Source organism: Gallinula chloropus (assembly GCF_964237585.1).
Source record: "Gallinula chloropus genome assembly, chromosome: 4".
NCBI classification, from domain to species: domain Eukaryota; kingdom Metazoa; phylum Chordata; class Aves; order Gruiformes; family Rallidae; genus Gallinula; species Gallinula chloropus.
This window is the reverse complement of record NC_140088.1, coordinates 70,199,500-70,269,541: the sequence shown is the minus strand read 5'-3', so window position 1 is coordinate 70,269,541 and position 70,042 is coordinate 70,199,500. Positions and strand designations below refer to the sequence as shown.

Below are 70,042 nucleotides of genomic sequence, written 5' to 3'. Positions count from 1 at the left end.
ACCTTTTTTCTGGTAGATGATGATCTGGTCTCAGTTTCTCATGTGTTTCATCAGAACTTAATGGACACAGCAACACCCTGCAAAACTCACAACAATGTCATGTCTTCCATAGTTACGCAGGTTGCCTCCCAGACGTACCTTTCACTCGCATGCCACAGAACTGTAAATGACATGCAATCTCATGTTGCCTCCAAAGTGGTTCAGACCTGTAACTACACTAAAAAATAAAACTTTAGTGGTTTGGGTAAAAGTGCCAGAGCTGAAACAGGATAAGATTTCAGCTATTGTGAGAGAAAAAAAAATATAAAAATTTAGTAAGTTTAAATAAGAAAGCCATGTGGCTCTAGATATGGCTGATGTGTATAATTAGTAGAAAAAAGGGAAACTTTGGAGAGAGCTAGAAGTAAATGAGAAGGCACAGATGAAAGAATTATTTAAAAAAATACAGAAGTGATCATGAAACCTTGAATATTATATTACTGAGGATAATCTGAATAGGTGTATGAGTGTACCTGTGTTTCCTAAGTGCTAGTTGACTTTTGTGCATGAGATACAGATAGAGGTAAATAATTTAACATGTTACCTTGGTCCTGTGCTCTGAGTGGGGAGATCTAAATGAATGGATGAGACTTTATCCTTTTTACATTTTATCCTTTTCCAAACTTTCTCCTCCAGTGTTCTCTAGTTTTCATGCATTAATAGCTGATAGTTACAGTTATGACTCTACTTCTTTCTCTTCTTCCTCAAAGTAAGCCTGCCAATTAATTCTAAACATAAATCCAGGCATGAACACTCACCTTGGGTCTTATGGTAGCAACTTCAGCTCTGATATAATCTGTTTTGTTGATATGTGTGACTGTTCAACGTTTACTCTTATAGCTATGGTGCAGTATAGGGTATCATTTATTTAAAGACATTGAAAGGACCAAGCAGAGAAGGCAATTTATGTATGTAATTTTTGAAATGGTTAGCATAGCCTCCCTGCAGTTTGGCTGCATAATGCCAGACTTCCTTCCTTTCTTCTATATCAGCAGATAGCAAGGAACATTTCACAGCAAACCTGTCAGATACACTGAAAATGGTAGTTTATATATTGTTTGTGAACTTGCTGCAAGGTAGCTGCTTCAATGGAGACCTACCCAGAACACTGTGAGATGTTTTTAGCTGACTAGCTCTCCTGAGTGTGAAGGTACTTCGTGCAAAAATTATAGACTGCTCTTGAAGTGTTGCCTAGGCTGGTCCTACTCACCAGTCCAGGTTTAGAGATTGAGCTGTGTAATGGTAATAGTATGTACATATATTCGCACAATATAAATGGTTATATTTATAAAAACTATTTACCAGGCTGTTAATGGTATGTAGCATGTAACGGTGTGAAAGATGTGCACCTTAATGTCCTGGTTCTGGCCAGACCAGGGTTAACCTCCCCAAGCAGTCAGCACAGGTGAGCTGAATTAGCCCAAGCTATTTTCCCAACCACCTTGACATCACTTCCCCATAAAAAGGGTTGGTCAGAGAGGGGTGTTCCTGTGTACCTCCAGGTCAGTCTGAGTACAGTTGGGGTGTCTGGTCGGTTCTTGAGTGGTGTAGTACTCTGTGTTATTGTTGGGTTGGTAAGATACTGGGTGTTATCATCAGGTGTTAGTGTAACTTGCCATGGGCTTCTATTGTTCCCCTTTCATGGTGTCAGTAAACTGTTTTTATTTCCTTCCAGGAGTGAACAAGTGGTGTATGGTGCTCAGCCACTGTTTGGGGCTGAACCACCACATAGAATCAAAAGCAAATGGCTACAGCAAGTAGAGTCACAGTTAGAGCTGTGCTTTCTGGTAATAAATGTAATCATCTACTAGTCAGTTCTCTAGAATCTGGACCTAGTACAGATTGAGTCATTCACTGTTCTGTCACTTGCAGTCCTAACACCTTGGGTAGCCACTGAAGGCAGAGGCATTTTTTTCTTTTGTTTTGTTTTGCCGTTTGGGTTCAGTGACAGTAGGTTCTTTCCAGAACCCTGTACTTACTCCTTTTTCATCAGGCTTCCCTATGGTATGATTAATACTGCGTTATGCTCAGGATTTCGTACACGAGTGTTCCAGCTTCTCTTCATAGACTTTTGCATATCTGAATGATGTGTATTTCCAGTTTTTATCCGTTTACACCCTTCAGAACCTGGTCCAGGGGCTCTATTGTTTTTTCAAGAGACCAAAGTTCCTCCTATTGCAAGACTTCAGCTTTAGAGCCTCAGTTTCACCCAGTTAGCTCATGTAAACAAGGACAGCTGCTTGAGTCTTGTTGCTTGTCGCTTTATTTTGTTAATAGTCACTTTATTAAATATATGCTTAGTTCAATTTATATGGTCATTTTGGGTCAGGTGTACTAACAGGACCAATGTTCACTCTGCAGAGAACGCAGAATTTAACTAACTTGACTTTGTATTACTGTTATTTTATGGTGTAGCATCTCTTTAAAGACCCAGTAGAGAAAAGAAATTCCTGATAGCTAAGCACTGTACAACTACAAAGGGAAGAGACTTCCTTTGCCACAGACCTGTCAACATCTAAATATATAATGGAAAACATGGAAGCACAAAGTGGTACTCTCATTGCTCTTTGAGGTTATGGACAGAGTTATTTGTCTTCTGTTCAACTTCTGAAGTACTGATTTCCTGAACTGTTTCTGTTATTTTGAAGCCTTTAATATCATTTGGGATAGTCTCCTTTAAAACCCCAGGTATATGGTTGGTTTTGATGAAAAACTTAAAGCTTATGTTTAAAAACCCAAAAGTATGAACATTCAAAAGATATCTTTTAAATTGATGTGATTCTCTTCAGGCAAGTTCTGTGGGTTTATGGGACTTTATTTATAATTTTGTAATGGGTGGTTAACAACAGAGCTAAAACAAACTACTAGTGTAATGGATTTGGCCTTCTAAAAATCCAAGAATATTTGGAGGGCAGTAGGAAAGGCAAGTTGCCTCATGAATTTTGTTTCATAAAAACTTAAGTTATCTACCTTTGCTCCAGAACTGTGAAAAACATTATTTTGGGAAAGCATTCTGTAGTTAATGCTGCAACAACAGAAAAATACTGGTGCTATCTAATACTGTGTTAAGATGCAACAGGCTGATGAAAGGAAAGAGAGTATGCCATGAAAAGAAAGAGCCCTATAACGGAGCAGGGTTTCAGGAAAAGAGAGCTTGGACGGCTTTTTATTCTATGCAAGAAAAGCAATGAGAGATAGCAGTGGAGGAATCAGTGTTCTCCTTATTCTAGTTTCTTTCTCACTTCACCTCTTGATTTACTGATTGGAAGCTGAAGCCTGAGTGATAATGTGACTGTCTTTTATCCTTTCTCTACCCCATATAAGAGCATGGTGCAGAAGTTTTTAAGCTATAAATAAACATCCCAGCACCAAAATCAGAATTGGTATGACCATACAATTCTGTTGGTGTTCCCAATCATGTTGTCTTGGACACTGTCAGACTTATGTATTTTGCTTTGCTTTCAGCACTAAGAATTCCCACACAGTGCTGTAATGCTTTAGGTATGTGTACTTCTAGAGGCTCAGGGTCTCTGCAGTGCTGAGACTTCATCTGAAAGTGCATGTGACTTTTCTCACCTGAGGATAGGGAAATGGAACTGTAAAGGCTTCAAATGTTGCTGTTTACCTTGTCCAAATAAAAATTAGACAACTGTTTAAGCCCTTGGGTGTATTTACAAGAGCTCTTCCCAGCTTTAAGCATTGTGCTGCCAACAATGGGCTGCACCCAAAGACACTCCCTTAGCATAGTGAGAACTTGGTGCTGCCTGTATTCAGATCAACAGCAAACTCTTGTTGACCTACCTGGGTGGAGGGCTGGCAGCTGAGGGGAGGATCTCTGCCTTCTCTACAGACTCAGCGTTCTGATAATGGGGTCATGGATGTAAATAGTAACAGTGGGCAGCATCTGCAAAACTGTTCAAGTATCTTCTTGAAGCAAGATTTACCTTTTTAAGCTACACATTGCTCTGCAAGAAAGTAAGGTGTGTGTCATGGTGACTTTATGAATGTTTCTGGGTAGGTCCAGATATGTTTGCTGGAATTCTGACAGTGGTCTGGACAGGTTAGAATGACATTCTTGTGACAAAAAGACTATTCCCATTCTAAGGATACTGAACAAAGAAATGAAGATTGAATATATGAATGTTAGGATGAATCTGAAACACTGAGAATCTTGTTTTCCCTAATGGATCTTATTACTAGGTAGATTAATATGCCCCCACTCTCACTTAAAATAAGCATCTGCCAAATTTGGAGAAATCATGTGGTGCTGGAGCCCAAGGAGTCTTGCTCCATCCCATGCAAAGATTTAGAGGAGGTGGTTGTGCCATTAGAAGAAATCCATCTGTCAATAAACAATACAACAGGACCTGACTGACTAGAGAAGTTGGACGCACTGCTATAGTACTTGGTGTTTTCAAAACATCTGACCCCATTGACTTCAGTTGCTGATGTGTCTTTAGTATTTTTGTGATCAGACTTAAGTGTCCCAAGTCAAGCACTTAGAAAATGAGGAACATTGGTTGCCTGTAAATGATGTGACTAGCATCACGCAGGGCTCTGGTGTAGAAAGGGAGACATTAATCCTGACCAGGTGAGGTGTAAGGATGTAATTCTGTCTCTTCCAGTGGTTTAACTGCTCGTTTGTTGCAAGCCTCCCAGCTTTTGTCAGGAAATTAATGGAGGTGCTATGGAAAGCAGCCTCTCTAACATACAGCTTTTCTTTAGAGCAGCCCCTCCTAACAACTGAGCTTGATACAGGTGCCCTGAAGTGGTAACTTTCATACAAAGCAAATCTTACGGAAGTTATAAACCAAAAATTATCTCTTAGTAAATTCTTATAAATAGTTTATTAGTACTAGTAATATGATTGTCCCTATTCATAATACAAAGGCAAACCTGTGGTTAGCGCAAGAGTCTCAGAATATGGCTTCTCTATGTTGGCTTCCAGTGTAACTTCAGAAAAGACAAACTGTGACCATTTATGGCTGGAGAAAGAGTGGGAAGAACTAAAATAGAGATAATTAAAAGTGACCAAATCTTGTTCAGCATTGTGTGTAACCATTAAATTATTTTCCAGTTTGCAAATAAATGTCCAAATCCTGGTTTTCCTGACTTGGATAGCAGACCATGTATTCCTGTTTTGGTCCTTCACTGACATGCACTAATATAATTTTTCTGGTTGTGTAAGGCATCTGTGACATGAAGTATTAAAACTGAGCAGCTTCCAAAAGTCAGATCTGCTGATAAATTTAATTAGACTGCACCTTTTAGAAGAGCAGCTTTAAAACCTTAAGGAGTCTTGAATAAGCTTGAAACTGGAAGAGACAGGGACAGATTTAAGTATGTATGAGTGTTTGACTCTTACTCTGCTCAGCACAGGTGTGTTTGTGTGTGTGTAGGTTTGTGTGGGGGTTTTTTTGTTGGTTTGGTTTTTTTTTTGACAGGTCTCCCAGTCAAAGGGAAGGAGTTTGAAGAGCCAGTTGAATCAGCAAATCAACAAATAGTTACAGGAATGGTGCAGGTTGAGGGGGATGATCCTGCGCTTCTACTCTGTGCGTGTGAGACCCCCCTGGAGTACTGCATTGAGGTTATTCAGCCTGGAGAAGAGGAAGGTCCAGGGAGACCTTATAGCAGCCTTCGAGTATCTGAAGGAGGCTAATAAGAAAAATATAGAGGGACTTTTTACATGGGTATGTAGTCATAGGACAAGCGGTAATAGTTTTAAGCTGAAGGAGGGTAGATTTAGGTTACATATTGGGAAGAAATGCTTTGTGGTCAGGGTGTTGAGGCACTGGCATAGGTTGCCCAGAGGACTTGTGGCTGCCCCTGCCCGGCAGTGTTCAAGGCCAGGTTGTATGGGGCTTTGGGCAACCTGATCTAGTGGAGGGTGTCCGTGTCCGTGTCAGGGGGGTTGGAACTAGATGGTCTTTGAGAGCCCTTCCAACCCAAGCCATTCTATGAATGTTTTGTGGGGCAAAGTCATGTAATCAGCATCTTTACCTGAAAAATGCTGGTCTCCTGAAAATGAAGCTAGTGATTCCCTCTCTAGAAGATGCTTATGAACAGCTTGTGTTGAAACAGAATGCTGAGCAGGAAAACTGGACTATGGAACTATAAAACTTTTGATGCCTTATCACAATAACCTACTTTTAGGACTAACTTTCGTCTAGTATGACTTGAAACTGTCAGACACTTACTAATTCTTTGATGTTACTGAAATTGAAAAATTTTCCTCATCTTCATGCCTCTTAGAAGAAAAATATTTCTGAAATAATTGATGGTCTTTCCCCTCAATGTGAATGAAGCATATGTGTGACTCCTTACTTGCCATAAAATAGCGTGAAGTCATAAAACAATCAAGTAGCCCTGCAAATGAGGATGTTATCATCTTGAACAGTCAGGGGCCTCATGGTTTTTTGAGGATTCCAGCAGTGTTTCTCAGGCTGTGATTCATGTTTTTTACTGAAATCTTTGACCTGTTGAGAAGCCTGATCACATGTAGTGCATGCCCAAACCTGCTACAGCTCTTTATCCAGAGGCCAAAGTAAACCACAAGTGTTTCTGTTTCGTCACCTTACCTCTTAACAGAAAAAAACCAGCTATTTAGATTTATTATGTTTGTTATTAAGTTCTCTTAATAGCTATGCAAAGTGCCTCTTTTCCATGTATAAATCAAAGCCATATCATCAAGAAAAAAACCCCAACCCCAAAGTCGTCCCCCCCCCCAACAAAACAACTAGACAGTTCTGACTCCTTTTAACTCCTGTATGTTCTTCTGAGCCAAGACTGCTGTAAGGGCCTGAGCTAGAGTCTGTTTAGAGAGTGTGCGATCAACAGAATGCCCAATTCTCACTGGCTACTGGGAATTGAGGAAAAGTTCCCATTGATTTTGAGTTCTAAATCTTTTCCACTTTGGCTTGCATGGAAATGCTTGACAGATGTGTTACAGAACAGATGCAATGGAAATAAAATTGAAGTGCATACAGAAAAGTCATATCTAATTAATAGAGACAACCTAAAACATAGTACTACCCTGAAATCCGTAGAAGAAAAAGATGTATTGTCTTTTTTAACATATAGCTTGAAGACATTTGACAATTTAAACAATCTCAAATTTCCAGATTCGGTCATATTCACAGGTCAAACATTTCTTAGGCAGTAGTTATTCTGAGCTGTGAATAGCAACTCTGGAATCTCCAGACCTGCTGAAATAATCTAAAAAATACCCAAACCCTAAGCAGTGTTCCTGACTTCCTACATCAGTCTAAATTTGTTTAATGAAGACCGAAGGGAAAAATACAGAGGAAATTCTGAATATATGGAGTCGGTATTTATCAGTCTGCCTTGGCAGCACAATAAAGGAGACAACCTTGACACAGAACAAACAAAAGAAGCCCCAATGGATTTCCATCTAATCCATCACATTAAACAAAACACTAACCCACACAGAGAACTGGGTATGGTACTCTACTTGCCACTGCATGAAGGTTTTCCACACCAAAACTAATGCCAAAGAATTGTAGTACCAACAGAAGGTCACAGAGTGAAGGAAATGAATCTTAAAGGAACTGCTTTCTAAAAAATGAATAATTACCACAGAGAAGAAACAGTGTGTTTGGGGATACCAGTAAGGCGTATTGGCACCCAAGTCACCTGATGAAGATCTCATCACCTTATAGGAAGCTAATTGAGTCATATGACTGAGACCCTGAAAAGTCCTAACAGGAGGTGAAAACTTAGTTCTCTCTAGCTGCTATAGTCTATGGTTTATCAGGAAGACAGTAATAACAGAAAATATTCTTGGGTTTTTTTTTTCCTTCCACTATGTATGGAATTTCAGAGATACTTAAAAGGTCTGAGTAAAGGTGCTTGTTTTTAGGGGCTGTGTTCCTTTTGTTTTCTTTTTCCCCTCAAGTGCTGTAAATGCTGCTTGCCGTCCCCCCCGCTCCGCCCCCCCCCCCCCCCCCCGCCCCCCGCCCCGAAGTGTGCTTTAGCAAAGCTGTTCAGTTTCTGAAGGGATCATGTACTTCGTAATTCTATGTGAAGGAATGTATTTAAGCTCCTAAGGGATTTAGGACTAGGTTCTGTAGGGGGAATGTTAAATTGTGAGCCTGGCTCCTAGAAGAGATTGTACTGTGAGTGTTTGTAGGCTGTGTCTCCACAGGATTCTTTAGAAGTAAAGCACTGACAAGAAGTACAGCAAGCTTCTGTCCAGGGAAAACCTCAGCCTAGAAAATTAGTAGAGCAATTAGAATAAGTGAGTCTATGGGATATTTGGCGGTAGCAGGAACAATGTGGTGCAGACCATGTGATAGTCTGCTTGTCAGGGCAAACTCATAACTGACTTTGACAGTCTGGAAAAGAATATATTGCAAGTTGTCTGCAGGGTGCAAAGTCAGCAGGTCTTGGTTCCAGCTGTATGGATAGGCTTTTGAGAAATGCTGGAGAGGAAATGACTGTTGTGGTAAAACAGGTAACAGTGACAGAGAGATTCTGCAGTCAAATTTAGGCTGTGATGTAGAAAACCAGAAAGCAGAACTTCCATACATCATTTTCTGAAATCTGCTTAATACTGCATGCAGTGCCGGTCAGATTTGCAGAACTAACTTCAGTATCCATCTGAGAAAATTACATCAGAAGGAAAGTTTGAAAGTCATCAGGAAGTGACCACATAAAATGTGAGAGGTTATAGCAAGTGCATGCCACCCCATGCCCAAGGATCCTGGTCCTCCAGGTGCTACAACTGAGGACCTGTCCAGTCTTCCACACTACAAAAACAAATACATCAGAAACTTAAGAGATCTTGATGTTTCCTTTATTGTGGAGTCACAACATTAAAGGAGGTGGTCCACTATCCACAAACTGGGCTGTAGCCAGGGTTGTACTGTTTCCTTCAAAAGCTTATACAGAGAGACTCTTTAAGAAGTTGAAGGCCACAGAGTTGTTCCTTTATAGCTCATCTAAATAAGTTTACCTCTTTTGTTTGAACTGAACTTATTATCAAACAACATGATACTGTTAAGAAACCTACAATTACTCTAACATTAGTTACTACTTACAGAACATGAAATACAATAGGTTTAGGAGATGTGCAATTCACTAGCTGGATTCATTATATAGTTTACTTTATAACATGTACTGTAGACAATGTCATATAGATATGTTGGTGCTAAAGGTAATCAGAGATTCCTTTCCTTAGTGCATAAGCTGCAGTTTTGTTTACAGTTATAAGAGTGCTGAAATAGCAGTGGCTTCATTACAATTTAGTGCAAGCCATTTCACATGTAAGTGTCCAGCATTGACAACTGTTTTGTTTGCAGTAAGGTCAGGTTAGTTTGTTTGCTGCATTGTTTTACTTGTGTTTTAATATAAAAAATTGTCCCTAAAACCTTGCTCTCAAGACTAGTTCCAATTCTTAACATAATGATGTCTTCATGAAAGACATTGATACTAGGCCTAACTGATACTTAAGAAGCAACAACAAATGATGTAGTCAAGATTATAGTGTGCAGATGTGGGAGAGAGGGAACCAGGTGCTGCTGTAGTGTTGTTACAGCTACTTAGAGCTAGGTTGCAGCTTTCAACTTTCCTGTGCTTTGACAGTGCCCTCTGATTGGCAGGGGAGGGCCAATTCAGAAGGTGATTGTGAGGCTATGTCTAATGATCTTAGTATATTATTTATTTATTGTAGGGGGAGGGGAAAGAGGCACAGACAAATGAACACTGCCTCTAACCCAAATTCTAATAGGTTTCACTGAACAAAGTACAGGAATGCAAGTAGAGGAAAGAAAATAGAACAACATAGCACTGCTCATTTTCTGAACTGCAACTTGGAGAGGGAGGAATAACAGATGGTATCATGTAGGTAAATGCAGTCATGGTGCATTTGGCTAAGGTGCAGGTGTTGGTACGTGAAATGAGGATATACAGCCTACCTGATGTTCTTGTTGAGTCTCTGATATCACAGCCATAAAGTTCTTTGAACGAAACAACCCAAAAGTCTTAATCACCTGTGACATTTGGTTTGCACTGTAAATATACTGAGCTAATTAAGTAAATTAAAAAGTATTTCATTTGTATTTAGTTTGGTCTTACCAGCTCCAAAACTTGGGCAACTTAGCAGAGAATCAACCCAGCTATTTCTAGTGTGTTCACCAGTACATCCTATTCAGCTTTTACCACTAGTTTGGGTTTCTCACTGTCTTCACCCTGAATGTTGGATCACAATACATAAAACTAAATTTTATGATTTTAAGTTATTTTTCTTTTAAATATTATTTTAACTCTTGCTACTTGTTGAATATTAACAAATAACACTGAGTTATAACACTTTTACAATATTGCTTCTAAACATCAAAATAAGAACATGTAACTACTGAAAATCCAACCATAAATTATGTTCTGAAGAAATTAGAACATATTTCCCTCTTCTGAGAAAGGTGAATATAGCAGCATGCCTTGAAGGGGCTTAACTCTGTTCTTTTAGCCCTAGAGCCTGATCTAATTCCATGGGGAGGCACGGGGGGTGTGGAAGGAAGAGAAAATCTTTGGAAATGAGAAAATTTTATACCCTAGAACTTTGACAACCAGAGAGGCAATACCTTTTTTTTTTCCCTATTGATTCTAACTATCCTCCCACCACCTATTTCACAAGAAAGGAAGAAATAAGGTTGTACTTTTCTTTAATTGCTAAAATTGTTTGCAAGAGTGAACCAGGAAAAACAATTAACCGTAGAGCTACTGCCACCTTCAGTCTTGCTGCAAAAATGCCAGCTTCGGGGAAAAATAGGAAGGTAATAATAACTGTCTTCAATATTCACCCAGAGAACACTGCAATATAATGCAAATGATTTAAAGTACGGTTAGGATTCACCTAAGGATCCTGAAATGCCTTTCTGAAGGACAACTCAATGAACCCCTATTTTCCTAGCCTTTACTGTATGGTAGTTGATTTTTCTTGCAAACACTGATGATTGACACCCTAAAAACCACTCAGTTCCTTTTCCCTGCATCATGCAGTAAGTCATTTTAATAGACATGAAATATAAAGATGACAGAGTTACCACTTATACCATGGTGATGAATGCTGTTGTAGCAGATGAGCAGAGGTGAGGTGTATTCCAAGAAGTGGAAGTGTTCCAAAATAATTGCAAAGGGCTCATGAACAGCTCTATGGCAGCTGTCTCTGGTCTTCCTAATGCTGGGGAAGCAAGAGATGGTCGGTTAGAATTCTGGATTTGGTTCATGCAAATAAAACAGCAAAGAGTGGGAGTTTAAAGCTGTATTCTCTGTCAAGTGCCTTGGTATTGCCAGTGAAGAACAGTTTGGGTTTGGATTTTTTTCCTTCTCTCTGCCTCATTGTTGTCTAGCGAATGTCAGACAATTTTCAAAGGATTTGATCTCAAAAAGGCAGGAAATATCAGGTCTTTTGAAAAACTGCTGCTCACTTTTAGGGACAAGAAGTTACTGAAAACCAGCTGCACTACTTATTTCTCCCCTCCCCCCATCCTCTTTAACTAGCCAGTGTTGTGAAATGATGTTTGTATCATACTGTTCTGGAAGTAACACAGACGCTTGGACCTATGTTTCATTGGTATGCTGACACAGAACAACTTTTTCTAAAGCCTTTTGATTAAACGTGCATTTAGCGGCCTGAGGTTTTTTCAGACTTTAGGCCATAGTAATAGTATGTTTAACTCCACTTGATGGCGATATATAGAAAGTATGGGTTAGTTTTCTATTTATTATTGGAACTCTAGCTCCAGCTCTTTTAAAAGTTTGTCAGACCACACTTGTCTTTCAGGGATTTAAAAAACAGAAATCAACCAAATCTAATTCACATGGTCCTGGTCATTTAAGCATTGGGTTTGGACAATGATTAATTGTATACTTGTGTTCTTTGCAGAATGAAAGCCTTTACACATAATCAGAGCATACAAATTGGAAATCAAAGGTAAGCCAACAGGACAATGTGTACACTCTTCTGGCAGCAGCTACTGTTGCTGTCATGTAGGAACATGTGCTGCAGGTTTGTGACTGACTATAGATGTAAGACATTCTAGTCATGATTCTGGCATTAATTGGTGAGGCGTCTGTGGCATTAAGGTGTCTTATGGCTCTGGATTTGATAGGAAGTTATCCACTTGGAAAATGTAATATGGGCATTTGGGGTGCTTCAGGAATTGATTCAACCCATGTCCTATATCCTCCTTTTCTGATAACAAAATAATTAAGGTTTTATATATATAAATATATCATCCCTGTGTTTTTATATATATTCTGAGTGGTTAATGTGCTACAGAAGGAATTGGACAGCATAAGTTCAGTTCTTAACTCTGCCATGGTCTGTGTGACTTGGAATATGCAGAGCAAGGCCATAGACACATAGCTTCTGTTGGAGTTTAATGAATCTTAAACATTTGAATTTCATTGCAGATTTGTCCCTTAATCTGCTTGTGTACAATTATTACATCTGAAATAAGCATGCTATTTACTGAGAGGGTGGTCAAACATTGGGACAGGCTTCCTGTCATTGGGTCAGTGCCTCAAGCCTGTTGGTGTTTGAGGCATTTGGGCAATACCCTTAACAACTTGTTTTAACTTTTGGTCAGCCCTGAATTAGTCAGGCAGTTGGAATTATAGATACCTTCCAACTGAAATATTCTAGTCTATTTTATTTCTCTACTGTGCTGCAGTTTTGCCGCTTTTATTTGTGTAGCTCTTCATTAAGAAATGTTTCTCACAAATATGTGGAGGGACCAGTAGTATCCTATTCTCAACGGACAGTAAGATAATTCACAACAATCTGTAGGAGTAGTGATAATAGCCACGCCCAGCCAGAGGAGAGTTAAGAGGTTTCTGTTCTGTGTTTGAAACATATTTATTTCACTGACAAGGAGTGGAAACTAGACTGACATGCTTCTCCCAGAAAGCTCAGGGTTCCTGTTAAAACCTGTTGCATCTTTTGATGGTGACTAAAGTATCTGAGTTCTCTCATGCCTCCATCAAGTGGTAAATGATTTGTGGAAGACAGTGAAACTTGGAATGCTTTCTGAATTATTATAATTCCAAATTAAAGAAAAGTAATTTTAGGAGCTTGGATTTTGGTGTTTCATATGGTAAATAAGTCACTCAGGACATTTTACTACATGAGTTTTATCTAAGTTTTGCCCTTATTTGTAATGCTTTATGCTGCATGAAAAGTTGATGAGAATAAGTCCTGCAGAAAGCTTAAATCTCAGTATTTTTTTGTTGGAAGTGTATGACACATCAGTATGGTCTCTCATGTAATTACTCTGTAGCAATGTAGTGGTTTCATTGCTTTTTCTCCAGGAAGTGTTTTATTTTTAAAAACAAAGGCTTCAGAGACTCAGCTGGAAATGGAATCTTTATTAAATAATCACCAGTTAGCAAGTGTGAGGCAGTAGCAGCCTCCTGTACCCGTTTGTGGAGGCTATTTTTCCTCATGTGTAAGAAAAAAAAACCAAACAACTCTCTGAGCGTTCTAGTTTTTCAGTAAGAGTAGAAACCAGAGTCATTCCACTGTGTGGTCTACACAGATTACATGGTTTAAAGGAACAAGCATCCAAATATAAACTGGTCATCCTACTGGCACTGTGACCTTATCTGTTTCTCTAAAGGCTATTGGAAGCAATTTAAGAGAATCAACAAAATATTTTTGTTTGAATTTGGAACTTGGCCTTGCCATAAACCTCTGAATGAGAGCCAGTGCATGGTGAGCTTGGCTGAGTGAAGTTCTGAACCTGGCTAGCTGGACCTGTTCCTTTGTAATATTCCTCTGAACCCCTTAGAAAGGAAGGGTTATGTGTTTCAGGTTCTACTGTAAAACACCTGGAAATGCACCTACATCAGCTTCCTTGTTACTGACACAGCAAACATCTTGTGCTCAAACTCCATTGTGTCTAATTTTACTGTATTGTCATAAATTAAGGGCTAGTAACCTTATGCAGAGCAGAAGAATATACGGTAATGCCCTCTCCAGACTTGCATCATAAAGAGGATTCAATTTTATTCCTTCAGCCCAGGTGAGCTATTTAGGGGAGAAAGTATGAGAATTCACCTATTTAGGTGTGCAAACCCCAAATTTATTCTACAGCAGTGAAACTTGTTATAGCTTCACTATGGTGAGTCACGTTGACTTAGATCAACTGGGGAGGTGTTCAAGAGTCTTCTCTCTGTTTCTTATGTTTCATGCTGGCAACCATGCTAATGTTGATTCTTCATGCAGAAAATGGTTAGAATACTTAAATGATTGCAGGCCTGTAGGCTTACATTGAGAGGGCTCTTTGGTTTTCTTCATATTAAGCTTTAGGAGGTAAATGGCGGGATATGATTATTATGTTTGATAGATCGGGAGCTTTGTACTTTTAAAGAAACTCCAGAAATTTTAGACCAAAGTTTAGTGGATATAGGGATCTTCCATAATGGACCTTGCTTTCATTTGGGAGACTCGTGATAGTTCACAGGCTTTCCTTTCTGAGATTTTTTTTTTCTTGCATGTACAGAAAACGTGACAAACTAAATCTTTCCATCTGGGGAGTGTGATTTAAGCAAGTAAAACATATGCCTAAAGTAGACAATCACACCAGGGCATCAGCTTACATGTCATTTATTTTAGTTCCTGGGTAGTGGTAAAGCAAAATACTTGAGGTATGCACTCACTGCCTCCAAGTTTTCATTGTAGTATTTGTTATCTGAAAACACTTCAGTAATGTTACAATTCTGAGCTGGATACTGGAAAGTGAAGAAATAGTGATACTAAGTTGTTGCTGGTGTTACCTCTTGGTGTTAGTACGGTCCTTAGAAATAAAGTTTCTTTGATCTTAAGTCATCTGAGTGTATCCTAACTGAATGTTTGCTAGTGCTTGTATTTCTTAGGACTGTGTCTCTGACATACAAAAATGACATTGCCTGAGTTCTGTAGTATTGTAGACTGATACAGGACTTGATGGAATTTAGGTTTTGAGAGAAAGTAAATTGAAACTGATGTCAGTTTATTTTCACAGGCTCCCTATAAACTGCAGTAGCTCATGCTGCTACTTTGTGAGCAGCTCACCCCTACATAGCAGTAGGCTGTTTGGGGGCAAGATAAAGAGCTGAGGCAGGGTGCTGTTGCAGTTATCTCATCACGTTTTCATATCAGTCAGAGCCCTCTGTGCTGGCTCATGACTGCTGCCAGTCCCTTGAAACACTGAAAAGACAAGAATCTGGAGTCTGTATGGGATGATTTAGGCAAGTGCATGCTGATGTTAATGGATTTCTGTGTGTTTGTTCCATTTTATATTGCAAAACAGCTACCATCCATGACTCAAATGTTATTTGTGGGGGTAGGAATTGGCCTTACTCTGTCCATAGTCTAGTAAAGTGGGATTCTTGTCTGGAGTTTACCTATTTCTATCAGAGCCGTCTTGTATAGCAATATTCAGAAGTAAGACATTGTCATGAACTTCAAAGATCATTAGAGTAGAGGTCACTTTTAGGGGTAAAGTAGCTAGCTAAACTGTTATGATGCAGCCACATGCTGATCAGTGCTCCCTATTTTGATTATATACTGTACATTTAACATCACAGTACTGAGACTGTGACTACAGTTATTCTTTTATTTCAAGCCTGGTGCTGGCTTAAGCCAGACAAATGTTGGACTTGTAACTACGGGAAAAACCCATCTTGTTAAGAGCAACAGAACTGTTAGAAACACTGCCTATCTTTAGCTAACCTAATTATTTTAGTAAACTACTTCTGTGCTGGCACAAAAAAAATTATAGGAAGTTTATGTTGGGGTAATGCATGCTATTGTTTTAATGCAAATGTAATTACTCTGTGGGACATCTCACATGCTTAGCAAGTCCTTGGCCAACAATGTTTGCCTCAGTTCTTTAGCAGCTTTAACTTTTGAGCAATGCAGAGAAACTGTTACTACTGCTTGATTTAGAAAGATTCCTGATATAAAATTACGATTCAGGCACTGATTTGAATAAATAATTGATAACTGAGTAATAAAACTGTAGCCCCCTATAGGGACTGCAAAGATGGTTAAGAGTATCTGGCAAGTGTCACAGGCGATGCCATCAGAGGCTGGTTCAAAAAGGCAGTGGGTACTGCTTCTGCCTCCCAGGTCTACAGAAAATATTTTCTGAGTGTTGTGCATGTCCCAGTACTGTTTAATGTGCTGGACATTATTTGTGCCGATGTGACATACAATTATTTTTTCCACATACAGCACTGCAATATGTGTATTAGTAACTATTGGTTGTTGCGTATGGAAAGCTGATTAGAAAGAGCAAGCAAAGTTGGCAGTGCTGAAGTGCATGTGTAATGTTTTTACCATCCTTGGCAGTTACATGGTACCTTTCAGAATTATTTGATTTCTTCTAGTTGGCAAAAGGAAAAAAAGTAATGCCTGCTACTATGAGATGTAGGAAGGTAAAGCACTTCAAATCAGTGAAATGGTGGTAAAACATAAAGATAAGCTAGGAGCTCTCTTAGTAGAGAGGATAATTGTCTAAAGTATTTCCCATCCCATAAGTATTTTCCTTACTACCTGAATGTATCGGAAGCTTCTTTCTCTTGAAGTTTGCTAAGATCCTCAACCTGATAAAAGCACTTGAGGATATATGCTAGGTGCCTGGAAGAACAGGGCTGACATAAAGCAGTGGTAAGCACGATTTTTGAGTGGTCTGTTTAACACCTAACACATATTAGAACACATTGTATTACCAAGGTTAAAACGTTAATCTTGAATATTGTTTTTAAAACATTGAATCTAATTTGAAGAATGATCAACACTTTTGATACTGAATGTTCAGCTTGACATAGTTACTCGGATAATATTTTCTCTGCCCTATCCAAGAATCTCAGATACATTCTGAACTGCAGAAATGACAGTCAAAGGTTGGTGGGTTTTATTTTGGTAACATGACTGAATTAAAGAACCAAAATATGTGCTCTGCCGATGTATCTGTTTAATTGGCCTATAAAGATAGGAATCTTGAATAATTTTTAAAGTTTCTTAACATGGAGACTGGCTCAGTTGAAGTGAAGACCTTTCATATTTTTAGATTTGATAGTTTCTTGAAAACTATTTTATGAACAGAAATGGAACTATTTCACCTACAGAGAGAAGAAAAAATGAAATATCCATAGTTGGTCAGATTAAATTATACCATGCTTCCCAAGAAGCAGAAATTAACACAGGCAGTATATTTAAGGAAAAAGTATAAAGATAGGTTATCTTTTGAATTCTTTAAAAAAAATCCCAGAGGGATGAAAGGAGTGTGATGAATAAGCAGTAACAGAAATAGTATTGCCAAGAGCAAAGACCTTTTCAAAATATATTGCGTAGACTTGGATTTGTTCCAAATTCTGTTTGTAAACATAAATGAAACTTCAGAAATTGCTAAATAGAAGTTTGCTTGTGTCTGCTAAGAGCAAAGCTTTTATAGACCCATTTTCAGGTGTTCTTATAAAATGCATGTTTTGTTATGCTGAAATGACAAGCACATCAAAATTTTGTAAATTATCTGATTGTATTTTTTATTACATTGTACATCCACTTATGATTTAAGTTCAAGGTAATCAAGGTAGTCACACAACTTTGAAAACCAAAGACTTTTTCTTGCTAACAAGCGTCTCCCCTGTTTGCACATCAGAAAACCTTTGATCATATATCTCATTGAATGACACTGTTGGACATGGCAACTTCTTCAATCATCAGACTCATATGAGTGGTCAAAGAGTTCTAGTGGAAGAAGCTGTTTTTCTGACATCTTCCTTGTCAAACCCTTAGTCTCACAAACATACGTAACTTAGTGCTCCATATACATTTCAGGAAGAAAAAGAGAATTAAGAGAGATTGGTCATTCAAACCTATGTTATAACACTTTTATCTAGATATGTCGATACAAAACCTTTCCTCATGTCTTCGTGTGTTCTTGTCTCTGCCAATTGATTGAGTTGAGAGGATTCAGTGTTCTCAAGGGTCGTGTCCTAAAAACATTGTTCTAAAAACATTTTTGTGTTTGTGTATCAAACAACAAACTCTAAATTCTTAAAGCATTGATATTGTTTGGTAAGCCTCTTACCAGTAGTTGCAGCTATTCTGTTGACTGCACAAATGAACTAGTTCATTCTGTCTATCCCCTTAAGTCTTTAGTGATATCTAGCAGTTGATCTGATCACTTTTATTAAGTAGCCATTCTGTAGTTAAGGATAATGCTTTGCAGTATCTATATAGGTAAGGGGAGAAATGAAAGTTTTATCTTGTTTGCAAAAAAACCCCAACAAACAGTCCATTGTGACCCTGTGGTATAAAATTGGGAGCACAGTCTGACCCTTCAGTGTAGGAAGACAGTGCTGAGGTGTGAAGTGTACGTATTTCTCTCTCGACATGAAATGTAGAGAAGAGAGATCGGAAACCCAACTTGCTCATTTGGTCCCTACTGTCTACTTTCCCATGTGTTTTGTAGTTGTCTGCTTTGCCAACAATATAATACACAGAAAAGTACGGTTTCCTGGAGATAATGCTAGATTTACAAGCTATACATGCTATTTAATAAAAAAAATTGAAAATTCCACCACCTTGGAATGGTACCACTCTGAAGTGAAACTTTCACCAAGGTTTAGTTTGAGTGCAGTTGTAGTGACAGAATGACTGATGAGAGCTTAAGTATGAACTGCTGAATTCTTACAGCAATGCTAGCTAAAGTAGATCAGAGTAGGTAACTCCACTTGAAAATCTAGAGTCAAAATGTTAGGTTTGTTTACTTTAACCTGGGAGGAAGGCTTTATAAACTTAGGCATCCATAAAATGTGTCTGTAAGTTGTCATGTTTATTTCCCAATGATTGAGACATAATTGTGTCACAGATGAGGCAGTCATGGCTTGAAGCCCAGGTGCACAAGTCCTGGTTTACCTTTACTGGCTTCTGGAAGTAGGAGCATAGCTTAAGGACACCTGAGAAGCTATAGGCTAAGTGGCCTGGATTGTCAGTTTGGTTTCAGTACCTGTACTGTTAGAGCTGGAGGACTGAAACAGCAGCAGAAGAGAGGATATGGTGATGGTGTGAAGCAGAAGCCCTGTTTGGGTTGGAAAAGGACGTGGAAGAGGAGTCGGGGAAAGGAGGTAGACTGGAGAAAAGGGTGCTGTGGAACTGACCTGAGGAAGGAACATCACCTAATTTCTAAAGTAAATCTTCACAATAAAACTGAAATTTCTGCTTTGTAGTGTCAAAATAATTTTATACTCTCTCAGAGTTGCTGTGTTTGTGCAGAGGGAAGGCCACAACAGGGACAGCCAAGGTTTCAGTTGTCCAAACAAATCAAACAGTTTCAAATTGTCCTTTTAACAGCATGTTTCTTATAAAACATTCAGCACAGCGAGATTCTATCACTAAAACCAAATATACAGTCCGGCATAAAGCCAGAAGGTTAGTTGCAGTTCTGGTTTATCAAGCACAGCAATACTAGTATCAGAGCAGAGGGAACTGAAATACTCTAGCATTTGGGTACATGGTAATTAGTGGCTTCTTAATAAGTACTCGGTGAAAGGCTGACGTACTAGGCGTTCCCAGTAAGTGACTGAAAGACACGGTTGGTATGGCAGAAACTCGGATCTGGGTTCATAGGTGAATTATTTCATTAGGTCTGTAGTTCCTTAGGCAGTTAACAATGCATATGAATACTAGCACAGAGGCAAATGCTAACATGGGGATAAAATGATAATGCAAATATCTTGTTTACCCTACCTGTCTCTCCCCAAGAGGTTTTAGGAGTACAGATTTTTTCACTAACACAGTGGTGTGAGTAGCTAGTTGCATGCTGCGTGTATGCTTTTATTGTCTGGGCTGGGCTTAAGGTGTTAAAATCAGCCCTATAGACTGTGCTAAAAATAAACCATCACCCCACTCACATTTGGAGGCTTTCAGATCCTGGTTTCTAGTTTAACTTTACAGCATGGTTGCTGTCTAATTAGGAACAGCTTTCTGTGGATTAGAAACTGCCATGTTTAACCCCAATGTAAATGAGTTTGTTAGCTCTTTGCCCAGCAAGTGTTGAGTAACTATTTTCAGTGTATTAAAAAAACCCTCAACCTTAACTAGCATTTGGTGTCTATACTATAAAAAAAGATCAGCTTTGCCAGGATGTACTTTATCTTATCACTGTAATGACAGACTTAATTTACTTCCATAAGAAATAGTAGATTTTATGAGTGTGCCTATCGGTGTTTGACAAACTCCGACTTGAAGATACATCTTCATGATTGGTTGAAGCTGAGACTTTACTTTGTATATCTAAGGACAAATATTACAAATCCTACTGATCTGTCTATATTTATCCTGATTTCTTTTACAGTTCTGTCCCATATGCAGTATTAAGAATTTTAAAGTAATTCAAGACTCAGGTCATCCCAGCCAACAGGTTCCATGTTTATATGGTCCTAAACCCTACATAGTTTTAACATTTATGCAAGCTGCATGTCCAATTTTGGAATAGAAGTATCCATGTTGACTGCGTGTCTTAAAAGGACAAAATCCTTTTGATTTGATGAATCTTCTTGCAATATTCAAGTAGCTGCAAATAATCTAGTGTGATTCTGACTGAAGAAGCATACAGTGCTTTTCCTGACAACAGCATGCTACTTCCACAGTACCCATTTTCTATGGCAAAGCCCTGCCCAAACAGACAAAACTGCAATTTGAGATAGGATAACAGAAAGATTTTTTTTGAAAACAGAATTTTAGACAAATTTTTATGGAGAATTAATCTGACCATGGTTTGGTAGGCTACATGCATAGGTCTCCTGATAAAATAGCTCTTTGTTTAGTGTAAAGTAAATAAACAGGAGTAGCATCAGTCCAGTGGAAGGTGATGTTCCAAAAGCAGATAAAGATGGCTGCAAAGACATAAAGTAACTTCTCCCGGTGTCTCTCCTTGATTATGGTAACCGTGTTTTGAGCATTGCTGCCTATGTGTGGGCATCAAAAACATTAGCAAGCTGAGGTTCAAACTGATTTAAATGGAGAATAATACTTTCTTGCTTAAGTTTAGCCCAAACTCACTGAGGACTGCTGTTATGCTGATATTCTGGAAATCTATCAGCAGGGAGAGAAAAAGCAGAAATAACTTTCCTTGCTGCTCTGTGCTGCTTACACATGGGATCCTCAGCATTTAAACATGATGAATTTGTAAGAAAGCTCAATTTTTGCAAGTGGATTGTCTTCAGTGTTGCTAGCAGCACGAGGGTCACAGTTGTTAAGTAATGGAAGCAAAACAACCCTTGCAATTCCAGAAGAAAGTGGAGGGCTTGTGTCTAATGTTGGAGGATAGACTTTGTTTAGAGGAAAGACTGTAGGTGTATTGCTTCGAGCCAGATCTGGAACTGCATCTAATCTAGACAGCATAATTTGGGCAGTTTGACTAAGTCTGTCAGGAGCTAGAAGATGATGAAGAGCTAAGGGGTATCCTCTAGGTTTTCAGATAAATATTTGGATATTGTTAATGTAAAATTATTGTTAATGTAAAATTATTATTTTCTATGCAAAAGTGCCTGCAAGTGCTGGCAGCCAGCACAGTTCTGAGCAGCCTTTGTTTCAGAATTGTGGAAACACAGAAGGGTTTTAACACCTTTGCAGTCTCCGGATACTTATATGCTTTCCATGAGCTTGGCTTTCTGATTTGCAGGCAAGTCTTCCTATCTCTGCAGCTGTCTGCTTGCTGGGAATGCTGCCAAATACCAGCACCTGTCAGAACAGAACAAACTGCATGGGTGCAACCCTTGCTGTTGATCAGCAGGGTGCTGGGATTTCAGGGTGGGGGCAGGCCAAGAGGACAGCTGTGAATCTCCTCCTCCTCTTGGCAGGAGCTGATATTGTGGGTTTGCTGTGACAGGACTAAAAGGTAGTGCCCTAAAAAAGTACATAAGTGTCACATAGATTGAAATAAGAAGTGCAATATAGTCATGAGCCCTTACTGTGTGAAATGTGTTTGATTTTGTACAAAACTTGATAGGGAGCAAGTGAGAACACTATTTAAGGTAACACCACATTGACTTTTTCAGGTTGATTCCAGTTCCCTGCTCAGCAACGCACTTGCTCATCAATGTGCCCGACTTTGTGCTTTGGCCCTTTGTTGTCTAACGGACATCTATGACTGTTCTGATTGCCATATCCTTGCCTGTCTGTTGTCTCTGTGCATCTCCTAGAAGTGATGAAACAGTAGGCCCTACAGTGTTGCTTTGTTTTCTAAATAATTTTATTTCTTCTTACAAATTAAGCAGGATGGGGGAGAGGGAAAGTGCCTTGTTGTTGTCTAAGTCTTTCCCTATAAGATAAGCTACAAGATCCTGCTGGTTCTTAAAATGGGATGAGTTTTTCTTTAGTTTCAATGAGTCAAAGCCTTAGTCTGTTCAGTGTAAAGCACAATAGTGGTTAGTGATATTAAAATAATGAAAAACCTGAAGTTTCAATTTGAGAATGTGAAATGGTTTTAAAACCAGAGTAATTGCTCATTTTTAAAAGCTGAGTAACTGTTCATAGTAGCTTTTGATGGAAGTTTATTTTGGATAAATCATTTGGAAGTGTTTCAGTTGTTAAACACAGTCTTTCTTGTTGACAGTTGTTTTCACATATTGGAATATGGGAATAGCTTCACAGTTAATGTTATTTATTCCTTGAGTCTTGTAGCAGGAGACAAAGATTTTTCTCCTTCAATTTAGCACTGTGATCAACTCCTATCTGCTTCTAACCAAATCCTTGCCAGATATTTCAGAATGAAATCCCATTGCTTTATTAAAAAGACCAAAAGAGAAGTTATGTATATGTAAGACTTTTACCTGGCAACACTGAAGTCACCATTGTGTGTGAATAATATTAGGACAGATGTTAATCATTGCATTTTTCCATCATAAGGCTAATACCTCTTTCCTGTATTTTTAGTAGCTACAACATAGGCTCGTAGAGCTCTAATATTTTATAAAAAAATACAGTAAAATAACTAGCATTTTGCAGTCCACTCACCAAAAAACTCCATAACACAGTATGGAGAAGGAATTGGAGACAAGTGATCCAGGAATAGCTAGCCTTGAACGGCCTCTTTAGTGTCCTGTCCTTTGTCTTTGGTTAAAGGGAGTGGTGTAAGGAACTAAGAATAACCTATTGCTCTAGCTGTGTCTTCCTCCGCCCCTTGTACTCTTGAGACAAGGAGGTTTTGTTCAAATTTCAAACTCTCTCATATTACTTACTACCAAGTCAAGTGAAGGACGGAGAGGGGAACGGTTTGCTTTATAAGCAGTGAGGAAAATAGCATGTCTGAGAAGATGAAAGTGTTGAGATGCAAATATTTAAGTAGATAGTCACAATATTTATTTGCTGACACTGACAGAATCTCTTCTCCATAAACAAAGGTATGTATACTCATCACTAAATTATCTGAATTTTATTCGTTACGTTCAGTCATCTAGATGGATATAAGCAAATCCATGTTGAAAGTGTACATTGAATAGTTGATCTATAATTAAAGCAGTATTTTTCATTACAACAAAAATTTAAAATGCTTAGTTGGGGGGAAAAAAAAGATGCTAAAATGTTAATGAAATACCCTTACAGAGTGAAACATGTGGCACTGTGTGGCACTTTTAAGGGTTCAGGCCTTAGACATTCCTAAAATGTCACTGAATTTTACAATGCAAATCTTGTGTGTGTTCTTGGACCTTTAATGACGTAATGTGGATACTTCACTAATATTGTTCAAACTCTCTAAAAATTTAGAACATGAAAGTATTAGAAGGTATACCAATTCAAAGAAAAGAATCTGTTCTCTCTGTTCTCTAATAATGATTGTATACGAATGGAGGAGAATAAGGTAGTACATGATGCTAAGTAATAGCTCTGAGCTGATATCTGTGATGGGTACCATAGGAACAAGTTGGCTGTTGTTGCTCTTAAACACTTATGTTTCTGACAGCTTCTGACATCCCCAGTCTGTGTTGAGCTTGTTTCAGGTTTCTTAAAAGCAAATCTGAGGGCTTAAGTCAGGACTCAGTATAACTATGTTTATTACTGTGATAAATATGTTAGAAATGACAAAACCATGGGGGGGGGGGGGGGGGGGGGGAGGGGAGGGCAGAAAAGCAGGCCCAATGTTTGAGATCTGTTATTTAATTTTGGATTCCTCTTCCAATGTGGTTACAGATTCAACATTACCTTCCCTGCCTCCCAAATAGTTATTTGATACTTTCCACATCCTTCCCTTCCTATTCTTTCTGTACTGTGAAATCCAAGGATCGCTATTTAATGTTGTGCTTCAGCTGGTCTTTAGAAGAAAACTGGTCTGACCTGTGGGCAGCTGCCATTTGACCTGATGGCAGATATTTTAGTGATGTTAGCAGCTTTGCCATAGATGAAACCTTTTGCCTGTTGTTTCTTACAGGTGGTAATGGTGAGTACTTTTCCTATAGAAGAGATCAACTAAAAGCTTGTAACTGTTAGAGAACCATCTCTTACCACCATTAAGTAACATGTTATAGGAATAGCAGATCCTAGTGCTTTTCCAGGTTATTGTGAAACAATGTTTAACTTTGTTTTCTTGTTCCCAAGCAACAAAATTACAATGTCTCCCTATCATGGTTTTCTGTGTCCTGAAATGAATTTATTTAAAAAAAAAAGTCTTCATAAAATGCTTAACATGCTTCATGCATTTTGACTTCAGCCTTTTTGCTTCTCTTGTTTAGGAATTTAAACTATACACAGCTTTGCCTTTGTTGAATAGTATTTGTACAAGACCTGCTCTATAGAGCAGGAGTGGGTGGTATGCAGTAGGAGTCAAAGTTTATACTTAAATCATTGAACTTCACTATTTGTGAGCTTCCCAGTCGGTAAAAACTAATGTAGTTCCTTCACCTCCAGGTTTTGGGAAGATGTCTCATTAAACTCACTGTTCTTACAATTCTCAGATGAAGGTCAGACTTGAAGTGCCTATTGTTATTAAGCTATTGCTTCAGTTGCCCTTTAGGGAGGACTGAAACTGTCTTTACCTACAGGGATTAAATGGTGAATCTTTCTTTCATAGTTAACCCACAGCAGCTATGTTAGGAATCTCCAGAACTATGTAGTGTTGAGCAGCAGAGAATTGTTTACTTAGGAAGCTTTCTCACTGGTTGTGCTGTGCTCTAACCTGCTAGTCTGTACCCACCCGCAAAATTAACCATTTCTAGGGCAGTTCCTTAGGGCCATTTGCTTTCTGATTGTCGTGCTTTTTTAAAAGTTGATTCTCTTACACTTAGCATTTTTTTGCAAAGTCTTTCAGTTCTTCCCATATTTGTGTGCTAAAAATAAACTTTTTAAAAAAGATAATGTTATAACTTGTTCATGTTTGTATACTTTGAAAGCTATAGAGGTGGATATAGAGAGGCCATTTCCTCACCTATAGCAATTTTATTTTCTGTTTCTGCAGCCTAGAACCTGGAAACTTATATGCCTCACGATTTTGCAAAAATGGAGAACAAGCCAACCTGAACTCAAGTTTCTTTTCTCCCTGATAGTCTTGCTTGAGAGGACACCTTTTGTAGTCCAAGCAAATAGACTGTGGGACTTAATTTTTTACTTGTAGATTGTGATTATATGTTCTCTGTTCTGTTTTGCCAGAGAGATTCTAATCTGATTTATCCCAGAAAAGTATAAATTGATGTAATATAATGTATTTAGTCTTCAGAGAGCTTAAAGTGTTAACGGACGATAAATCCTCTACAGCATTTTCGAGTTTGGATGTGTCGTGGTTTAACCGCAGCCAGCAGCTGAGCACCCCGCGGCTGCTTGCTCACACTGCCGCGCACCCAACCCCCTCCCCCCCTCCCCCCGCAGGATGGGCAGGAGAACAAAGGCAAACCTTGGGGGTTGGAATAAGGGTAGTTTACTAGGTCAGGAGAGATAAGTAGAAATAACAATAATAGAACTTAGAATATACAAAACTGATGATACCCAGTGCAATTTCTCACCGAACCGCACAACTCGGTACAGCTCAGAGCTGTTGTGAAGCAGGACAGTCCCGGAGCTGCACGTGCTGGAGCAGAATCACTCTTCCCAGACTGTCCCCCTCTTATACTGAGCATGACGTCATATGGTATGGAATACCCCCTCTGATTAGTTTGGGTCACCTGTCCTGGCTGTGTCCCCTCCCAGCTTCTGGTGAAAATTAACCCTATCCTAGCCGAATCCAAGACAGGATGGTAAGAAACCAATGTGTGAATTGAGCTGTAAAATTATTGAAAACTTCTGCAGTCACTTCTTCAAGTTACTGGTATTGAACTAGTTGTCTGATTTTAATTTTTTGGTAATTTTTTTCATGTGACCTACAGCTTCAAATCCCTGAGCCTCTTTTTTTTTTTTTTCTTTAACCTCTAACCTGTTCTGTATTCTCTGCCAAATGTTTATCTTGTGTTATCCTTTAGCTATTTTAACACTTTCTATACTATAACTGCTGGTAAATTTGGAAGGTTGTGGTGGATTTTTTCCTCACTTTAAAATATTTTTAAAACTTTAGTCACTCATTTCCATGTTTGGGTTGTGATAAACAAAAGGCAGTGGTTCTGTGGAGGTTTTCCAGTATTCTGACCTGATAAGTTGATATAAAGTGCTTGCTTTTAAGCTGTTCTCTTTTTTGCCTTTTTTTTTTTTTTTTTTTTTTTCTTTTCTGGTTCTGTAAATTCCTGACTCCCTTAAAATCAGTGCTCCTGTACATTCATGAGTTCATCCTTGGCCTTCTGTACACATTGTGTATAAAGACTACTCAGCAGAGCCAGCAGTACCCCTGCATCAGTAAGCTAGGGTTAATTGCATTAGGCCTAGAGGGCACGAGATTTTAGAGCAAACCCAGTTGAATAGTTGAATATGAGACTGTTGCTTACAAAGGGTTTTCCTTCCTGACTCTAACCCCCAGCCCTCCCCACAAATAACCCCAAAAGCACACAAACACATACTGTAACATCCAGCTCCAGTACTAAATAAAACTCTTAACACAGGTGTGCCATTGTGAAAGTTACAAATGGCATTAGAAACTCATACATAAACAGTAAGGATTCAAATCTGAAAATCACCACTACCATTAAGATAGGTATAGGTTAAATACTTGTCAGAAATAACTTTTCCATTAACATTATTAACATTTGACACTTTATGTGCCCGTGAGAGAAGGTTCAAACTTACACTTCATGCTGCCGAAGGCTATTACAGATGTGTTAGTCAAATAATACTGAAATGCCACTGTACATATACACAACTTTCTTCTAGTGATCAGTGAGAATGCCAAGGGAACACGTGAATTTTGTATATCCTTTCCTAGTTTGTCAACAGAGTGATGTAACTTGGGAAACAAGGCACTGTGGGAAGGGTGGATACTACAATAGTCTGCTCAACTAGAAAATTTGTTGGGGAGAGAAAGGAAAAAACAATGAATGAGTATTGATGAACACCTACTTGCTACTAGGAAGTATTGTTTCTTTCAGCACGTGAGGAACCCTCACAGAGGATCTTTTTCTCAATAAACTCTAGTGAGCTCTAGAATGTGCTGTTACATAAGTTGAATCAATTTATTGATTAAACATGTAACTGAAACAGGTATTTGTTCAGAGTTTCTGCTGTAATTGCTGAAAGAAGACCTAGTGTCAGCTTTACCCTTTGGCAGGGCTTCTTCCACTCCACTGACTTTTAGCACACAAGCATCAGCTCAGTTATATACCTGAAGTCAGATGCGTCTATGCCCTCTTTGAAAATGTACAGGTCATTGAAAATGGTAAGAGCTCTCTGTTCCAATGAATTGTTCCTTTAAGGAGCAAGCATTCTGAAAATACTTGAAATACATAAGTTACTATTACTTTTCAGATTCCTAAAATAGAATTTGCAGGTTTTAAAAAAGTTATTTACAATAACACTGAATATAATATTTTCTTCTTTCTTTACTAGACACTTCAGACCCTAAGTTTCAAGTGCTATGCATGGCCTATGGGTATTCTTGTACCTCTGGCTGCATATTTAAAAGATTTAACTATTATTTAGTAGTAGAATATTCCAAACACTACCCTTGTTTGTGGTTATGGACTTTCATATTTAGTGAAATAAGCATGGAAATGGATTCCACTGTTGTGTGAACTAAGTTCATAATAATTCATGTAATGCTTCAGGTTTTATAAACTTCAAGATGAAATTGGAACTGCCTTGAGTTGATTTGGTACAGTATTAGAAGCTTCACTTCGGTATGTATGATATCCAAACTTGTGTAAGGTTGTCTGTAGGCAAACTCATGCAGAACTGCTTTATATATATATATATATATGCAAGGGTTCATGCCCTTTTCTCATTTATAACATCCTGTCTGATGTACCTAAGTGTTTTATCAGTATGAATATTCAATCCTGTTTAGTTCCTATTTAGCCTCAAAGGCATCCTGTGACTGTATTCTGCCATATAATTATGAGGTGAGAGAGCTTTAGAAAGCCTGTTTTCTAATAACTTTTCAACCAAATAAGACCTATTTTCCTGCCAGGCAGAGTTTGAATGTTAATCTAGGCTACAAATATTTGTAACAAGTTCAGGAAAGCACAGAGTTCAAAGCTGCCGTGAGCTGTGTGCAACTGGTGCTCCCTTGTGATAATGCTGCTGGTCTTGCAACAGAATGATACAAAATATCTTTGAAAACATGATAACACACTTTTTTACTTGCAACCAACTGCAGTTAGATGCAGAAATGCACCCAGGATGGAGTTACAACTGAGGCTTTCTGTGTTCAATATCCCCCAAATGACGGAAGTAGTATTTGACTGAGACATGTCTCAAATTAAAAAACTTTTGTTATTTGGGGGATATTATTTTAATAGATTAAAGCACCACAGTTATAAGTATATTCTGAATGTAAACTTGGCATGGAAACAGTACAGGCTTGAAGTGCTGTCTGTTATTTGGAAACTCTAAAATTTTGGTGTTAAGTTTTGAAGAGAAGTGACTGAGAGACCTGAATCTATATGATACTCCACTGCATCACAAACTAGGGAAGTCTTAGCTGCAAGTGTTTTTCCACTGAAGTAAGATGTCTTCTACCTTATATCACCTTTTCTTCCCTCCCTTATAGTAGTTTTTGAAAAGTTATGCTGGTTCAGAACACATTTGCCAATTTGCTTGTATAACATCTATTTTGGAGGTCTTCTAAGCATACTGACACAATTTCCAAACCCAGAGTTGAGTTTTCACGTTTTCAGAAAGAATTTGCTTATTCAAGCATGTTTTGCTGATGTATTTCTAAGAAACAAATGAAGGTACAGATGTATGAAGGCCAGTGACCTAATAAAGTGTCTAGAACAACTGTTTTATTCCCAGGTCCTGTAATGGGAGCTGGTAAGGCTGCTCTGGTATGTGTGCACCTATGTGTTTCTGTGTTCTGTCTGTGTCTGTCCCCGGAAACTCTATTTATTTTACCCTATTGGATTTTGAGGGAAAAAAAGAAAACCTGATTTACTCCTGCAGCTGCTTTAGCTTTGCTGTCTTGCAGAGTCCATCTTGATCCCTGCAGATTCCAGCCTGTAAGATACAACGCCAGCATGTTGTGTCTCGGACATCCTGCTGACACTACTTTGCTTATCTAATCATACTAATATTGACATATGACTTCTCCTTTATTCTGTTGTAACCCTTGTTCTTTAGATACATACAATTCAGTGTAGGTATGTCAATATAATCTGGGCTTGTAGCTTTCAATCAAGTACTGACCCTCCTCGGAATCCTTTGGTGGATTTAAAGGTCACCACCAGGTAAGAGGTCACTACTATCTAGACACGTTCCTCCAAAACAGAATTACAGAATCACAGAACTGTAGGGGTTGGAAGGGACCTTAGTCCAACTCCCCTGCCAAAGCAGGGTCCCTAGGATGGGTCGCACAGGTCGGCGTCCAGATGGGTCTTGAATATCTCCAGAGATGGAGACTCTGCAACCCCCCTGGGCAGCCTGTCCCGCGGCTCTGTCACCCTCACTGTGAAAAAGTGCTTCCACATGTTGGTGTGGAACTACCTGTGCTCCAACTAGAAGCCATTGCCCCTTGTCCTGTCTCCACAGACAACTGAAAAGAGGCTATTTCCCCATCTTCTACACTTAAAATCTTTATAAACATTAATAAGGTCCCCTTAAGATGTCATCTTTTCTCAAGGTTAAAACATGAGTTGTTTCATCAGTGATTTTGAGACTTTAAGGTTGGGTTTGGTCTAATTTTTGAACAAGAGAAAATTTAAGTTTCAAATTGTGTTTTCAAGATTTGGGTCAAATAGCTGAAATATTTTACTTTGAATTTGTAAACCTAAAAATTATTTTTTATACTACTACAGTTCAAAATAAGGCTACCTTGATAAAGCACTCCACACTTCTGAATCTCCTCTTGTTACAAAATGAAGCTTTGTTGATAAGAATGTGTAGTGTCTTTTTGCTTTTTTAAAACTTTTTTTCAAAATTTCAAGAGACCTGTAAGTTTTCCAGAAGAGTAACCTTCTGATAAAGATGGTTTGAGCCGTGTGAGGCAACACGAACAGTACTTGTCTTCACAGTGAATACCGCTGTCTTTTAAGAAAGTTTATTACTTCCTATCTCTCTGCACACCTATCTTGGGTACTTTGAGTCATGCCCTACAGCTGCTACAGGCTGGCTCAGCTCTTCAGAAGACACTAGCTGACTTCATAGTGTAGTCCAACAGCTACTGGTTTTGTAAGGTAAAAGCCTGTTTACCGACTGAAAATTAGAGATATCCCTAGGCCAAAACTTTAGATTAAAACCAACTTTAATCTTTGACACTAGAAATGTGATCTAGATAGTCTTGACCTTATGCTAACTAGGTGGGGACAGATAATATTTCTAAAGTGTCAGTGGAATTTTATTAATCTTACTTTTCTAATGAGCAGCTATAAACTGAAGATACACAGATTAAGTTATCTCCATTAAAGAGAACTCTTATTCTTGTTGTGGTTGAAGATCTTTAAATATCTCTCTATGTTGGTACTTAATAATGTAAGCAGGTCAGATGATAGTTTGATTGTTTTTTTAATAGAGATTTTGTTTTTATAGCTGCTTGCATAGTTAGTCCTAAGGAGCAAATGGATCACACTTCTTATTGGAAGCAGGGTATTTTACAGTTTCACAGAGAGAGTGAGCTAATGAACTGGCTAGTGGAGGGTTGTAGAACAAGTAATACTTCTTGCTGGATGAAATCTGTTGCATAATGTTAACCTTTTGTGGAGCCAAGCTTCCAGTATAGTAAACAATACACAAATAGTACCTATAGTACAGCCTCAGAAAAGAATCACATTATGATTTACCATAGCAATGCCATTATAGACCTCATACTTTGAGATCCATATCATGCCCCTAGCACTACTAATTCACTATTAAAATTAGAATAAAACTTTTCTGTAAAACTTGTGATACCTCTTTTCCCTTTGAGTGTTTTACTGTACCAATGTGAGGGATTTTTGCCATTGTGCCTTTAAGGAAAGATTACTTTTAATTATGCAATTTCAGAAACTTTTCTACTATCATATATAAGGGTATGTTTTCAATACCATTCTCTGAACCCAAGCTTTCAGAAATGAGTCAAGATCTGCAGATGGATGAGGGGTTTTAAATCTTAATATTTAAGACTTTTTTTTTTTGTTTAATTTCTGTCGATTCCAGTCTTTGCAGTGCCCTTTGATTGTGTTCCTAGAGCTCTAATCCCTGAATTATCTTTCTATATTTGTGAGAATGCAGAGTTGAAAACTGCAAGGTTCTAGAGCTGGCAATAGTGAAAACTGAGTATCTATGTTAGCATCCTATTAATCTCTAATTTATTTGACTGTGAGACTTGAAGATAAAATACAGAGGCCATGGGTGAGTATGCCTGGCCAAGTTAAAAATGCACATACAGGGCTGCTGGGAATTCACTTACCATAGTAAAAAGATCTCCTTGGGGAAAAAAAGTTTTTTAAAAAAGTGAGTCTGATAGGTATACATGTCTAGATAGATACTTTCCCATGAAATATCCACTGCTATATGACATTTTATTCAAGAGTGTTTAGTTACAGGATATCATGTTTTAATCCTATTTAAATAATCTAATTAAAACTTGAGAGAATAAGGGTGCAAATTTTGATACAAGGGGTGAGTGTGTCTATTTTACCCGCCAAATGACATAATCTGACTGCTGTTTTCAAATAGGTGTATTTCAATTAGTTTGAATAACAGTAGAGAGGGTCCTTCTGACTTTGAGATAAGTAAATAATAAATACGATTACAGATCCTCCTAGCTTTGATGTAATTAGCTACAGCTTTACTAAACTTCTTAAGAAAACTCATTTCAGAGAGGATTTGGCCCCTTTAGAAGATTGGAGGTGATTATCTTGTCCACTGCCAGTCACCATCTGGTGCATCAGTACCTTGTGGTGGTTTAAATGTGATTGTAACGTTTCACAGGTGTAAGAAAAGCAGGAAAAAAACCTCAACACAATAGTGAATCAGGACCGTGAAGTACTCTTGGGAAGTACTTGGTACACACAGATTGTTCTGTCAGTTTGAGAAAGAGAATTTGGCTCTGTGAGTATTTGGCTAAGCTTTATCAGACAAAGATCTTTCTGATTGAGTCTGTACATCACAAGAACATACATAAAATGTGGAGTAGTCCAAGTGCTGTATATATGCTTTGAAAAGCACAATGACCTATTGTTATTATGCCCTTCTAGCTCTTGCAGTCTTTTACAGTAACAGTGTCAAGAACTTTTTTTTTAATTATTTTGAACTAGAGCAGTATGAATGCACCACTCCTTAAGGAAAATTTTGGCTGTATCTCAAACAGAGCAGGATTTTCATTCTGCAGAGGATTGGCAACAGAATAATTCTTAATGGAATTATCCAGGAATTCCTTGAACTTTTTAACATTAGGCAAATATGGTCCTAAGAACTTATGCAAAGAGGAGTTCGCTTAATTACTCTGATTTAAATAATCCTTGATTTCTGTTACTGATTAAAAAGGAAGTATTATAATAAATTTTGAGATTAACCCTTTGGCCCTGCATAACAGAGCAGTAACAAATCTTTTTGATGCAACAAGCCACATGTTTTGATTTTCCTGTTTTAACCAGTTTGCAGTTGTTTCCTCTTTATCTACTGGCCATAAGACACTTTTTCAAATATAGTCTTCTTTAAATTTCAGAATGCCTTTGATAATCAAATGTTACTAGAGCTGTGTTTAGAAATAGCTTCTTCACACTGAGGAAGAAAGTATAGGAAGTGTCATAGTGACTGACATAGCTGTTACCTAAAGAAGAATGTGATTCCCCGTGTTGATTTCTCAAGAAGAGACCCAAAATGCACACACAAATGAGAGGGGTAGGGTGGAGCATCTTCAGCCATGGCTGGTGGTTTAACCAGTGTAGATGGGGCTGTCATTTGGAACAACCTGTAACTAAACTGTGCTGGGACTGTTTTAATTGCCACCAACGAAATATGAGTGAAGCGTGAAAGTATCCTAGCAGCTGTTCAGACTCTAATTCAGAAAGACTACCCACCTAGGTGGTTTTCCCGCAGTAGAATTTATGTGACAATAGCACTCACCAGATTCCACTGCCCCCCAGCACGTTATGTTGCTGGCTTTTTTTTTTTTCCCCTTTCTGCTAGATGCTTTGTTTGTTGTGGTATGGAAGTTGTTTATGAAGAATTTATCCAAACAAATTTTGCTGCTTGTGAAGTATCTTCATAGTGCTGTTATCCAGGCTGCTTCACAAACACAGTACAGAATTCTGGTTTTAGAAAATCTGGAATTAGTGTCAGTGTCTCAGCTCATGTAATTCAGCACAATTCCACAGAGGTCTAAAGGAGAATCTGTTTATGAATTACATAGTTTAAAAAATATGCTAGCTAACTCTGCCCACTACAGGTATATATAAGCAATTTTGTAGTGGGCAGTTACAGAGTAACTTAAGAGTACAAATTTCTCCTGAGCTGGAGCTGCTACATGGCTGCTGTCCTGGAACATGGGGATTTTGGTCTAAACCACTCAAGTTACAACCCCCAGAAATATACCTGTGACCAGTCACAATTTTCTCTGTTAAATAGGAGGTGTCAAATCACATGCCTTTTTGTGTGCTTTAAAACTTCCTAAACTGCTGGAGTAAATAAAAGATCCGTGTTCAAATGGGGGTAGGTGGCCTGAGAGCAGAGAGTTGCTTAACTCGCTGCCAACTGCACGGATCATTCCAAGGTCCAGGTGCTTTAACTGGGGTGATATTGTTGTTGAGGTGTGTACAGCTGGGCTGTACCTGCCTTTGTGACTGGCCTGGGCCTGAACCTTGGTCTCGACTATCCCATCTGATGCTTTGTTGGTCACCGCGGGTGGGCGCGGAGCCTTCGTGTGGGACCAGGTCGGAGGAGGGTGCCAGGCCAAGCTCAGCAGGTGTATGTCTGGGGGAACAGCCCCTGGAACAGTTCAGGAAAGACTGTGCCTCCACGGATGTATCCGATGGTTCTGTGACCCCTGGGCCACGGCAGCCAAGAATTTTGCAGCTTTCTCCTTTGCCAGCACGTGGGGCTACCTGTGGGCAGCCCCGTACCATCTTTCTGTTGTGACACAGCGGTAGGGGGAGGTCCTGTGGGGCTGGGTTGACACGTGAAAGAGCCTGATACCACATCGGGGGCCGAAAAGCGGGACGACACCCCCGGGGGCAGGGGGATTGTCGCCGTAGAGCAGCGGGCGCTCCCGCTGCCCGCCCCGTCTCCCTGCTACGCCCCGGGGAGGGGCCGAGCTGGGCGGATGTCTTTCCCGCCCCGCGGGTGCGTGGGCAGAGCGGCGGCAGCGCGAGGGCGGTGCGGAGGGGCTGAGCTGTGCTGAGCGCTAAGCTTGAGCTTGCAGCGTCCCGCGGGCCTGGAGATGCTCACACGCGCGGCGGCGACGCGGGCCGCCCCGGCCGCGGTGACCTTCGCGGACGATGTGTTGCGCGTCTTCGGAGCCAACCACAGCCTGTCGGCTGGACAGCTCTCCTCTCTGCTGCAACAGCTCGGCGCCGCGCCGGCCCTGAGCTCCCTGCTGCCGCTGCCCCACCTGCACCACAACCAGGTACCGCGGGGCCCCCCGGCGCGGTAGCGGCGGGTGCTGGGTTTGTCCGGGTGCCTCATCGGGGACGATGAGGGCTGGGCTGGAAATGCGCGTCCAGGAACAAGGGCGCCGAGATGGGTGGGCAGCTCAGTAGCTTCTTAAATCACGTTGACGGCATGTTTTTTCATGGTGAAGCGGGGAAGGAGCAAAGGTCTCTTGGGACGCTGGGCCGGGGTTTCAGGCAAAAGTACCGGTCCACTGGCGAGAGCAGCTTTCGGGAGGGAGAAACATCCGTCAGTCAGCTGCTGCGTGCTGCAGTGCGGGGCTGCCTGTGGAATTAGTCTACCCCTTCATTGCTCAGCTCTTAAACTGGCACTTTTCCTGGGTAAATAGCATCAGGATAACAGCAAAAAGCGTGTGAGAATCAGCTGGTGTGTCCCTCTGACAGTTGTATAAGCAAATCTTTGGGACTTGTTAAAATATAATTATCATGTGATAGCACAAACTTCATTACAGACGCGTCTATTTGTGTAAAGAAAGTTTTCCAGAAGTCTTCATGTTTTTTATCTGAGTGCTAAATGTACACTCATCAATTAATCTACTAAAAGCTGTTTAAAATTACATTTAATTTACTGACTAAATATCATTGGAATACTACTTTTCATAGACTAAGCTATCTCAGTTTTAAGGGACTTAAAACAATCATGTAGTCCAACTGCCTGACCAATTCAGGGCTGACCAAAAGTTAAAACAAGTTGTTAAGGGTATTGGCCAAATGCCTCAAACACCAACAGGTTTGAGGCACTGACCACCTCTGTAGGAAACCTGTCCCAGTGTTTGACCACTGTCTCGGTAAAGAAATGCTTCCTCATGTTCAGTCTACATCTCCCCTGGTGCAGCTTTGAACCATGAAAATATTTTACTCTGTTTAATATCTCCATACAAAACTCAGACCTCATTGCTGCTTTTAAAGTCTATGAAATTTCGCATCTCTGTAGTGTCCTAGACCAAGTTTGTTTCCTTGGAGAATCTTGTTCAGGAGTCAGGGACATTCAGCCACAAAAATGAAAGGAAAGCAGGGATGACTGACTGCTCTGGTTTTTGTTTCTCCCACAGAAACAGAAGAGGCACAGTTCTGGGGATCCTGAGAAATTTTTGTTACATTTAGAGTAGTAGTAGCTCTTTTGCTTGTTCTATGGAGGAGACAAACCTTGGATGAGCACTTAGTTTCAGAAAAAGCACAATCCCGGTGTCTTTGCCCTTACCAAAGATTCAATTGGTAGTTAACGCCAGTGAAATTAATGTATTAGTCAATGTAAGCATGGCAATATTTGCCAGAGATGCTGCTTTCAAATCTCATAAATTGAATACTGTTCTAACACACTGTTCTAAAAACATAAACATTCCCAGCCACACAGGCTAAATACAAGTTTGCAGTGTTGAATATGGGTATGAAAAGGACCCTTCTTTAAAAGGCCGTAGAAATGAGTAAATTCTTCAGTCCTTCAGGTTTTCCCTCTGCAAAGCACGTAGCCCTCGTACACAGGCTTTGGCATGGGCTGTAAAGAAGGAAAAAAAAAAAGTACTGCTCTTTCTTATTACTGTAAATGTATGTTCCTCATAAGTCATTTGAAGTTTAACTGAAACAAATTTTTTTTTACAGGCCTATTCTAGTTTTGTCCATTTTGAATCCTACCATACTGAAATGCATATACTTTTTTTCTGAGTTACTTATATTCTGTCTTAAAATTGGTTTTACAGTCAGCTCCATAAGCTAGTACTATTTAAGCAAGTGCATTTTACCTCCTGGCTTTTGATCCCTCATAGAAGTTAGGTGTATCAATGACTTTGGGCAGGTGCTTACTCATACCAAGTAAATTATATGTGATCATCATTACAATTGCATAATTTAGAGAATCTCCCACTTACGACAGAAGACATGGAAGTGGCCACAATTTGTGTGTTGGAAGGTACCAGAAGCCTAAGCTCTACTGGTTCTCTATGTAGGAAAGTAAATACCACTGGAGAGTGATTCAGGTCTTAGGTGGAATCCATTCAGGCTGCATAAATATCTGACTGCAGGAGGAAACAAGGTTTATCTTAGACTTCCAGTTCTTAACTTCAGTGTCCAGAGCTTGTGTGATGACTCCCAGGCTGTTCTTCCAATCAAGATAAAAAAACCCTTGCTCTGCCAGAGAGTCGCTCGCCTAAACCTGAAGTAGGTTTTAGTGGAGAGCTGATCTGTAAGAGACAGTTTATACAGCACTTCAAACGTTTATAGAAAAGAACGGTTTCTCTAAGTTTTATCTCAATATTAGTGTTTAGTTTTAATGTTTTATTCATAACAATTTTGGAAAGCCTATTAATCTTACAAGAGAACATTCAGCAGAAGGTGATACATTTTCTTAAAGATTGAGAGATTCTGAAAGTCTAAGCCACAAAAAGATTGATTCTTGATTTCTGTCTTTCTTTGATACCAGGGTGAGTTGAAAGGATAAGTTAGAAGAAAAACTGTTGATGATGGTGTTTGAATGTATACTCACATGGGTGTTTATGGTAACTTCTGTTCTATGATGTCCATGAAGATGCTAATTTTTTTTTCCTGTAAAGCACAAAAAAGAAAAAAAAATTATGGAGTGCTCTTTTGGAATTTTTGATTGAACTGTCTCCATTTCCTTATACCTTTCTTTACTTTGTGTTTATTTTTGCATTGCTCTTCAATTTTTGTTATCACTTTTCCCTAATATATAAGTTAAGACTTCCTGTCTGAGAAATAAGCATTACCTGAGCAAACTCAAATATTGGTCACTGCTGTTTTCTTACATTCTACTATGGAATTCCAACACATTTTAGTCTCCCTAGTAGGGATAAAATTAGCAATTTTATTATAATACATTATGTCATTTTTACTCATTTTGTGGTTTACATTAGCAAAATGTGAAAACATGAAACTATACTTGATCTCTATCATTTGGTTTGTTGTAGCCATAAATGGTAGCCATACTTGTCTGTGCTGGAAGATTAAATTCCAAAAATACATGGAAGGTAAATGGTCATTGGACAAAGTTTGTTAACAGCACCTTTAGTTTGTGCTTTCAAATAATCACTAGGTGCTAAAATCATTCTCTAATTTCTTTCTTTAACTCTTCTAAATCTACCTTTATACCAGTTTAGATGTTATACCTGAATACTGTGTCTTAATATATTTTAATTTTGAAATAAAAAAATTGAACAGAATTAAATTAAAATCTTTATTAATATTCATGTTAAGATATTGTTAATTTTTACTTTAAGATTAGTCAAAAAAACAGTAACTCTGCAGTTTCAGATAGACTAGAACCACTCTAGTATCTGCTTTGCTTTTTATTTCTTTTGTAGTGCTTCACTAGGTACAACTTGAGCTTTTTGAACGGAGGAATCACCTGGCAGAGTGTGGCTTATAGTCTTGATCCAATACCATGAGATGATGTTGCCTGTTCAGTAAGAAAATAAATAGACTTATTTGTTCAGCCCTCCCAGGGTCTTATGTCTACAATATTTTCAGTGAATTTCAGCATTCACAGACAGTTTTCATCTCCCAGCATGAACAGCTGCCTTGAACATGCCAGGGGGTGTGTGTGTATGTGTGAAATTTGAAGCAGCTTCTTCTGGTTTGACTCTCATGAAATGCTGCTTATTGAATGTGTGGTCGTCTTCTCGCATCCAGTTCTTACCAGTGCTGCGTGACAGAAAAACTGTCATATCATCAGCATTAGATGCTTTGATTTCTTACAAGTAAGTTGAGGAACACACACTTATACATCTCTATTTTGCCTTATCTAGAGGGTAAGAAAAATAAACAAAATTAAATGTTGTTCAGATAGGTATTCACTTCTTTCCTTGCTTATGCTACTGTGTGACCCACTGCTCAGCCCTGCTGTGGGCTAGGCTAGTGTTTAATCTGGAAACATCTAGAAACTGCAATCTAGGTTGCTGTTGCGTTATCTTGAGTACTTCACGTGTGGAATGCTATAAATAAAACAAAGGCAGAGCAAAAGACAAGAAGAATGTGACAGATCTGAACAATTACTGAAACATTTCCAAAATGGTTGGTACTGTAGAAGTTTTTCTTAATTTTCCAGTTAGAGGTCCTCTTGTGGTTTTGGTTCTTTTTTTTTTTTTGGTCTGAGCAGTTATACTATCCTTTCCTTCAAAGAATGTGGCGAGCTGGCATTTGCTTTACATTTGTAAAGGTACTGCTGTAAAGAGATTCTAGATAATTTGACTTAACTTTATTTCTTTTACCATCTTAAAAAAACAGTAAAACTCAGTCATTTTTGAGAGTGCCTTACCAGGAAAAAAGTAAACATCTGTTTGAATAGCCCATTTGATGGCTTAAATTTTTTTTTAAGTCTTGGATGCTTTGTAATTATGTAAAATTTACTGATTTAAGTGTTCCCTGATTTTGATGAAAGGATTTTAAAAAATATTTTTTAACAGTTCAGGGACATGCTCAGTTATTTCTTTTTTTGCAGTGACAGTCACTTTACAGTCTTCTTGTCTAATCACTATGACAAGGCTTGCTGAATAGCAGGGCACAGACGCGATGCTAGACCTGGTGAGGCAAGACATCACTCTCAGTCCCCTGTTCCATGAGGCTACATTCCCTTTCTGCTGAGATCATCTGTCACTCTTACAAAATAAATAGCTTATGTTTTTACAGTAGTGTGGCTGTCTTAATATATTTATCTTCCAAAGATAAATGCAGAGTTTTGCACTGTTCAGTCATGAGTTGCTCCAATCCAAGGCTTCTAATAGATTTAATCTTTTAATTAATCCTTTATTTGTGCCAGTGAACTCCTGAAAGCTTGCTTTTTAGCTCTTGGATGTATGTAGGAGTTTACTGAGAGGATGAGGTGACTTCTAACAATGAATCATTTATAGGAATCATTATCTTCTGGGATTGTCCCTGATCAAATAATAATAGTAATTAAATGCTGTTTCTCATCCTCACATAAAAGAGCTCTTGTCCAATGGTATTTATCGCTTATTTGTTTGTATACAGCCAGAGTTAGATGGTTTACTAATTCATGCTGTGTCTGATTTATTTTCTCTCCACAATAATTTCTACCTATAACCTGATTTGGACATTTGTGAATCAATATTAATACTAACCTAGCAGTAGTTTAAATAATTAGTAAAGCATTCTGTATTTCTAGGAACAAGATAATTAAAGATGATTTTTCTTAGGGCCAGTTGTGAATTCCTGACTAATGTTGGTTTATTTTTCTAAGGTCGTTTTACTTTAGACTTCCACACATGGCTCTCTGAGATACTTGTACAACAAGCACCATATAGGATCTATCCTTACAGACAGCAACTATCATCTGTTTGTTTCACACTGGCTATATTAGCCATTATTTTGCATTATTTAATAATAAAAGGTTAGCAGTAAAATGATTAGGCACATAACCAGTTTAGAAAGCTCCAGAGGTTCACATATTGGGCTTTTAAAGACTTTATCTTCTATGATGATTTCTCTGTGCACTGTTTCCATTGAAGTTAAATGGAGTGACATGCTTTAAAAGGAAAAAACATATTTTCTGTTATCAAGCTATATTTATTTAATATGTGATACTTTGACACTAGTTTTGACATAGAAAGTTGTAAGTCTATGCCCACTGCTTGCATGTGTTTGAGTCTTCAAGGTCTCATGGCCTTAAAAAAATATATATGTTTAGGTTCAAGCTAGACTGCATCATTAAAGAGGAAGGATGAAAACCTCCTGGATGTAATTTAGCTAAAGTCACTTAAATTGACCTGCATGTCTTCCTTCTACAAGCTAAATCAGAAGTAGTCGCATTCAAATGATATGCACATGCCTTTCACCTTTTGGACAGTATTAGAAAAATACTTATTAACAGAAGTGGAAGCAGATCTGTTGAAGTAAATGACTTGCAGTCACTTTGGCTTATCTCTAGTAGCAATTTGCTTTATAAATAATAATCTTGAATTATTGGAGAAGTGCTGTGGCATATGAAGGCTTGCAAACCTGAAAAGAGCAGGGACCGACTGCTTATATGTCGCTTAAGGCTTCCAGTGCTGTACTTCTGCAACAGCACTGAGATTTGCAACAGGGAGAGTTATGCTTTAACTTGATGTCTCATATAGAAGGAAAGCACTTGACTTTTTTTTTTGTCTTGAGAATCAGCCTTGGTATCTGTTGTTTGAACAGCAATAAGCCAAATCACTTTTGTTTACACCCAAAAAAGACACTCCTTATTAATCATTATTGGAAAAAATGAATGTGAATAAATGGAAAGTGTTAGATGAAACACTTAAGTGATATAAAACATGTTAATGTAAAAATACTGGGTTTTTTTTCTGTAGACATAGGTTTTAAGATATTTTGTGGTTTATCTTTTGTCTTTTTGATTGAAAATAGCAAAGCAACCAACCCTGTCCCTGGCCTGGTTTAGCACTGCTAAGTATGTTTATCCATAACCCACTAGATACTGTTATGTCCTGAGCTGAAATCAAAGTGAAGATCCCAAGTAAGAGTTTATCTCATTGGAGTACAGGATGGTTTTACAAAACAACGTTTGTTTTTAACAATTATTGCTATAAAATGAATGAAAAATACTGAGTGCTGTTAACATTTAGACCATTTTTAATAGCTAATTTGGGGAGATAAGCAGCATTGTGGTGAAGTAGAAGTGGTCACTTACATGAATAAGCACTCACTGAATTATCAGTTGTTTTCTGATGTGCTCTGTCACTAAGATTTTAACTGTGCCTGATCTGCTCATAAATTTAGTATTTTGTAGTTATATAATATTTTAATTACTTTGAAGCTATTTTTACAAATATATAAAGTTTAGCTGTCATGGTTTGTATGGCCCAAGATTTGCAAATGTCTATTTAAAACATGTTTCATTTGCTTATCTTACTTGAAATACTTTGAATCACTTGTGCTTCACATTAAGCAATCACAGTGTTTTCATGCGCGGTGTACAAACGCTGCGTACACTTCCTTGAAAATGCATTACAGTATTTTCATGTTGTAATTAATGGGTTTCTCAGTGTATGACTTATTTTTTGGTTTTGCATTAATGTATTAATTTGGTAAAATCCCTTTTTGTTCCAGTGTTTGACTGGTGAAGAAATTTTTAATTTGCATGGAATACCGAACAGCAGTCATGTATCAAATTCAAGCTTCTCTTCAATATGTCCTGCTGTATTGCAACAGCTAATTTTTCACCCATGTGATCATCAAGAAAACTTTGAGGATACCTCTAAACCACATTCTTTACAAGGTTAGTTAATATTAATTGCATTAAGACTGTGTCTGGAGCGGGGTTTTCTTAGGAGAGTAACGAGCGTTTATCTATACATAACAGAAGTGTGGGTTAAGAGCATGCAGCTGTAAAGTAGGAACAAAAAAATGCTGTTTCAGGTCAACAGACTTTCTAAAATATCCTGTCTCTTAACAGTGATCTGTTCAAAATGTTTTAGAGAAAGGTGAAAGAACTGAGTAGGTATAGAACAATTTATTTATTTGGATAATGGTTTGTGCCCTGAAGCATAAGGACTCTCACTAACAGCTGGTTAATAGGAGAAAAGATGAGAGTACAGAAGGGAAGTGTGTGCAGGTGATTTGCAGAGGAAAATCAGACTTAGTGGGATGTGCATGTATCAAGGCAACTCAACTCCAGGTAAATTTATTAGAAGACTGCATTTGAATGCAATTATTTGCAGATGGGAGTCATGACATCAGGGGAGCTAGTGATTGTTTTACTGAGGAAAAATTCTTGTATTCTTTCCAAACTCTGACTTCTCCTTTCATGTCATCTTCTCTGCTGCCCCTCCACTTGGAACATCACTGCATAGCTGAGTAGCCTTGATCTTCTTTCGTCTTACTTTTCTATTATTTCTGTATTTATTGTGCACAGAACTGTACAGTGCAATAAAAAAAAATGTAGGGCAGGGAAGATTCATCTGGTTAATGAAGTCACTTGTTGAACAGATAAGGATCAAAATATAATGGCCTATTTATTTTACTCCATATTCCACATAAATTTATTGTTCCAAGGGATTCAGCTGAATTAAAGTTAAAAGGTAGGATGTTGAATGAGCAAGTACCTAATGGCAGTATTTATGAGGAGGGATACAACAGTGTTTTTTGTAACTTGTGAAACATTAGAATTAATAACATACTGGTTAATATAAGTGATGATATTTATTAAGAATTATAGATAATTCCTAAAATTTAGCTGTGTCATTTGTTTTTTCCCTAAGATATTTAGACCATCCCTCTTGTTTTTCTTTTATCCTGGCAGCTCAGAAGCAATGTTCAGTAGCCAGATAAGGAAGACAGCCTTCTTCCAGTCCTCCCTTAGGCTTCAGCACAAGAAATCTGCAAACCCATGGTTAGAGTCTTTTAAAACCCCAAGTGTAGGAGGCTGTGACACACAGTGGTACCTATTTTGAAGGGAGGTTCACATAAATGTCCAATGCAGATGTTGATTTACGTATGTCCCCACTCCATCACAGAATGAATCTGTGTTGTGGCAGCATTGAGACCAGCTGATTTCAGTTCCTGCCCGCGAAGCAAAATCCACTATGTGTATTTCCAGCTGTGCATGTGAATTTTCTGCTCAGGGACTCACACACTCTTAATAATATTCTGTCTTCCAAAATATGAACAGACAAGACAGACAGAAGAAAGTAGTACAGGAGCAGCTACTTGCAATAAAAGAAAGTGCTGTTGAAGCAGAGTGAAAGGTGGCATATATCATGTCAGTTTTCCTTGGGGTTTGTATATATTATATCCCTAGCCTAGTTGACTCGAAGGACATGAGTGTGTCCTTACCTTTCTTGCTTCTCTGAAAGGTAATAGGGAGGTCTATAGAGCTGCATGAAATAGTTGGAAATGTTCAGTGGCATTCCTCCTGTACAAGGAGAGCAGGTTCTGTGCTCTCTGCTAGGCTTCTTCAGAAAGAGTACAGAAAGAGTAACAATAGTTGGCAAAAGTTGACTGTGCCCCAAGTCTTGAGGAAAGAGAATGTGTGTCCTAAGCAGAATGCTCTGCTCTGATAACATAAAGTCAGACTAACCAGCTTGCTGAGATGCATGGACTCATGAGAAGCTTAATGTGGATGGAGTCTGAGTGATTAAAACTAGTTTTAAGACAGCAGTGCATACATGATATTGTGAAATGCAGTCCATAATGCAGGAACTTTGGCAACGTTGGTTGTCTTGGATTTTTATCACTTTTTTTTCCCCCACTCCATTTCTCATGTTTTTCTTGAAGTACCAGTTCCTCTAATTGCATAATTATGGCACAATGTTTTTCTTTCTTTTTTTTCCCCCTTTTTTCTTTCCAATGAAACATCAGGTCTTTCTGAACTCAAGGAAAAGCTTGCCAGAAGACACAGGAGAGCCTACCTGGAGAGCATATAAGCAAGATCTTAATTTTTTTACGGAGTAAAATAAAGCTAATTATTTTAAACTAGTCCCTGTACTACTGGGGTTTATTGCAGGATCTGTGGAATGCCTAGAATGGATAATACCTAATTTATTCCTTCATTGTCTGTGGTTATATAGTCACTTTTTTTTTTTTTTTTTTTGGTGACAGAAGGGGATACTATGTTCCAGTGAATTAGAATATGTCCCTACTTGTGAGCAGGCGTCCTTTAGTACACTATGAGACATCTCCCGTTGCATTAAGCATACAAAATGGTGACATTTATGTAATTTAAAACATGTACTTCAAGTTAAATGTCCCGGTATGGTTGTTCTGAGTGAAAAGCACCAGCATGCAAGTTAGACCATTTGTTAATGAAGCATATAGTACTGTGAGAACTTATCATAATTTGGCAATAACCTTTTTTTGCTCTGTGTGTGTGCTTGGTTTTAAGCTTCATTCTTCTATCATTTTTGTTATCCGGTGATCTACAGATGCAGTTTGTAAATTTATCCTCTTGGTCTCCTGTTGTAAAAAGCAATTAGTACTGGCTTTTTAATTGTAATTTTTGATGCATGGACTCCAGAATAATTATGGTATGGCTTTGTATGAAGTGTAAAAGTCTGAGACTATGCTTATGGGCAAGGAAGCTAAGCTATGGTAAATCCTGGTACATTTGGTACTTCTTAGGAAAGGTTTCCTCCATTGTGTATCTAAACCACGTGTTCATCTTTTTTAATGTATAACCTCTTTTTTTATATCCTTTCATTTTTCTATTATAATTGCCTGTACTATAGGCTGTCTTCCACCTCTCCTGTTTGATAAGCAGTAATGGGCAGTGGTTTCAGCCAGCAGAACTACTTTGAATTAGAGGAGGAAGAGGAGTGTTAAGAACAGAAAGATGCCACCTCAGGATGATTTGACAGAGTCATCCTTTGCCATAGCTGGTGTTACACTAAAATATTTTGTATTTCTTCTTGTTTATCTGCAGTTTGGGGATTTGGGTTCCTGGCTGTGACTATCATTAACTTGGCATCACTTCTAGGATTGATTTTAACTCCCCTCTTAAAGAAGTCATATTTCCCCAAGGTTTTAACCTACTTCGTGGGCTTGGCCATTGGTACTCTGTTTTCTAATGCAATTTTCCAGCTCATTCCAGAGGTAAGCAAGTGGAATAATTGTTTGGTTTGCCTATAGGTTTCTAAAGTGTATTAATTTTAGAAGCATGCTACAATGGATTCTGTGTGTGAGTTGCAATCTCCAAAGAATTGTGGGTGGGCTTCTGTGCCACTGACATATCTTTGTGTCTGGGTGAGCAGAGCCATCAAGATCTATGTCTGATTGTGCCATGGGAAAGACCAAGGACTATTCTGCCTCTAGACAGAAAGAGAAATGCATTGAATAGTTTTAGTGAAATTTAATAGGCTACAGGTTAGACCATCTTTGTCTTGTACTTTACTACATTCCAATGTTAAGTTTTACTGAATTAACACTGCTAGCATTTAATTCAAGTTTAAAAAAATCTAAAAAGATCAGGATCTTTCATCATTTCAGTCTCATAGCAACTCATAGTCTGGAGAGAGAGAGAGTCCATATTTTAGAGGAGTATCTGTGTGTGTGTGGTGTGTGTTTGTTTTTCTGGAAATGTGGTAAGATTGCAAACTAATTTGCATTGCTTTTTTCTTCACTGTTAGGCATTTGGGTTTGACCCCAAAGTAGATAACTATATTGAGAAAGCAGCTGCTGTGTTTGGTGGATTCTACATACTCTTCTTTGTGGAAAGGATTCTTAAAGTGATATTGAAGATCTATAACCAGGTAATGAGATGTATTACTAACTGAACGAGCCTTGCTTTAATGTACCTGTTAAACTATCAATTATTTCTTAAAATATAATAAAATGTGGGTGTTTTTCCATTTTATCTAAGGGGATCAGCCTTACCGTGTGTTCTGATATATCTGTTCAAAATCCATAAGGATAGAGGAAGCAATCTCACTTTTGAAGGGGTTACACGCAGAGCTGGGAATAGAATCCAGATGTGAGTGGGGTCTGCTGTCACTGGCATATGCTCTAGTTTCTCACAATGGCCAAGTTGTTGCTGTGCTAGCTAAATGTGTTCTATCCATATGTCAGAGTACTTATTTTTTGTGTACTCACATGAGTGAGGCTGAATTCAGAGTGAGGCTGAATCTCAGAAAAGGACCTCTTGAATTTTTTTGTCCTGTTCCTTATTTGTAATAATGGCACCAAAAAATTAAAATCAAATCTGTCACCCTTTATTTTCAGGAACAGTTGACAATGGCTAATAAGCTCTATTTGACAGGCAGCCATGAATAATTAGAAATAGTCAGGTGTTTGGCTTGAGAGCTTCTATATAAAGGCATAAAACCAAAAAATCCCTACATGTATTCTGTCTAGGTAAAAGTAAGTGACAAGTTAGGAACTTTGATACGTTTGGAGTTAATTTAAACATGTAAAGCTTTACTGCTGCCCACTTAAACATTTACTTGGTGTTGAAAGCAAAACAACATGAATATCGTATGCCCCACTTTTTCTTTTTTTCGACTCTTATTTTCTTATGTTTGTTATATTGCTTCTGTTTTAATTAGCCATCTACTTATGTATTTGTCACCTAGGCTGGCCATAATGATTCAAAACACGGTGAACAGAATTCTCAGGATAAGACTAACCCACCCAAACCACTATCGTCCAGCAATGGAGGGACATGCTATGCAAATTCAGCCGTCATAGAGAGCAATGGAACTCTTGGTTTTGACAGCATCAGTGTGGTCTCAGCACAGGTATGAAAATTGGATGTATTTATTTACTTTATCTCTGTCAATTACATAAGCATATCTGAGGGGAAAGTTAATAATTATTTTTATTACTTTTGTCATTTTTTGGGGGTAAATTTATAGTTTATAATGTGCTGGAGCCCTAAAAAAAAAACAAGTGGGATTTTGGGGCAAGCTTAGGAAAGCTGAATGATGCATTCAGTTTGTGGCCAGCATAAAGAGCTAATTGATATCTGTGTCACGATGAGTAGGACAGAGATATATATTTAATCAGATAATTCAATTTTGTTGATACTATTTTGCTTGAAGAGTGATAATGCGGTTTAGTGTTGCCTGATCCATATTGTGTTCCTGACTACATAAAGCCAAAAGTGTGAGAACCTGATTCCTCTGAATCAATGATTAATGAAGAAAACTAATACAGTAACATTGATGCAGTATATTGTAAGCACTGCTTGTGCTAATGCAGTATATTTGGATATTGTGGGGTTATGGAGGTTATGTGTTGAGACAGAAACCATTTCTCCTTGTTTAAGTATGATTCTCTTTCAGATTGGTTCTCTATATTTCTCTTTGTTTCCATATTACAAATAAGACTTCCTTTTGAGAAGAAAATGGAAGCAAGAAGAGAAAGTTGGTATGCTGCTTTACACTTTTCCCTATGCAGGAAGGAGCAGTACTGTCCCTTATTTGAAAAAATAAAACCACACAGAAACAGTTCTCTGCTGGCTAAGGAAGATTCTTTTCATAGTAGAGATTTCTGTTTTATCACTCATTTTCTTTAGCCAGTAAGCTGTTTGTGGGGAGCAGTGAGGAGCAGGAGAGGAAGCCAGAGGCAGGCCTGACGGCTAGAAGTGAATCTGAGTTCTGAATTGACCCTGCAGGCTTACAGGGTATTTGATACACGCAGTTTAAAGTCCCAAAATTGCACTTGTCCTTACTGTAAAATGTCATGAAGTTTGGTGGGTACTGGGCATTTTAAAAACTAGGAAAACCCAGCTCAATATTTAAAGTTGCATTAGCACCAAGAGGGAATTTGTATTATGAGCATCCCTAAACTGTATTTTGTAGATTTATAAAACAAACAAAAGAACCCTCCATTCTCCGCGGAGACAGTCATCTCCAGTGGTATGGGTGTTGTTTTTTCTGCCCTGTTTACCAGAATTTTTATCTGGACCTATTCCATTATTAAATTTTGGCTAGCCATCTGTTTATGTGTAACATAAACATAGCAAAATCATACTGTATGTTATAATAATAAAATATAACTAGATAGCATTTATTTCTAGCAACTAGTTTAGAGGCAGTGCTTATGATCATAAAGTATTGTAGATAATCCTAAGGTCCTTTGTGGAATACTTATACATCTACTTTTACCTGCAGCCTTGACTTTAGGAAAAATTCACAAAGGTTCTTCTCCTCTACTTACTTTACTTAAGAAAACTCATGCTTTCCATTCTTTCTTCCTCTTCATTTCTCCAAAGCCAGGAAAAGGATATGTTATATTAAAACCTCCTGAAAGTAACTGGGTCAGATTCACTCTGGAGCCAATGCTGGCTACAAGGAAATTCCCCTGGCAGGTGGCTCACTACTGATATTGGAGATAGCAATAAAAAAGCCGTAATTGCTCATGGCTCACAGGGGCTAGGTAGCCTTCAAAGTCATTAGGAAGCACAGGAAGGCCAATGTGGCTGAGGGAGTTTGGATCAGCTAGGGTAGTGCCATGAGGATAGATATGCATTTCATTTTACAGGCATTTGGTATTTGTGAAGGAACCATTTGGTATAAGCCAACACGTGCCTAATAGAATTTTAATGTGTCCTTGAAATCTAAAGCTTATTTGAGAGGGCAAGCATAGCATAGCCATAAATCATTGGGTCTGGCTGAGATGGAGATAACTTTCTGAATAGCAACCCTCATAGCGCTGTGCTTTGTATTGGTAGCTAGCAAGGTGTTGATAGCACACCAGTATTTTGACTACTACTCAGAAGAGCTCAGGCTCTCTCCATTTCCTCCCCTTCATCAGTAGTTTGGGGGTGGGCAAGGTCTTGGGAGGGGAAACAGTCATGAAACTGACCCAAACTCATCCAAGAGATATTCCACCCCCATGACATCTGCTCAGCAATAAAAGCTAAGAGAAAGAAGAAGGGAGTTGGGGGACATTCATTATTTATAACATTTGTCTCCCTGAGCAACCGCTATGCGTACTGAAGCCCTGCTTCCTGGGAAGTGGCCAGAATATTGCCTGCTGATGGGAAGTAGAGAATAAAATCTTTTGGTTTTATTTGCTTCCATGTATGGCCTTTTGCTTCTGCTTTATTCAACTGTCTTAATCTTGTCCTTGATCTTTTTTTTCCATTTATTTTCCCTCTCCTGCTGAGGAAGTGAGTGATAGAGCAGCTTGGTGAGCACCTGGTGTCCAGCCAAGGTAAACCCCCCACAATCATGTAGGTTTTAAGGAGAGAATTTGAAGTCCAGTTGTGCCGAAGTGTGGTACCTGTTTTCAGCCATGTGGATCCAGCCACATTCTCTTATAAGGCCAGAACAGACTCGCTGCCAGAGTAAATCTAAATGTTTAGTTATTCACTTTCACATTTCACTTGCAGTAGTAATTGCAACCTTGGAAACCTTTTTTTTGCTTACCCAATATTTGTATTTACTATACATTAAAATAATATGGCTTGTCAACAGTAACTTTGAAGAGAAGTTGTTTCAAAGACAAATGGCTGAAATGTCTGTATCCTTGAGTGCAGAATGTTAGAGTTGTATAACAAAACTTTATGGTGGCCTTTATTTATGTGCTGGAGGCAGTGTTGGGATTCCTTCTTGGTCCCATGAACGCTTCCAGAGGACACAAAAGGGCATGTCTGGTTTGTGTCTGAGGGAGCCAGAGATGCATTAGAAATAGCATTTGTAATCTGATGAGATATCATAGAATAAAATGAGAGTGTGTCTGTGTATTTTTTTTAAGTTTGGGAACAAATTAGAGGCCATTATTTTTAAAGAAAAAATTATCTTCAGAAGAGCAAAAAATATCAAAGGTGTCTTTGGCTTCCCATAAACTGTGGAGATAAAAATAATACAGAGCTGCACTAATAATTAATAGAAGTCAGTTCTGACAGTCTACCTGGGTATTACAAAGCTCCTTAGCTGGCATCTCTTCTGTGACGCCTGTTAAACTACTATGACAAAGTGAGAACAGTCCAGGAGAGACAGTCATTGTTCGTTTTTGCCTTGGAATCCAATATATTTGTAGGGTAAATTTGTCTCGAACTCTCTTTCCTCAGTGAAACTAGAACCATGCCCAAGAAAGAAAGTGTGCTTTTGTCAGAAATCAGGACGATCTACAAAACAGTGCCTCCACTGGTTCTTAGGTAGCTTGAAGAATGGTCACCAGGGAACAGGGAAAAAAACAACATTGGGGAGCAGAACTTCAACTCAGGGAACTGGATGAACAAATGAAAGATGCGAATTCTATACTTGCGAATGTTATGTAACTACAATATATGCATGTACAGAAATTCATCAGAATTGATCATCAGGAAATTTTTAGGGGAAGTTAGTTTGTGCTTCCAGCTAAAATGGCAATTCCTTTTATCTGCTTCAAGTTTTTCATTATTTTGTGGCACTGCATGGATAAATTACTTCCACTTTTGTGAGGAATTTTTGAGGTCCCTGGTGTGTATGTGCATTGCAGTTTTATACTAGCATGTTTTCATGCTCTGAGCCTTCAACTCGCACAGTCAGAATTACCCACTGCTGTTTTTATTAAAGATGCACTTTGTAGAAACTAATTTCAATACCTGGACTTGACAGTCATTGCCCAAAATTATAAAGTTTATGGAGTATCTGGATGTGTGTCTACATTGGCATGTACCCGGCTGTTACTGTGGTGTTAAAGTGGTCTCTTAGAGCATGTTGAACTGACAGTATCTAACTGGTCCAGATGTGTTTTAGGTAGGAAATACAGATGCTGTCAGTCAATGTGATCAGATTGTTCTGACTGTACATGCTTAAAATCAGTGGCTGAGGAGGCTGTGAGGAGACTTGGCACTCTTTAATCTGACAGACTCCAGAAAGACATTCAGACCACGATGGTCTGAACTTCTTTCTGTCTCAGCTGAAGAGCATTCGGATAAAGGTTTATAGTCAGAAGGATGATTGGGCCCTGCATGTTAACTTGTTGAAACAGAAGACATTTGCTGCCTGTCCCTTTTCCTTCTTGAACTAAGCATTTCAGTCTCCATGTGCAGTAGTGCTTTATTTTACATTTGGCATTTATTTAAAGACAGAAGTGTGAATTGTTGGTTTCTTCATTCAGTGTTATTTTTATTTTTCCAGGAAGAAGCCACCCAAAGCAGCTTATGCAAGTGTCTTAAAGGGCGTCCGTTGTCAAAGATTGGGACTGTTGCTTGGATGGTAACACTGAGTGATGCCGTACATAATTTCATAGATGGTTTGGCTATTGGTGCTTCTTTCACTTTGTCTCTGCTTCAAGGGCTTAGTACCTCCATAGCCATTTTGTGTGAAGAGTTTCCTCATGAACTAGGTAAGTAACTGCATTTACCATGTTGTTTATATTTGGAAATCACTGTCATAGGACATTGTACTGGCCAGAAGTTGGCATAGATTGAAAGAAGGCTTAGACAAATTAATGGAAAAAATATTCATCAAAAGCTTCCCAAGCACAAAATACGTATCTAGCCCAGCAAGTTCCCAAGTGCAGGGCTAGAAGTAGTGCAGGGGTGAAAGCTGGGAATGTATGTTAAAGAGGTATTCATTATCTTGTTCATATATGCATCATTATTATTATTATTATTATTATTATTATTATTATTATTATTATTATTATTATTATTATTATTATTATTATTATTATTATTATTATTCATTACAGGTGGTTCTGTACTCTTAGCTCAATTGCGCATCACCTACTTGCTTTAGAATATTTCTGCTACCTTAGTGAAGGGAAGTCCTCATCATTTATTTGAATGAAGATACCAGCAGGGGGCTATAATTTGTATACAAATCATGTCTTCAAACTTGCTTTGAAATCAGAAAATAACATCAATATCATTTTCTGAAGATGGCTTTTTTCTTTTAGGCGATTTTGTCATCCTGCTGAATGCAGGGATGAGTACTCGGCAGGCTCTGTTCTTCAACTTTCTGTCTGCATGTTCCTGTTACATTGGGATGGCTTTTGGTATATTAGTAGGCAACAACTTTGCTCCTAACATCATCTTTGCCGTAGCTGGTGGAATGTTCCTGTACATCTCTCTGGCAGATATGGTGAGATATAATTTTATTTTCAGTTATATCATTTTGTTTTCTGCAAGAAAACAAAGACTACACTAGGTCTCTCCAGTAGTATTTAGTACCTCTCATGCAAGTGTCATCTACTTATTATTATACATTAAATTATCAATTATACCCTTAATGGAGGTGCAAAAATAGTTATGCTTGTTCATGAAAAATGAAAGCCTTTCACATAAAAAAATGGGACAATCAGATTATTGCTGAAAATGAGTCTTAGAGACAAGCTTTATTTTTTTATTTATACACTAAAAGGTCTATAAATACTTTGTTTCAGCATGTTAAAGTGGCAAAGTTTTTCACCTTACTATTTTTAAAAGGTTCATTTGTCTATTTAAATCATGGAAGAAAATAAAAGCCCCCAAACCTTAAAAGATAAACAAAATGAAACTAAATAGTTAGTTTTGAGTTGAATGAAAAGGTGTTGTGTAATCACAGTGATAATTTTGGGGTTGTTTAGATGAAAAATTTAAATTCTACTCTAGTTTTAAATTATACAGTGCCAGCCCCAGTTTCTGGATTCAGACTAAAAAAAAATTGCTGATCTCTATTCAAAACAGACTGTCTATCATTAATTTTTTAAAGTGTGCTAGCAGATATAAGCAAAGAAATTGTGCTAAGATCCAAATCAGATTTAGAGAGCAGGAAACAAAATCTGGATTCACAGGCAGTCAGTAGTATTCCATAATTTACTCTTATGATGATGTTTTGTCTCAAGATGAGAGAGATCTTTCAAGAATTATAAGGTTTATTATGTTTAATTCAGTTTTGTAAGAACAGATGTGTCTGCAAATGTGTTTACACATGCCCCATGAGAATCCATTTGAGTGCAGAACTGGAAGAGTGAGGCCTGAATTTGAACCCAGTTTGGTTCTATATGTGTTTTAAGAACTGTCATGTAGTTATAGTGATATAACTTTAATAAATAATAGTGTATGAGTTAAATGAGCAGTACAGATAGTTGATTTTACAAGCTTGCAGTACCTTAGTTGTTACTTCTCATTTAGTTTCACTCCTATATAATGAATAGTAGTGAACTCACTATAAGTGTCTCAAATTTTTTATTAAATCCATTGAAGTAGGTAAAATTCTTTTCTTCGTATCTCTTGTTCTGTTCTCTCTGTTTCTCCCTCTCTGTTTATCTCCCTTCCCCTCTCCCCAAATCTTTCTCTTTTTATAGGTTATTGGATTGTATCAGTTACCTATCTGAATCTTTCTTCGCCTTGAAAAGTCTGAAATAGGGTATTCAAGTGCTCTGTACAGAGATCTGGCTTTCTGGTTTCTCTTACAATTTTCACACTCTTATGGTTTGCTGTCCAGAAGGAGGTAGGATTGACTGGAATGTTGTTCCTTCCCTTGTTTTCTTTTTGCTGTTCTTTTTTCCTCCCATATTGGCACCATCCAACCTATGCCAGTAAGATCACTGCGCGGTGAGACTTTGGGCATGTGAGAATGTGTACACAGGTGTGTGCATAGATGAGCCTTGCTGTATGGCATGAAGCTGATCTGGTTTGTCATCTTTGCCTCTTGTGCAAGAGGTTTACAGGGCTCTGGAATGATTTCTGGGAAGGTTTGGCCACTTAGCACTAACCTTAGTCTGTTCTTCAAGAATTACGTTACTTTCAGTGTCTGGTTTCACCTTGTGAGATCAAAGAAAGATATGGCTTCTGAGTCACCTATCCTGAAGGTTTCTACACTAACCCTAAAGTATACAGTCTTCAGAAAGGAAATCTGCATGAGGTACAACCAGGTGAAATAACAGCAGGGAGGAGCAAAACGTCATTTCTTTTTACCAGAGTTTACTCTCTTCTTTCAGACCTCTCTTTTTATGTGACCTGTTCCTGTGACTGCCTTCACCCTCTGTTAGCTCTAATATTCAGTCCAAAATAGCAATATGGTTCAGTTCTTAATGCCTTAAGTTATGCACACTACCACGAGATGGCAATACTTACCTAAAAATATCCCTTTTTTTCAGTTCCCAGAGATGAATGATATGCTGCAAGAGAAAGTGACAGGAAGAAAGATGGATCTCACATTCTTCCTTATTCAGAATGCGGGTTTGCTAACAGGGTTTACTGCTATACTGATGATTACCTTGTATGCAGGAGATATTAAACTGTGATAATGCAATCAGTACTGAAGACATCAAGCAAATTACAAATGGAAGACACTTGAAATCCATAAAGGGACATTCATTTAATCTACTTGGGAAACGGTGACAAGTGCTGTCCTGTCCCTCTTGCTCCAAATACAGGATATTCTTCTTTAGGACTTGTAGTCAATCCAAATAGTAGGAGCTGTCAACTTTTGTACTATGTCAAAGAACCAATTCTAATATTATTATTTCTACTTAAAATTGCCAGACATATCTGAACTGTCATAGAGAAAGGATGTTATTTGGCCAGTAGAGTTACACAATACATGCATCTCAACATCAAATGAAAGCTGAGGTCTTCAAGGAAGATGCTTATTTAAAAGAAAATAAGTGTCACATATCCTTTTTTTAACTGTGATGAAGGCAAGCATTTTCAAAGGTGGTTAATTTTCATGACTTTACTTGCAGGATTTGTCTTTGCATCCACTTCCCCCACCAAAAAAAAAAAAAAAGAAAACCAAAAAAACCCCAAAAAATCAAACTATTTCAGAGCAGGTACTAATGAAGCTAAGATTTTTAATTACTAATTAACACTGGAAGGAAATTACCAGTTACTGCTTTTGATCTTTTCTCTTTAAGTGCACTAGGGAATTGTTGATTTATTTTGAGAACCACTTTTTTTAATTAGAGGGAATCTGTGTTATAAATTTATAACAATTTATCAATCCCATAATATGTTAGAAACATTAAGTATTTAAATATGTTCAAGTTTTGCATTTTATGAAAATAAAGATGTTTTATATTTAAGTTCCATGCATATCCCTTTTAAAAATCAGTGTTTGGGGTTAAAATTTTAAAAGATAAATCGTTAGTTTTATAAAGTGGAATTTAGAAAAAATAGTTGCTGAAATCAATGTTCTGGTAAGCTTTTTTGTAATTTGAGTGGTCTTTTTGTGTGCAGTTGGGTGAAAGTGATACTAAAATATAAAAACTTAATCACAGTGTTGCATTTGAACTTTCTAAAATCATGCTTACATGTACGAGTTCTGAAATAAACACTTCAGCTTCTCTGGTGTTCTAAGATGTACGCAAGGAAATTAATAAAAAAATGTATTTCTTTTCACTCACCACAAAGCTTTGAAGAAAGTGCTGTTGTTCTTTAGTAAGTTTTTTGCATTGATTTTTAGGTGAGTTTTACAACTTCAGAGAAGATACTGTTTCTTGACTTATCTCCTGGCAGTAGGAAGAGACAAATCTTTCTGTTTTAATTCACTGTTAAAATATATTTTCTATCAGGTAAATGATTTATTTTAATCTTCTGTTTGAATCTCATCTGTAATTACATTAGAAAAAAACAACTTCTCTAGTTTTCTGGTTGATAAAAAACCTGCACCAGAGTTGTAAATTATACTTATTTTAAAATATGATATAAATGTAAAAATTTAATTATAGGAGTCTGTGATATTTGCTGTTTGGAAAAACATTTATTAGTCACTTCATGCCCTCTAAGTTTCTATGAAGAAGAGTCCACCCACTCCATATTATTTGCTTTAATTCTTTCTTATGTTGATTCCTTTGATTTAAGCTGTTTGTAAATACTATTCCTCTGGCAAGAAGGTACTGTAGTAACTGTGAATGTTCATTGACTTTTAAAAATAATTTGACCATTCCTAGTTCATCAGATTATTATAATAATATTACCTGTGTTGTACTTTTCACCTTGAAATACAAACATTTCCAAGGGAGACTTGATTTTTGTCATCTCCCTAAAGGGAGAAAACTGAGACAAACAAGTGATTGAAATAACCTACTTTTAGATCACAGAGCAAAGATGGAACAAAGTCTCATTTCCAGGGTTGTGCTTTAGTCACAAAACAAATGGCCTTTTCTGCTAGTGGAATGTTTAGCAGGCAAGAAAGCTTTTTGATTTCTGCATGAGCCGGTTGTCTGTATAATTTTTGCTATTATGTTTGTCCAGTACATATAAATCTATTCCAATTCTGGACAGCTGGTGATTTCCTGGATTTTCTTCCAGGGAGGAAGAAGCATGAGTAAACACTCAAAAACTGTTTTTGTGTGACAAATAAGACTGCTGTAAATTACTCCCTAAAAGTTTGCAAATTAGTTGAGGGAAAGATTTTTACATACTTTTTCATATCACTGTCATCTGTAACACTGTTCACCTTATATTCTGCCACCTCTTCAGTCTTTTCAGCAGTTGTGTGAATTCTGGGTATAATTTGACTTCAGAGGGCTCTTAAATGCTTTTGTATTTATTTCCTAGGGCAAATTATATGACAACTAATGTTACATGTTATGTCACATACACTTAGGGAGATACTGTGTGTTAGAAATACTGTCATAGATAGTATACTGTCATAAGTAGATCACTCTTGTAAAGTTTCCTTTTTTTTCATGATGTGGTTCATGACCCAAGACAGAGTTCAGTGAATTTCACTAAAGATGAGGGGAAAAACCTCACAACACAAAAGCCCCCCCACCTATAAAAGACTGAAGAACAATTGATTTTGGAGTCAAAAGCATTTCAAGAGCAACAATATAGACAAAGAATAAACCTGAAGAGTTCTTCTGGTGCATTGAATAAGGGATATGTAGAAAAGTGAAATGGTTTATGGGGAAACCTGTCAAAAATGTGATAAATAATTGTTGTCCATGATGATTTCAGGAAAAATTAATTAAATAATTGAACTAGTACTTAAAGTTTAGGTTTATTGCTTTTGATATGTCAGTGAGTTCTTTACTGAATAAAGATTTAAAGCATCAAACTAAAAATTTGGTCTCAGCTGCAACCAGCTAAATTAAATATCATTCCCATTCTAACTGTAATATGGAACTCACTGTCGTCTTCTGTGTGATGAAGTATTTGCCTTACTGCTCCTCAAATTCTGTAGCCTGCCTGAAGCTTTGCATTGCTGTAGTTAAAAGAGCTACAAAACCTGATCTACATAGTTTAAAGATGACTTGAACATGTATTAATTACATTTGGTTATGCTAATGCTAATGATGAGAACATCTGTTTGATACACATAGAGAATGAATTGTGTGTGCTAATTTCTGTATAGCAATCTGTAATGTTTTAGAAAGCAAGGGTTTTATTTGCATATAGGTGAACAGATATACATATTTGCAAGTTGGTTTGTCTTGTACTGTAGCATCTGGCCTGTGTAAATTTAAAGGTGAGTAAGATTTGGGGAGAAAATGGTCTTAGACGACTGTTCATGCAGTTATAATGATGCCATTTATGGAGGCAAACAGTGTTGAGCCAAGTTTTAACTTCTTTGAGTGTGTGTATTATTGCTAAATTTAGAACACAGAACACACATTTCCTTTAACTTAATTACTTGAGGGTGTTAAAACAACTTCAGGTATGAGCTTCCAGGCTCTGGGATGGATGCAAGAAAGCAGGGATGCTGTGGGGCCGTTTCCAAAAGGATCAAAGCTGTTCGGTTTCTCAATGGAAATTTGACTAAAGGAAAAGAAGATGGAGCAAAATTATCTCTAAAAATGGAAGTTATATTTCAGAAATACATGTGGAAAAGGGCACTAATTTAGATTCTCCTTTTGCAGGCGGTTACTCTGTATAGTGTGGTAGGTGCCATCAAACTGTTCCATGTGAACATATGCACCAAATGCATATTGTACATCTTGACTTCGATTTTACTGTAATATCCAAAAGTTTCCAGGAATGCTGTAGCTGCCTTATCAGCTCATAAAGTACTTGATGCATGAGTTACCTCTCTAAGATTTGAGAATAAACTTACTTCCCTAATCTGCAGTTCAATTCAAAATGTACAGGTGTGACAAGCTGACAAAAGTTGCTAAAATGAAAACTGGACAGAAAGCCCTAAGTCTGCTAGCAGTAGATACAACACACCTGTCAAAGATAAGATTGCATTGTACTTTTAGGGCTTAATCCCGACTACATTTCTTTTGTACCCAGTATATTGTCTCAGGGTTTTTTTTTTGTTTATTTTGTCTTGGTTGGTTTTGTTATTTTATGTATTACAGTACTTTTGAAGAAGATAATATATTTCCATGTTTTGTAGTCCTTGTGATTATAATTCTATTCAAAAATCCTCAGCAATTTCTACATCATGTTCTGTTTTAGAGTTGTGCAACAGCTTTTTAAGTTTGGGGTAAAAATGGGAGATACTGAGCAATATAGGAAGTGAACTGTGGAGATTTAGTTTGAGTTTATGGAAAGCATGCGAGTTTAGGAGGTAATGTATTTCTCCATAATGAAGCTCTTGACTGCTAGTGTGGGTGAAAGCACTGTGAAAGGACCCAATTTTGATTTCCTTTAGAGATCTACTAGTTCCTCACTCTAAGAACAAGCTACTTCAAGTAAGGATTATTACATTCTTCTTAGAAAACTAAATCAGAAGCAGCAGAGTATAGGCCACTACAGTATCTAAAGAGGGACCTGGATGTCTGCATCACACTCAAAAAGCTGTTCTGCTTTGTGACTGTGTGATTTGCAGTCTGTCTTTATATGTGACAAAAGACTTTGGAAGATCATTGATGCATGTGAGTAATAGCATCTGTAATAGTGACATGGTGGGGGCCATGGTGCTCTTTCCTGCTCTTTCTCCTTCCTCTAGAAAGTAAAGACACCCATAGGTAAACATATTTTGGGAGAGGCCTCTCTTGAGTGTCTCTGTCCTGTACAAGAAAATAAAGAGAAAGTACCTAAACCCACAACAGGAGCACTGTGTTGATGTGAAGATGCTCCAAGAATTCTTTACACAGGACACTTGTGAGGGAAGATTATAAAGCAGAATTGATCTCTAATAAAAACGCTTGTTTTTTTACCAAAGCTGCTTTGTAAAACTCTTGGAGAACTGTTTCTTTAGACCAAACCCAGATCAAAGATTTCCGAAAGCATTTTCTTTGAACCTGTAATTCCTACAATGCTTCTCTGAACCATAGATAAGGCTTTTGTATCTGAAAGTTCTTACACAGATGAGCAAAGCCTTTCAGTTATTTCTTCCTGTTTAATTCCAGTCCAATACTATTTTTCCTTATCTTGACTACCTTCATAGATAGTTGTTAATTTCCTACTGATTGCTAGCTATCTTCCTCGTTCTTTTTATTTTCAATGCTAGCTTGTATTAGAGGGGGGAAAAAAAGTTATTATTCATACTATGTTGAAAAAACATCCCACCCTCACTATGATGTATTATTGCCCTTCTTCCTGTGCTTATGTGGATTCTTTTGTGAGTTTTGAATATATTTCTCATGCGATTGTGACTGTAAAATCCAATGTATATTGTTATTGTGCTCACTTTAGATTGAACTGTTTAGTTCTTATGTAATCATTTCAGATATAAATCCCATAAAAAAGCATAACTAATGTAGCTTACAGGTAGAGAAAGTGAGACAATAGCATGAATGTAGAATGTAAGCTTTCTGTCTACATGGGTTAGCTATCCTTCAGACCATTTGAGAAGACTGATTGCATCCCAAAAGGCAATATCAAAAACTCTCCTTGATTCTTTATTGTCCTCTTCTAAAAAATACTTATTATAATCTGTATATTTTTCTGTAGCTTTTGTGTGTGTGTGTGTGTGTGTGTTCAGTTTTTGTTAATGACATTGGGAGTAACACATTCATAAGTATGGTTTAGTTTAAAGGAGAGTAAGATTCTACTCTCTGGCAATAAAATCTAGACCCTGCATATATGGATAAATATAACATTTATGAATTGGCCTTGCCTGAGATCAGGTACTCCAAAATCTGATCACCTCAGTCCCACTATCACTCTTATTTTTTATTGTGGCTTTACCTCATAATTCATCTGATGGCAGCTACATATATCCCATTCCAAATTACTGTTTTACCATCATAGCAAATGCTGAGGAGGAGCCCATCATGATTCTGTTTGCTAAGAAAATATAGTTGGGCCTATGAAGTTGCTGAAATTAACCACATGATGTTTTGTGGAGTTGTTCTTGGCAGTGTCTGAGTTATTAAAAAGAAAATAAGTAGTAATCCCGTTAAATAAAAACATTTGTTTATTATACCAAATATTACATAGAACAGTAGGGATACAGACAATCAAAGACAAGTAGAAAATATATTTATATTCAACTAGCCTTAGTCAGTTGGAAAGACAGCAGCAGTCATCTCTGGATAAGTTGATTCTTGAGAAGAAAACATGCACAGTGGCATTCCCCTACTGCTAAAGAGTGAGAAAATGGCTCTAATTAGAAGCAACATGAAATGAGATGATACAAGTTAAGCATATTTAGAGAATACCAAATGGCTTTGATGTCACTGGCTTAAAGGAAACTGAAAATGTGCAAAAATACAATTTGTGGGTGAAAGCCGATGGATTTTTTTTTGTCTCATAGTAAATACTGCAACAGAACACTGCCTAAAGAAAGGTAAATAATTTCCAAGTGGTTTATATGACACAAAAAGTTACTGCTACAGCACTGATTTGTGTATTTGTTGTCCTTGCAATGAAACATGCTACACTGACTTACTGGTAACAAAAACTTTTTGTTTACAGAATGTTTCTTTTATCTTTGAGAGAATTGTACTTCTGTGCAATGCTGAAAAGATTCTGAAATTATTTCTCAGGTTTTCATATACTGAAATTATTACATATTGTAAAGTTTTTATCACGGAACTTTTAGTGTTTCTCTCCCCCTCTAATTTTCTATATACTTCTTATAACCTACAGGAAGCTCTTGACCGTTTTAATAAGCTATTAGTAAGATAATACAGATCCTCTTTTGGTTGTAAAAATGTTGGTAGTGATTTGCAGTAGGTAAATGTTCATTAGAAGTAAGTTATGGTGTGATTTATTTGAAATTTCCTTTTGCAAACAGCAGACCCAAGTGCAAAAAAATGATTCTATAGTGATTAATGTTCTTGTATTAAAAAGCTTGGTTGTCTGTGCCAACAGAGCAACTGTCCTCCATTCAGTAGTGGTTTTGTAATTCTTCACCTCATCGGTGTATTAGTGAAATTAAAACTACAGCTTCTGCTGAATTTTTAAGTAATTAGATGAGGTATATAATGTTCCCTGAGCCTTTTTCGGTTTTAAAAAATCAGTTCATGTAAGTTACTTCTCCCGTTTTGTATTTTTGTTGCTCTTCCAGTCATAGCTAAATCTATGGTTGCTTATCATAATGAAAAGCGACTCGGCAGCTCAAAAGAATGACTTTCATTGATAACAACAAGAGGCCTTGTTCACTGAAGTGCTTGTAACAAATTTCTTCTGTACTTGAGGGAGAGCTTTGGATATGCAAGAGATGCATTTTGGGTATGCGTAGAGATGGTTTCTAAATATGACCATGCTTGCCATATTTCATACTTGTAAATGTATGTCTTTGAAGACGTCATTTGCCAACATTTTTTTGTGAACATAGAAACCAATGTGATACTGTTGGACTTGCACTGTGTGTAACTTCTTGCTAGACATGTTGAATGGGAACATCTGTGCTGCACAATGGAGAGTTGTATTGAGAGAGGTCTATACTAGCTCGGATAAACAGAGCAGTATGTGTTCATAAATAGCATATGCAGGAAGGAGGACAGACATATTGATAAGGCAGTCGACCCTAATAAGAAAGGTGAACTATGTTGTGAAATGATAGTACCTCTTTGTTGCATAGTGATATGTCCATGAAGTTATAGTATATATTTGCATAGTACATATCAGGCACAGGATTTTCTGTCTTAAATGTATACAGTACTGTGTAGCACTTAGTGTGCTACAAACTTATTGTGTCATAACTGGATTCTAACACATACATCCTCACTCTTTAGTTTAGTGTGCTCAGCTGCTTTTTTTTTTTCCCAGAACCGAATGTGTAGAATGCAGCTACAAGATAGTATGAAACTGTTCTACAAAACAGTGAAAAAGGATGTCACGAGGAATTTCTGCTTGTTCACTGAGAGTGAAACTCCTAACTTTTGAAAGGCTAGCAACGGTCACAGCAAGCAGAACCTGCATTTTGGCATCTTACCCAGTAAATGATAACCCTTGGTACTTCCAGCATCATAATGTAATACTGGTTCAGCATACTCTCTAAAACACCTTATCAGTCATCAGTTCTTGAAGACTCTTTAATCACTTGCTGGATTGCAGCCTTACTTCTTAGCTCAAGTCCTATTTCCTAGTCTACTTAGCCATGCTGAAGAAGAAGTTCATAGAGTAAAGCACAACAGAGAGATGTCAGTCTACAAGACAGATCTTGCCAGTGCAACTTGGGAGTACTATTTAGCTGATAACTGGATGCGTGTCTAGACTCATCTGTGCTTACTGGGATAGGACATAGGTAAGTAACGTCGTTCTTTCACCCTCTTATTTCCAAGGTCTGTAACTGTTTGCTTTAGGCAATTTGCATTCCTGGGACTGTGGTTTAGTCTTCAGAGCATACTTGTGCTTTAGATAAAGTGTAGGTACCAACATAGCCATAGAGCAACAGTTGGAGCTGTAACCACATTTAACCAGAAATTAGTTGTCCTGTGTGGGTGCAAAATACCTGCTGTTTCCAGCCAATGGGGTTCAGGGAATGGCCTCTGTTTCGGAAACGTTATCCTTTTGAGTACTCAAAGTGAAATCATATCCCAGTTTGGAGTTTATGAGAAACTTGAAAATACTGGTGTTGGTAGGAAATTTAATCCATAGCTACATAATAGAAGGCACTGTATGAGCCACAGATCCTGCTTTTTCCCTACCTGTATCTATTCTGTCTCCTGAATAACTAAATCTAACAAGATTAGTAAATCTGTACTAGCAGGAACTTGGTAGTTTGACCAAACTGGACAGTTTGGTCAGGTTGTTGGTAAGTGATGAAATGTTGTGTGTGAGGGGAAGAACTTTAATCTGTTTCCCTCTGAGGAGGAAGGGAAAAAGTATATAAACACATAGTTGTTACCAGAAATACAAGTCAAGGTGTGATCATGATTTGAGAGGGCAAAATTAGTAACATAATTGCACCATGGTAGCAATAGTTACTTTTTAAACATAAATTTAGTGCTGCAATAAATACTGCAACTAACATTATGGACACATTGTGATTTGTGGCTTGTGAAGTGAAAGATGATTCAAATAGAGCTTTCCCCTTGCATGGTGAACAGTAACTTCCTTTTTAGGCTAAGAAATCCTGTCGTTTTATACTTTCAGTAACAACAATCAATTTATTTAAGAAATTTGGCTAAAGATAAGAGCGTATGGAAGGCATTAGCTTGTGGTCACTGTTCAGTATTTGCTAAGATCAAAGGAGACAGAGGTCTGCTCAACTAATTTTCTGACATCTAACTCATCACTGCATAAACAGGAGTCATAATGTAGCACCTAGCAGTCTCAATCTGAAAGGGGAAGTTCCTGGCAGCAGACACAAGGACAGAAAGAATTTATGTCTATCTGGGAAGGGAATGGCACAGCACCTTCTGTTTCCGTTTGAGCAGAGTTAGGGAGGTGTTGCAATTTTTTTTGTGAAGTCTGGAGGCTGCCAGAGAGTGGATCAACTGGTGAGAAACTAAATAATAAAAGGAAGGAAAGTCTTGGGGCTGGCAGTGTATCTGCTGAGAGCATGGAAAAATACTTCTTAAGGAATAGGAGTTGGAGGGTCCGGGGGCAGGTATAGTGAGAAAGCAGCCACAGGTAACACGGGGAATGGATGTTGTCTTGGGAGAAATAAAAACAGGATAATTGCTGATGCTTTATCTAGGCTGGAAAAGTGCATGTAGAATAGGTGGGTGACAATAGTCTGTCTACCCTCTGATTTCTGGTAACCCCATGTGGATTTGGAGAACATGCTATAAAGAAATGAAAGAAAGTGGCCTAAAAGATCCCCTATAGTGTAGGAAAAATATGTGTTGGGGCATTTGAAAGACTTACGAAGTTGGAATGCATCAGTGAGGTGAAGTAATTAAATATACATATATGCTGTGGTATGTGTTGCAAATGTGAACAGTACATTGATGAGGCTCCTTGTGGTGAGGACGGTGAGCATATGCCGAGGCAGTGCCCCAACCCAGGTGCTGTGTGTGAAGCCATTAGCTGTAATGATTAACATTATAACTTTTCTCAGCTGGGCTCGGTGGATAACAGGGCAGAATAAGGCTTTTGCAGGGCCATGAAACCACCTGTTTTAAAAACTTTAAATATACAAACCTGGTGAAGTTTTGCCATAAACAGATTAAAGAGGCACTTTTAAGGGTGTTTATAACAGAGCAGATGGTTCCTCCTGGGCTTTACTGGTATCTTACTGCCACTCACACTTCTGTTGGGATTAAACATGAGTCAAAGAGAGTTTTTGCTACCTGAAGGCTTCTGAGGAAACAAAATGCCTGACTTTGAAAATGGTGTGACTATAGCCTGCATAGCAGTGGTACGTCTTGGGAGAGATGGTTGAACTGCTTTGGACTTCTGTGTAGATTTGAGCTAAAGAGGGGTGGCATTGCTGGCAAGGGTGGGCTAGGGACGCTGAGGTGCCTTTACCATTGTGGGTGATGTGGAGCTGTGTTGTGTTTTTCTACATTTCTGAACTTGTGCAGCATGCTGCTGCTGTTGTTGTGTTGTGGAAGACACAAGGGACTGAAATGGTAGGTATCTCCAGGAGCAAGTACACTGAAAGTGGTAGCTGCAACATGGTGTCATTCTAAGGGAATCCTGTAAGAAAGTCTTTATAGAGAATTATTACAAAAAGAGCTGGAAGTGATATGATTGCTGTGATGTATAATTTGTGGGCTCCATAAAAATAATGGAGGGGCGGGTAGCTGCAGGCCCACTTGTATTTGTCCAGATCCATCTGTTCAGCTGTATATCAACATACAGCTGGATACATGATGGTGTTGGGTACCTGAGTCCCAGTCTGTTGCCCAGCTTGTTACAGCTGTGCTGTGTTCCAGAGAGTTGCTCAGCAGACCATAGACTGTGTTCATGTAACACAATGTGCTTGCTACTTGAGCTGTCTCAGGAATGGGGTAAGTGAAATAGTGGGCTTGACATGTGTCTCTGCCTGGGCTAATTAAAAGCAACTTGTTTGTAGCTTACAATTTTCTATCTTTGTTTTGCATTTGAGATTTGTTGTTTTTAAGAGTGTGTGCACAGTGATTTCCGAGTCCTTTTGGTTGCTTTCATCTGAACATATTAAGTTTTATGAAGATGTCGTTCTTTTTCTTTATGTGTCCAGACTGGGTATTTTTAAAATTATTTTGGTTTATTGCTGCTGTAATGAGGATGATAACCTTTGAGATATACTGAGTGTTTTCTATGGGGGATTGAGCCATGGAAGGCTGTGCGCATTCAAGGGTGTCTGCCAACTTAAATGATTTGGTCTCTTTTAATATTAACGTATTTGCTTAATTTTAATGGCTGCGAATGTACTTTCTTGGGGAGACAGGTTTCAGAAATGACTTTTATCACTCCCTATCTGCTCACTGTTGTGTGGAGAAGAACTGCGAATCACTGAAAAACTAATTAACAGGCACAGTGAAAAGTAAGAAAGATACTATGTGTAAGATGGGTGAAGCAAGGACTGTTGAGAGCCCTCTGCTTGAGCTTTTGATATGTAAACTGAAAATTGCATACCTGACAGGAACGGTATAAGAAAAATACACAACTATGTGTTTCAGTGACTGCTATGCAGAAATTAATATTTAAGTCTAATGGTTTCAAATGCTTGCTCTATTCTCTTTAAAATAAGAGGTCAAGGAGGAGTAAGACCCTGTGACTTACTGATACTACAGATGCTACAAGCCAAGCTGAATGTTTAATTCCTGAACGGAGGCATGAGGAACACAGGACAAAGATGCCCGAGTTCCCTGCGTCTGCAACAGCATGTGCCTGTAATAAGGCTGATTGTGTTCATGTGGCAATGCAGCCAGTGTCCCATTAGATGGGGTACAAGTTCATAAGAACTTGGCTTGTGCTACTCCTCAAGTCACACCGATGAGTCCAGGTGTTGACATGTAATTCTGCTTGCATGTTTGTTGATGTTTGGGTAAAGTTTTATAGCTGCTGCTGTGATTTAGTGTTGATAACTTTAAAGTTACCTCCTCCCTCCATTTCTGCTGCCTTCCTAAAATCACAGTAATGGTCCATCTTCTCCGTAGGTTTAGAGCATTGCTAATTGCAAGCTCTTAATGTTTGTAAAACACTTAGAAAATGAAGAGCCATCTTGGGTGAGATCAAATTGCCACTCTGTTATTACTACAGAAATAAAAGCACATCAGTGTCAACTTGCTTCAGATCCACTTTTGATCCCAAGCCTGACAAGACTGAGGTCTGTGTCTGGGGAGGCAATGTATGACTCATATCATGGCAATAAAGCTACTTGCTATCTGTTCTTCCAACAATATACAAATGAAAGAAAAGCAATTCAAACCTTGGAGGTAAAACACTGCTTTGCTTCTGTATTACTTCTTGGCAGGCAAGTTGTAGGGAAGTTTCCTAGGATTTAAAAAAAAAAAAAGTGCATTTTTGCACCAAGAACAGACTTGGGAATGCCAAAACAATATACAATATGCTGGAAGCCAACAGAGAGAAGTGTGTGGGTGCTAGTAAGAGAAGTTCCTATAAAGGATACTGAGTACAATCATAGTCCTGGCCATCTGTATTTCTACTAGTGAGTATCAAAACTTGCCTGTTGAAGTTCATAAATTGGACTTCTTACAGCTCTGCCTAGCTGCCCCAGAGAGGAAATTCCCCATCACACATGTGACAGAGTTGTGCAAGTCAGAACCCAATGTTTGCTACTTCATTGAGCAGTTCCAGTTAAATCCCATGTCTTCCCACAGGAATAAGATTTAGTATGGCTGGCTGCTGCTATTAACACTAATTTTTCTGGCAAACTAACTACAAGTGTCTTTTCTAGTTCTAAACACTAAGATCCAAGATGACAAGGTGGCAGCTATCTAGTCATATAAGTAAAGTGCTAAGTTTAGGCTGAACTTTGAAGCTTTTGATTCTTTTAAAGAAGATAAAAAGAACATGGAAACTCTTAACATGAACAGACAAATGCAGGAGTCCTACCCGGCTTTGCACAATTGCAGGGTGGTCTGTTCTATCTAGGTGCATGTACAGATTGGTGAATTGGTCCATGTCATGGTCAGGGTAAATGACAAAAAGGAACTTGTGGCCTTGCTCAAGGCCACATATCTTATAGCTGAATCCAGTCAAGTTAAAAATCTCCTTTCATCAAAAATACACAGACTTAAGTTGAAGGTTGGGATTAATGGAATTCGTGGAGGACCTGTAAAGGATATATGTATGGTGTATCTTCTATAGCAATTTCTGTTGGCTTCAATGAACACCTTCTGCTCATAGAGTAGAGCAGACCTTGATCGAGCCCTATTTTCTTAAAAAAAAAAAAAAAAATTAAAACAATTGGATGTCCAGTCTTTGTGAGAGGCTGTTGATATCTGCAGCCTGATCAGAGCAGCTTCTAATTACTGAGCCAAGATACTAACTGCAAGGGAACATGCAGTGTGAGGGAAAGGAATGCTGAGTGACACAGCAGTGGATAGGGGAGAAAGGGGTGAACATGATTTTTAAACTATGGAATAAACCGAAAAGCTCAGATTCCAGCAAAGATCTGTGCACTGGGAATTTGTGTTAGAGGATCTAAAAGGCAGCCTGGACAGAAATAGAGCAGATAACATTAGGCCATAGTGCTCTCAGTTGAGAGCTTGCTTAAAGTTGCTGGCAAATGATTTCAGAGACAGCAAATTGGAGAACCAGTTTGGAGACAGTGGAAGGCACTGGAGGCTTAAAGCAGAGAGATTTGACTGCTGGTTTGCTGATGGTTGCCTAGGCTGTTTTCTAGGTAAGAAATGAAAATTCCTCCTGTCTTGCCTTAGCAACTGAGTGCAACTGTGTTTTCCTACAGAAGGAATTGAAGATATATTCAGGCTCAGACATTATCAGTTTTCTACTTGAACACACATACCTCCCAAGCCCCCCAAATTACAACCTCCTTTTGTTTCCCCTATTAAAAAAGCTCCCAAAGCAGTACTGAACTGTAGCAGAGTAAACAGGAGCAGAGAAAACTGGAATGAGAAATCTCTTGCTGAAGACTTACATATTGTAACTCAAAATTTGGGTATCCTTGAATTGCTAATGTCACTTGCCCCTTTGGTAAGATAAATCAGGTTTTTCTTGACTGTTTATTGGTTCATTCCCTTTGTATTAATTGTTTGATCTCAAATATTTTGTTGAAGTCAATGGTACCATATTTGTACTGTTTATTTAAATGCTTGAATAGTGTTCTTTTTGCTTGAAATTAAGCTTAAAAGAACTTCACCATGGGAATATCTGTGTCCAGCAACAGTACTGTGTGCTGTAACTTATTGGTGCCAGCTAAAGCTCTTGAAGTTCTTGTTTGTGGCATGGGCAATCAAAAAATGGAATCTACAGGACCCCCAAGTCCTGAGCTTAATTGATAGAAACTGCTGGAGCATCTTAGGGATTTCTGCTATTCAAGATGTGTTTACCAAGACCCTTCCTCGATAAGGGCACCCACACATTCTTTGCAAAAATCAAGGTTCCCTTTAACCCAGTAACAAGAAGGAAAGAAAGGAATCAGATTTTGCTTATGATGGCAAACTAAGAAACATAAGTCTCAGTGTTTTCTTGATAAACTTGGACTGATTCTATTAAGGTAAAAATTCCTTGCTCATGAGAAAGTCTAGCTCAATAATACAGGAAATAAAGTACAATATAGGGGATTATTATTTTTTTTTTTTCTTACCACAGTTGGCCATTTAGTTGTGGTTTCCAGGGAAGGTCAAGAGGAAGGAAGTTATTATCAGCTGTGGTAGAAACCTTCCTGATCTTGCTAGCTGACATACTAGCTGGAGAAATTAGCATCATAGCCTTGAGCTCTTTTTTCTTTGCCATTTTCTCATCTTTGCTACTAACAAAGAATAATGCTTGTCTATGTTACAGTTCAACTGCTTCTTTTGTAATTTCTGTAGTGTTTTCAGTGCCTTTAGTGCTGCTGGCAACTCAGCTGATGATTTCATGGGAGAATTGCCACTGAAATACCTGGTTCATGTCAGTAATGTTGGCTCATTTTGGATTTCCATATGAGATATTTTACAGAAAAGTTACACTGATTATGCAACTGTGCATAATACATGGGCTGAGGGGAGAGAGTTCCTCGCTTGGCTTAAATCCACCTTGATCTCAAAGCTGCTCTGAGGTTTTGTGCAGTGTCCCTGCTATAAATACTGCCTGTTTGGAAAAGTGTAACACCTTCCTGCATAG

At 38.1% G+C, this 70,042-nt stretch overlaps 1 protein-coding gene across 1 annotated transcript; it reads left to right on the top strand.

Annotated features, from left to right (window-relative positions):
• Nucleotides 1-34,976: 34,976 nt before the first annotated feature.
• SLC39A8 (solute carrier family 39 member 8) lies at nt 34,977-54,822 on the top strand (the record flags this gene model as incomplete). Its single annotated transcript, XM_084263077.1, has 8 exons — nt 34,977-35,162; nt 42,268-42,436; nt 45,578-45,747; nt 46,281-46,403; nt 47,223-47,387; nt 51,723-51,930; nt 52,486-52,670; nt 54,670-54,822. The coding sequence occupies 8 exons, from the start codon at nt 34,977-34,979 to the stop codon at nt 54,814-54,816; spliced, it is 1,353 nt and encodes a 450-aa protein (XP_084119203.1). The 3' UTR covers nt 54,817-54,822.
• Between the last annotated feature and the right edge of the window lie 15,220 nt (nt 54,823-70,042).